This window comes from Ipomoea triloba, chromosome 12 (genome assembly GCF_003576645.1).
Source record: "Ipomoea triloba cultivar NCNSP0323 chromosome 12, ASM357664v1".
Lineage (NCBI taxonomy): Eukaryota > Viridiplantae > Streptophyta > Magnoliopsida > Solanales > Convolvulaceae > Ipomoea > Ipomoea triloba.
The window spans coordinates 6578228-6648784 of NC_044927.1; the positions used below are offsets into that span (position 1 = coordinate 6578228).

Genomic DNA, 70557 nt, shown 5'->3' on the forward strand with positions numbered 1-70557 from the left:
GAGTTAGTTTGATATGAAGATCAAAGATAAGAAAGGATCATAACATCCTATGGCAGATCATTTAAGTCGTTTGGTACATGTGGAACATGAACCTCCACTACAAGAAGCATTCCCCAATGAACACTTATTTGCTGCAACTGTGATTTTACCATGGTATGTTAACGTAGTCAATTTTTTGGTTACTAACGAGTTTTCACATGATTTGTCTAAAGCCTAGAAAGATAAAATCAAGAGTGATGCCAACTACTATGTGTGGGATGAATCATACATGTGGAAGCATTGTGTTGACCGAGTGGTAAGAAGGTGCATACCTAATGGTGAAATTATCTCAATTCTCACATTCTGTCATTCTTATTCGTGTGGATGCCACTTTGGATCTAAAAAAACATCAATGAAGGTGTTAGAATGTGGGCTTTATTATTAGCCAAATTTATTTAGAGATTCATATTCATTTTGTAAGTCTTGTGATGTTGGCCATAATTTAGGTAGTTTATTTTGGGGAAATGAAATGCCACATATTCTGATCATATTTTGTGAGTTTTTTATGTTTGGGATATTGATTTTATGAGCTCATTTATTGTATCTTTTGGTTTTGTCAACATTTTACTTGCGGTTGATTATGTTTCTAAGTGGGTGAAAACTAAAGCCACCAGGACGGATGATTTCAAAGTTGTAGAATTTATCAAGTCTAACATATTTTCCAAGTTTGCGGTTCCAAAAGTAGTAATAAGTGACTAGGGAACTCATTTTTACAACCGTACTGTGGAAGCGCTACTTAGAAAATATCATGTTACGTACAAGGTATCCACGTTATAAATTTTTTTGTCTTTCTCTGAATTTTTTAATGACATAATATGCTATACCTAATCTTTTTTTTTTAAACAACAAAGCATCTTTAATGTGTCATGTTAATTAAAATTTTACTACCAAAATAATTTTATTGTTTGTATAATATGGAGTAATATAATTACTTTGGAACTCAAAAGTTGTAAAATATTATGGTTATTCCTATATGAGGTGTTCCTTTTTATGTCGTCTCAAATTCTTATAGTTTACACAGCTCTTCATCAAACCCCAAACAAAAACCCTCAAAAACCCTCTTCTCCGATCAACCATTGCGACACCCCAAAATAATTTTCTACCAAAATTCCTATTTCATTAAGTTTGAAAATAAAACTATAAATATATATTTGTAGACAATAGACTCTGTTACAATGTCGTATCTGTTCATACATAGTTTCTCAACCTACTGAAGCAAACATGTGACCTCTCACTTGGAAGGGCCACAGTTATGCCGCTTGACTACAAGGCCTTTGACAGTCCATACCGGGTTGTTATGCCGTGGACCCAGGTCCACCTGAGTCTACATTTACATACACTATACTTTACATTCACATACATTATACTCTACATTCACACTTTGTAAACTCCACATTCACACATTACAAGATTATATGTTTAGTAACTATATTACCACTGTTATGCATTCACACATTCAAAACTCTATATTCACAGGTCCTATACTCCATATTCACAACTTGAGAACTCCACATTCACACATGATAGGGCTACAAGTTGTTAGAACTTCTTAACTCTATTACAGATTCACACATGCATAACTCTACATTCACGATTTCTATATTCCATATTCATAATTTGAAACCTTCACATTCACACATTTCTGGGCAACTCTACATTCACACAATCATAAATATACATTCACGATTTCTATATTCTACATTCACACATTTTTGGACAACTCTATATTCGGCAATATGTTTACTAATTAAAAAAAAAAAAAACAAAAACGACGTAGTTTTGGACTCAAGCCACCTTACAAGGTGGACCTGGGTCCACAACATAATTTGCCGTCCATACCCATTTTAATCCTTAATCCAATAATATTTTATGAACCCAAACTTTAGCCTAAATTATTTATTTTACAAACTTTTAATCAAATAAAATATAATTTTGTGCCCCTAAAACCCTTACATAGCTCCCTTCTCAATTGTTCGTTGGGACTTGGGACTGTTGGGAGGAAGACCTAAATCACTAGCACCCTATCGCGTGTCTGTCTCTCGTTCAAACTAGCGGAAGGCAGAGCAAGTCGACGGCAGCAGCAGACCGGAGTCGCGGCCGGCGACCCCTTTTTCCTCCACCATCATCTCTCCTTCCCTTCAGCGTAGCAGTGGCAGTGACCGGCGCCTCCTCCTACGGCGTCCTCTGTTTCCGACGGACTGGGGCAGTCGGCAGCAAGCGTGAGTCTTGCTCTCTCTTCCTTTCTCTGACTATCGCCGCTTCACTTTTCCTTTTGATTTGCTGAAACTATATTTATTTTGATGCTGAGTGTTTTATGTCTGAAGTGTGTGGTTTTTTTTTTTTTTTTTTTTTTAAATGATTAATTGATGATTATTTTTGGTTGACGAAAGTGACATGTTTAGGTGGTTGATTATTTGTAGACAAATAGATTGAATGTGAATTTCAAAACAAAACCAAAAGAATAGGGAGCTTGAGTGAATTTAGGGCGAGGAATGCCCAGTTGTCTCTACTGCTACCTCCCTCTATTGGGATTATCAAGAACTTAAAATTCCAGAGGCATCATATTTAATCATTATTCCTGTTGTGTTTGATTTTGTTTGTACAATTATTCTTCATACCTCGTTTATTACCTTGATTGGACATGATGTCCCTAGTCTGATTATGGTTATTTGCTTTTAAAATTCCTGGTCTTATTATTGTTTGTCTAAGGGAAAGGGTTAGTGTTCATTTGATGGCTTCAACTAATCTCGTGTAAAAAGTATACTGGCTGAGCTGTATAATCCTAAGCATACCTCTTTATATAAAAGCTCCTGTTTTATTTTAAGAGTTTAGGCTTAGCTTAGGTACACTTCGCTATTCATTTTGTAAGATAAATACTTTCTTTCTTTTTCATTTCCCATTTCTTTTTGTGTGTCTTGTTACTGAATTGTTGATTTAAAGGGTCTCTATTGGACTTACTAAATATGATTATGATTGATACTTGCTCCGTATATCTTTTTATTTGTGTATTATTCTCTACAACACTATATTGAAGTCTATACTATTACCCGTTTTAAAATCTTTACTTGATAAACTTGATATATATCTATAAATGTGTTACGAGATTTGTGAGTTATTTGGTTAAGTAACATCCTAACTTGAGATGAGCCATTACTATTATTTAAGCCTGAGATGGGTCATTATTATAATATAAGCCTGAGATGGACCATTATTATTATTAAGCTTGAGATGAGCTATTATTATATAAGCCTGAGATGGGCCATTATTATTATTAAGCTTGAGATCAGCTATTATTATTAAGCCTGAGATGAGCCATTATTATTATTAAGCCTGAGATGGGCCATTATTATTATTAAGCCTGAGATGGGCCATTATTATTACTAAGCCTGAGATGGGCTATTACTATTATTAAGCCTGAGATGGGCCATTATTATTATTATTATTGTTATTATTATTATTATTATATAAGGTTGTTTTGAAACTTTTGTTATGCTTTGTTTATCCTCTTTGTGTCTATATTTATGCATGTACGTGAGTTATTGAAGTTAGCATATGCTTGAGAATTGTTCTTTTGGAGTTATGCCTTTTACTAGAGTGGAATTTGTTTACTATATGAAATAGATGATTGTATGATGAGAAGCTTGTTCTTAAGTGAATTTCTTGTACCATTCTAATATTGGCTTATGTATATGGCACTTTGATTTTATACTTCACTAGTGTTCTAATCTCTACAAATGATTTACTCTTTTCCTATATTTATATTCCAAATCTCACAGTATTCATTTTAAAACTATGTTTTAAAAGTTCATTATTTTCAAACTATAAATGTAATTATTTTACATGGTGGAGTAGAGCTTACTTAGCATTTTATGCTAATTCGGTTTGTTTGTGTTTTTCAACCCTTTTTGTTTTCAGGATTTGATGTAAGTGATTCATTCTGAGAGTGCGACATAGAATTAGTACTCTTGGAGAAGTTCTGGGCATAATGGTTTAGTTAGAAAGTGATTTACTATATTATACTACGTAGTTGAATTGTATTATCAATAGTGAATTGATATAATTTGGTTTGTAGATAGAAATCCTTTGTAGCCTGTGCGTTTGGGCTTAGTTGGTTGCCCAAGCGTGGCATAACACCCCTTAGTTTAAGGTTTAATTTTCGCTTCCGCACTTATTTTCAGTATAGTTAGTAAGAAAGATTGTTTATTTAGTTTTATTCCTGTATTAGAATTTTGGGGGTGTTACAACCGCTCATTACCCTTCATCGCGGAGCTGCTTTGATGGATTTCCAAGTGGTAGTCTTAGCCGGCGGCTTCTCCAAAAATCTCGTTCCTCTCGCTTCCAAGGTTCCTCCTCTTTTGAATATTTTGCATATGGTTTAGGACTTTAATTTCAGTGCCTTTTTTTTTAATTTAAATTTTTGAATTTGGTGTTGTTTGAAAAAAATGGCAAATTTTAGGAGGTGCCAAAAGCGTTGCTTCCGGTGGCCAACCGGCCGGTGCTGTCTTACGTGCTGGACCTTCTCGAGCAGAACAATCTCAAAGATCTGATTGTCGTATGTTCCTTACACATGAGCGGTTTGTTATATATTTCGTCGTGTTATCAGCTGCACTGCTGCAGTGTGTTTAGGTACTCAATTGCCAAATTAGGGCTCTTGAATTGAGTTGTAGATGTTAATTTGATGTGTATTTACTGTAGGTGGTTGAAGGGGAAAATGCAGCTGTTCTAGTAGGGGCTTGGATATCAGGTGCCTATGTTGACCGTCTACATGTTGAGGTAATTAGATGCTCACAGCTCACTATCTATTTTTGTTTGTTGTTTTTAAGGGAAAATGGATGGTTTTGGTGCTGCATTTTGTGCCAAAACTTTGAGAATGGAATATGGAGGGTTTAATAGAGAAACATCAAAAAGCACTTAGATGAGATGAACAAATTTACTGCACACTCTACCAGTTTGATGATGTTCACCAAAATGTACTGCCCAAATTATTCTCACTATGCAAGTGCTTGAGTGCTTGTAGCGTGTTGTAGGGGTGTTTATAAAAAAACATCAAAGCTGTGAAACCACCCCAAACCACATTGTAAAGGTCCAATACTCTGCAGTTTCTTTCAATTCTAAATAACCAATGGGTTAGAGATTTTATAAACTGCAATGTTTCTGGTAGTTTTGGTTTTTTTTTTTTTTTTGTAATTATTAAATTACAAAAATAGAAGCAGCCTGATTAAATATCATACACACATGTACACTTATATACAAACTAAGGTTGATTGAAGTAAAGTTAATTTGCATTTCAACTAGTAACAAATAGATAGTTATTTGTCTAAAGAATAAAGGAATGTGTAAATTTACGAAAGTAGTATACTTCACCGTTAAACAAAAAATAATTTAGAAATGTATTTTATTAATACTTAAGTTTTAAATTGAACCATGTTGTTTTTCAACTTCATGAGTGGTTTCTGGTTGACTTTTTAGAAAATCGCTCTATATTGGTTTAGATTCATATATGAAAGAGGTTGACAATAAGTTCTTTCAAAATTGACAATTTGTCCCTCTGTTAGAGGGTTTCTAGAAGTGTCTATGATCGAATAAATAGCTCTACGAAAGAATGGATCGGGTCGACTTAGAAAATGAAAAGATTTGTCCAAGTTATACCTTTCGTCACCACTTTGTGGAAAATCGTTAGGTATGAATATGTTAGATACTTGTGACTCGATTGGTGAAATAGTAGTTCTCCCCCCAAAAACATGTTTTTTTTTTACCAACGCACAAAGAAAATCTTTTCTTGCGAAGGAACAAGATATTGAGAAATTGCCCATATAGAAAATATGAATTATTATTACGAGCCTTGGTCACAGAAATATAAAAAAAATGCACAAAGCCACCTGTGAACACCCAAAGTGCAGAGTGCTTGTATAGTTTTCATGTTGTAAGGGTAATTAAGAACAAGGGGAAATTCACATGTTGCAATGTAAAAACTAATGCTCTGTAACAAATGAATACCAATGTTGATATGTGGTGACTGGAATGAACTCTAATAAAGCCAAATTTACTTGCTTTAGTGTTGCAATCAGTCTATCTTGTTGTACAACAGTACAAGTTATGATAATTTTTATGTATGCTTGACTTAATTAATAATTCATGCCTAACAGGTTGCGGCTGTCCCTGAAGATGAAGGAACAGCAGGAGCCCTGAGGGCCATTGATCACCATTTGACAGCAAAAGACATCTTGGTTGGTATTCAACTTGGCATTTAGAGTTTAGTACATGTTCCATAAGCTCAGTTAGTTCTGGCTTTTGTAGGTTGTGAGTGGTGATCTTGTTTCTGATATTCCTCCTGGGGCAGTTGCAGCAGTTCATAGACGACATGATGCTGTAGTTACTGCAATGCTTTGTTATGCTCCGGTTGGTGGGCCTTCAGAGTCAGGCTCCTCATCAAAGAAACCAGCACGATATAATATTGTAGGACTGGACCCAACAAAACAATTTCTACTGCATATAGCATCTGGTGAGACATCTTTTTTCCTTCATGTTATTCTATCATCCACTTTTAGTAGACACTATTAAGCATTTCCCTATCTCAGGATTTGAAGTTGAGAAAGACATGCGTGTTCAGAAGAGCATACTCAGAGCAGTTGGCCAAGTATATTAGTTTCATTCTCTGCATTCTCATATCTTTTTAATCGTCATACAATTTAGTGCTTCATTCGATGAGTATAATTTATAGCAGGCTCTCATTCTGAACATTTCATATTTTGTTGGTCATTATGTTCCGAATGTGAGCATTTTTGGTACAATAAGCTTCTCCATTGTTCATTGACTAACACAAACATGTTAGAATACTACAAAGTTACAAACTTCTGTTACTGGATCCCCTCCTCTCCCCTCCTCTCATCACATTATTTTGTAGATGGACATTCGCCCAGATCTGATGGATGCTCACATGTATGCATTTAAGAGGTTTGAGGCTCTGCTCTTTATCCTGGTTCACAGTTCACTTTACTTTTCCATTTACTTTGAATTGTTCTAATTTTAATTTTAATCCTGTTAGAACTGCTTTGCAAGAAGTTCTAACTCTGAAACCAAGTTTTCTGAGCTTGAAGTGTGATGTCTTGCCGTATCTTGTGAGAAGTCAGCTGGTTAGTACAACGTATTGCATAATGTTTTTGGTTTCTTCTTTTTTGTATTATTATTTTTTCCATATTAGTCTTGAACTAGTTCTTGATGACATGATATGTTAGAGATCTGAGTTATCACTAAATGGAGTGCAAGCTGAAGAAAATGGGAATTGTAAGGATGCTTCCCAGAACGGTACAGTTTTGCTAGCTCAACTTATGGCCAATGCCTCTACACAAAGTTTTCATGACCTATATACCCTGGGTCCTGAAGGTTCTGCTCCAGCTCCAAGAAAAACCCATAAATGTTGTGTTTATATTGCCAACAACAGCAATTACTGCATGCGCTTGAATTCCATCCAAGCCTTCAGTGACATAAATCGAGATGTGAGATTTACTCGTCTCATTTTAACTTACACATTTTTATATAAACTTTAGCCCATTTTAATTTGTAATTGCTCAGGTCATAGGAGATGCTAGTCACCTATCTGGTTACTCTTTCTCTGCACAGAACAACATAATTCATCCTTCATCTGTGCTTGGATCAAAAACCACGGTGAGATGAAATACAAAAGTGCAATTTAGTTAATATTTTATCTTAATTATGTGCATTATTTGTATAATATTCAAATGCTCTAGGCATCATCTTCTTAGCTAGATTATTTTTGTTGTTGATGTTATTATTTATTATTACTACTATTATTTGTCTAGGTGGGACCACATTGTATGCTGGGAGAGGGTTCAGAAATGGGTGATAAATGCAGTGTGAAGAAGTCCATTATTGGCCGCCATTGTCGGATTGGTTCAAACGTAAAGGTATAATATAACTTTTATCTGGCATTATAAAGGGAAACATTTATTTCCAGGGTTTTTGCATCTTATTAAGATGGTATCCCATCACTGATTGATTTGAATTATGCAGTAGTAGAAGGTTGACCAATAATAGATGTGCGCATCCCTCTCTGTATGCAGGTAGTCAACTCTGTTGTGATGAACCATGTGACAATTGGAGACGGTTGTACAATCCAAGGATCTGTTATTTGCAGTAATGTTCAGCTCCAAGAACGTGTCGTACTAAGGGATTGCCAAGTATCTTCTCTCTCTCCCTCTCTCTCTCTCTCACACACTCACCCGTGCTTTTCCTCAGCATATCAATTTCATATGTTTCTTTTTATGTCCATCCTCACACTTTGCTCTGCACTTCCAATACAAGGTTGGAGCAGGTTTTGTGGTCACGGCTGGCAGTGAATACAAAGGAGAATCTTTGGCAAAGAAAGAAAAACAATGACAATTACGTTTTTGTTAGTTCCTCAGTCCCTTGCCTTCATTGGATTTATGTTGCATTGACATGGTCCTTGTCCTCGTGGGAGGGAACGTCCTGCCACCTTCCCCATACTTACGCTATGGTCACCCTGCTACTCAACCTCACATAGATTGTCTCGACAGTTTTTGTTTGTTTTGCGCTATAGTTTGCTTTAAGAACCATTCCCCGTTTCTTACTGTTTCATTCACTAGGGAATTCATTGTACAATCATCGGCTTGATAATTGCCTAAAGGCGAAAGAAAATGCTTCTGTACTATGTAAACTTAAATGGGTTGGCATGTGTTTTATGTGACTTTTTGCCCACATTTTTACAATGTAAACACTCCCTGTCAAATGGTATTTCCTCCATTTATTGTGAGTTCTGACTTCTAAAATATAGATACAAAATTAGTCATTCTTCTGTTGTTAGATGCACATAGCATACAATTATTTATTACAAAAGTATTGTTTCTGATTGTATCTTACATTTTTATTTTTTATTTTTTTGTACCGTGAGTTTTTTCGTGTTAATTTGTAGGGAAAATGGTGAGTTTTTTCGACTCAGTTCCTATGTTATTATCGTATCCGTTTTTAGTCCCTCGATTATGAACAAAATGATGAGTTTGGTCCTTAACTTTTGTGGTGCGTTGATAGAGTTAATTCTAAGGGTACAAAAGTAAATTTCTTAATAAAACTTACGGAAAAGGGTCAAATAAGCCTTTAAACTTTACCTAAGAAGGCAGTTAAGCCCGTAAACTTTTTAAAGTAGCAATTAAATCCATCAACATTGTATTTTACATGCAAAAAAGTTCATAAAGTTGTTAATGACCTATGATCATAGGTCATAAAGGTTCAGGTCAAATTTTCGGCCTACTCAGGCCATATTTCGGCACGAAAGTCACCGTCGAACGGTCACCGGTGACTCACTGGAGAAGGCAACCCACTTTGGTCGCTTTCTTCGGTGAGAGAAGGCGACCAGAGATGGTTGCCTTCTCATTGGAGAAGGCGTCGCCTTCCCAGTGAAAAGGCAACCCAGTGGTTGCCTTCTCCCGTGAGTCACCGGCGACCTTCGACGATCGTCGGTGACTTTTGTGCCGGAATATGGCCCGAGTGCATCGGAAATTTGACCGGAACGGAAGTTATAACGGTAAGGGTATGTTTGTCTAATATATTGTAAAGTACACTTTTTATAGCATAATGTACAAAAAAACTTAACGGACATAAATGAAGGGTATAACCTTCAGTCACACTTGTTATGTTTTTAGACATGGATGGAGCTTTTCGTTTTCCTTATTCAATTTTTCATAAACAACCCAATTTTTTTCTTATAAAAATTAATTACAAATGATATTGAAAGTGATAATGGTATTTAACGGTGATGGTAGTTGGGACGATAAGTACGTTATGGTATATATAGCAATAGATGAGGATGAAAATATAGTAGACAATTTGCTAATGATACGATTATAGTAGGTAGGTATGTAGTGGTAAGTAAGTATGGAATATTTTACGTATTTTTTTTTAATTTGGAAATTCTTTAAAATTTCGTTTCATATAATTTCCTTACTTGAGTTGAAAAATAAATATTTTATTTTAGAAAGCATTGATTTGGCTTTATTAGATAATGGAAAAATTATGAATGGGATGCCTAATAGACGACAACGAGAAAGATTGGATGCATGTAATATTACGGCTCATCATAATATAATTCAATGTATTAATGTGGTAGACGAAAACTGTGGCAGGCGTGTTGTAACTTGAAGGTTGACAAGCATTATATTTATATCAACCAAAAAATTCTCTCTAACTAAATAAGCTCAAGCTCGCTCTTATTTGAGTTCTCCATGGAATTATTACCTATTTTGACAGGCCTAATAGCTTGTGTGTTGGTGTTCATTTTAAAGCACTTGTTTATGAAAAGAAATGAGGCAGCTGGCGCAGACAATCTTCCCGGCGGCAGCATGGGATGGCCAATTCTTGGAGAGACCATTGGCTATCTCAAGCCCCATAAGTCCAACACCATAGGCACCTTCTTGGAACAACATTGCTGGAGGTAAGCTTAGTTTACTGATTCAATAGACAGCTTTTGAGGGTAAGAGACCAATGTTCGTGGTGTTGGAATATGTTCAAAGTGGGCAGATTCGCGTATCAATCATTGAGTTACTGTGATATGATTTACTTATACATCCCCTAACTGCTCTATCGGGCCATTAAATTACCATGATTTATATCCTCATGTCAGGTTGGAGATTCAATCTTTTGGGGCAATAAAATAAAAATATATAATCAAACTCGATCAACCCGTTTTAATTTGAATGCAGATAGATGAGTTGAAACTTGGTTGTTTGGCTGACGAGGGAAACCCATAACCCTTTTGGGTGTAGGTAGACCTCGTCTTGTTACCCTAGCTAACCAGTAAAGCAAGTAAATTAATCTAGATTACTCATAGTTAGCCGACCCGAATCAAAGGGGTAAGGAATCAAACTCATAATCTTGTGATTATGGATATGATCTATTGCCATTTTGGCTGGGATTACCCAGAAACTTGGTTGTTTATTATTATTATTATTTGTGGTGCGCGCAGATATGGGAAAGTGTTCAAGTCCCATGTATTTGGGTCCCCCACAATAATTTCATGCTCACTTGAGTTGAGCACCTTCGTCCTTCAAAACGAAGGCAGGCTGTTCGAGAGCAGCTACCCTAAACCGGTGAAAAACATCGTGGGACACCGGTCGTTGATGATTGTCCACGGAGAGCTTCACAAGAAGCTGCGAAGCGTCGAAGTCGACTTCATCAATTCATTCAAATCCAGCCGCCATTTCGCCGGCCACATCCAGAACCTCTCCTCCTCGCTCATGGAATCCTGGAAAGGAAAGCAACAAATTCACTTGTTTCAAGAGGCCAAAGCTTTCTCCTTCAACGTCATGTTGAAATGCCTATTTGATATGGCGCCTGGAGACCCGCTCGCCATCAAACTCTTCCAGGACTTCCTCACATTCATGGAAGGCTTTGTTTCTCTTCCGCTAAATCTTCCAGGAACCACCTTTGCCAAGGCCATGAAGGTATCTATCTATCTATCTATCAGCTAATTTTGAGTTATTTGACTACTATTATATTAGTCCTTTGACTTGGTTAAAAAATCAATATAAGTTTTTGTTTAATCAGCTTTTTGTAACTCTAAAATGCTAAAATTCAAAAAATTGCTCAAACCAACTTTTTAAATTAGTTTTATAAAAAAAAATAAAAATACATTTATACAATCAGTTAATGTTATCAATTAGTAATACTCTTTATAGCTTACCTCTCCTGGAATACGTTATTGCAGGCTCGGAGAAGGGTAGCATCGACGTTCAAAGATATACTAAATGAGAAGGGAAAGAGAAAGAGTGAAGAGTGGGGCAATGATAATGAGGACAGCTTCGCGGACTCGATTGTGGGGAATGATTGTTTGAAGGAGGAGGAAAAAGTAAGCGTTTTGTTTGACCTTCTCCTTGCAGGTTATGAAACCACTTCTGGACTTATAGCCCTCACCGCATATTTTCTTGCCCAGACGCCCCTTGCCCTTCAACAACTAAAGGTATGTAAGACCATACTATACACTTAGCGCATTTTGGTCCAAAAATGTACGTTTTGAGTTTGAATTGGCAACGTAACATTTTATTTTATATAAATAATAATAATCAGGAAGAACACCAAGCACTGAGGAGGAGGAAAAATGGGGAAGCATTGACTTGGGAAGACTACAAGCAAATGCAGTTCACACCCATGGTAATTATTATTGTTATTTAGTATTACCAAAATTATTAAATTATAAATCTCGAGTTTACCTATGTCACATTCTCACCCTTTAAAGGTGCCTATAATTCAGCAATAAAATCAGTGCTAAAGATAGATATGTTATTACAGGTAATAAATGAAACTCTTCGTTGTGGAAATCTGGTTAAATTTGTCCACAGAAAGGCTATCAAGGATGTGGAATTCAAAGGTAATTCGATCAATTTGCAGATCAAATTAAAGGAGTTTATATTTAATTATTTTTTATAGGTGTGGTTTGAAACGTGCAGGATATCGAATTCCAGCAGGTTGGAAAGTTCTTCCCATCTTGTCGGCTGTAAACCTTGATCCATCACTTCATAAAAACCCCCACCAATTTAATCCATGGAGATGGAATGTATGTCATCTTAATCCCTTATCTTCCCCCAATCTCAATTCGTTTATAATTTACTTCTAAATTAATATAATTGTGATATCAATTTTTAATTAAATAATTCATATTACAATAATCTTCAGGGAATAATAATAATAATAATAATAATAATTTAATATAAAACATAATAAGTCTCAATCCATATTTGATTTATGTTTGTTTTTTCCGTTAAATTTTTTTAATACATTATCTTATATATAAGACTTGTACTATATAATTTTTTAGACAAAAACATCCCTACCGTTATAACTTTGTTATCATTTCTTTGAGTCATTACCATTTTTGGTCCTACTGTTACAGTGACATTGCCAATTTTAGTCCACTTAATTAATTTTTGCCACATTTTGACCAGTCTTATTTAAACCTTGCCATTTTTGGTCCATCGTTAGAAAATCCGTCCAAAGACCGTTAAATAGAGGGGTATTTTTGTCTTTTCACGATGTTTTTGTCTTTTGCCACATACCAGAGCCTCTGTTCAATGGAACCTCACAGCACGCAGGTTTAAAGTGCCTGGAAATAGACCAGAGAATTCATTATGCCAACCCAATTGCAGCAAATGGGAGAAGAAGAAGATGAAGAATTTCTCTCCCACCCATCAACACCAGACTCCAGTAAATCCAAGAAACCCTCCAAAGATCTCAAATCCACCGGATTACATGTCAGTTTCTGGGGATTTTGGGCCTGAGATTATGCAGAAACCCCAAGAAGAATGAAAATCACACAAAGTATCACCAAACCCATCTCTTCTTCCCAAAAAAGCTCAAATCTTTTTCACCAAAACTTCTCCTTTCTCAACATTTCGCCCCAAGATCAACTCAAAGCACACAAAAAACAGAACTTTTGGGTAATCCAATGTTATGTGGGTGGCGTTCCGGCGAGGTATGACCTTCTCCGCAGTAGCGATTTTTCCGAGGTAGCGTTTGCTGCCTCTTCTTCTGCCCCCAACTTCATGCATTAGGTCGGTTGATATCTTCTCGCCGCCGGCAAATGGTATAGCGATGGACGCAAATGGTATAGGCAAATGGTATGTGGCAAAAGACAAAAACACCGTGAAAAGACAAAAATACCCCTCTGTTTGACGGTCTTTGGACGGATTTTCTAACGATGGACTAAAAGTGGCAATGGTTAAATAAGAGTGGTTAAAATGTGGCAAAAATTAATGAAGTGGACTAAAATTGGCAATGACACCATAACAGTAGGACCAAAAATGGTAATGACTCTCATTTCTTTACACAATATCTTTTCTTATATTTTTTAATGGTAATAATGTAGGTAGACATGATATTATAAAAAATAAGTTTGATTTCGTTAAAATTTAAATGTTATCATAATTATATTTAGTAACTTATCATAAATTCACAAATCCACCAAAATATGTTTTTACCTCAATAATATTAAAAATGTAGGATCCTGGAGTAAGCAAGAATGTGATCCCATTTGGTGGAGGAATTCGGATATGTCCCGGTGCAGAAATCGGTAAATTGGAAGTATCAATTCTCCTACACTATCTTGTTCAAAGCTTCAGGTAATAAATTACTTTGAATTAATTCAATTTTTTTTGTCTTTTCAATTATAATGACAATTAAAAATAAAAATTATGTTTTTTACATTTAATTTTGGACAATTTGTGTGAATTATTCTTAATTCAATTGTTGTGCGTTTTTTAACATTATATTAGTGCGTTTTTGCATAACAATGGTGCGACTGCACGTTAACATTTAGTCGTACTGGAACTTGGCGCTATACGGCTATACCATACTGCAAAATCATTACAACGATCTGAAATTCATTTTGTTTAACTTCTGCCGTCACAAATCAATTAAATTTGTTTATTTTTCATGTATAGATGGGAAACCAAGAAAGACGATCATCCATTTTCATACCCTTATCTGGCGTTTAAGAGAGGGCTTGTATTGGATATTGAGCATATACAATTGGAAGGCAACGACAATTGACAGCAATTGAATTGAAGTACTATTGTTATATCTATAGTAAACTATAACGACTAATCGATGATACATGTAATTCCTTTTTTACATGACTTGTTTGTTTTAGATTCTCCACCTGATAGTGTTTATCCTATTTTAACTAATTAAAGAAGAATGTGTTAGAGTGACTTGACTACATATTTGTATTTGAATTTTTCTTTCGCTCAAATATCAAAAAATATGTGCGTTGTTATAACCTATGGTTTTTGTTATATAAAAAGAATGCAATGACAAACTTAATTGATATAAAATTATAAACTTATTGATGCATTGTTGAATAACAAGGAGTTTTTTCGATACTGAAATCTTATTTCCCAAATACGTATACTTGTAAACTTATTTCCTAAATAAATACATTTAGCATTATTATTTCCTAAATAAAATAAAATCTTCTTCTTCTCTTTTCCATATACGAACTGAAAAAAAAAATTAAAAAATAAAAACACCATGCCACAATTCTTTTCATTTTTTAAATAAAATAAAATCTTCTTCTTCTTCTATATGCCTTTTATTGTATTTTTAGAAATAATATTAAAAATATTATTTTTATTCAAACAAATTTACAATATATTTGTAGAAACTTTAAATTCTAGGTTGGCAAGGAAGGGGATAAATAGACTTATTAGGATTTTGAAAACTTTTTGTAAAATTAAACTTTGGAAATTGACTTTCGCAAGTTAATCTCTCAACACTTCATAGAAAATTTATATATGTCGAAATCTCAAGTAATTAGTCAAGAAATATTTTGATCAAAGTTAATGCACAACGGAAAATGAGTATACCACACAAGGAAGTTTCGAATGTAGTTTGAGAAGTTAAGAAAATAGTTAAAGGCAGTAATTAAAGTGTGTAAAAGTAAATGGCACGGGAATTTCATAATGGTTTGAGAATGGATGGTATAATTCACATACCTCATTGTTCTCTTATTCGCCAAAAGAGAATTCACTAGTAACTTTGTACTCCCACAAATTACATGTGAAAAAACAAACTTATGCTTGTTTGTAGTTTACTTGTAGTTCCTTTGATACCATTTTGCCAAGAAGTCGTTGAGTTGATCAATTGTCACAAGTTCTTTAGTGGTCAATGAGAATATCATCGCGTGGCACTCATGGCGAAGACCTTTGAATATATAGAGATTCCGTTCATCGAAACTAATTAGTCGGTCAGCTTCTACAAGAAGGCCAATTAAAACCTTGGCTTTGTCAAAATACTCACTCATAGTGGAATACCCCTAGCGCAAAGGATGCAACCAACTATGGAGACTTATATATTGTGCCCAAGAAGAAGACCCAAAGGCTACTTCAATTGTCTTCCATAGGGCCTGCGACATGGCATGTCCCATTGCAACATACAAAATGTCATCAGACAGAGACAATATGAGTACGGACAGAATAAAAGAATCATGACGGACCAAATTTTTTGTCGTTAGGATCGGCTACAATGAAAAATTCATCCGGAGCCTTAATAAATGAAGACGAACACGGTAAGATGTTTGAATTCTGACTTCAAACTCTATAAATAGAGTCTATCCTGAAGCGATGACAAAGTTGAATAATCTAAAAGGTTTGAGATATTCTTGTGAGCTACAATCTAAAAGCAACTTCAATAATCAACTAAATTTTGTCCAATAGTCTTCTAAAGACAAACATCATCCTTCATTGCAAAGGTTGGAGATTTTCTCTCAATGGGACTTGGTGGACGATCCTTGACGTTGAATATCAGGCACTGAATAACACAGCTTAGTGAAGAAAGTTGTTCCAATGACTTTCATAAAGGGAGATTTTTAACAAGTAACCTAATTGACTTAGTTTGCAACTAGTGTAAAAGGCTAAATTTTCACTTGTATTTGTATTATACCAGTGAAACTTCCTAGGTTTAAGGAGAAGAGTGGAATATGGAGTTCATGAACCACTATTAAAATATTGCCTCAATTTCTCAATTCCTTACTCTTAACTTTCTACTTGCATTGCTTAAACTCCAACATACGTGCACTATTTTCTAAATACTTCCAAATGCTACAAATTAACCTTAGGCAACTTTGAAAAGTCTATTCATATCCTCCCCCCCCCCACCCTCTAGATCTTTTGCTTGCCCATGACCAACGTTTAAAAAAATGATATAGTTTGAATTACATATCAACAAAAATGTTTTAATTATTTATATATGTGGTACATAAAGTTAATTTATGTGGTATATAATTATAATTATATTAATATTATCTTTGTAATTTTTGTAGTACATGATTTAGTTTTTGTATAATTAAGGAAATTACTTTTTTACATTTTGTTTTTTTTTTGTATTATTATTTTTTTAATAAATATATCAAGTTGTAAATTAAATTAGTTTATTGTGTTAGATTTTATTTTTGAATTAGATACTAATGAGTTCAATTCTTGATAGTGACATTTTAACTATTTTTACATTAGTTTACGGGATTTTACAGTCACATCATCATTACTTTAGCTTGCAATCTAGTCACATAGCCATATTTAATTATTTAACTAAAAACATTATTAATTTTATGTAGATGTTCTATTTTTAATAGTATATGGAATATATAAATTGATTAAATTTATAATGCATTGACCAAGTGGAACATTTTACATAGTATGAAGACTAATGAAGTACTTCAACTTGAATATCATCTATATATGTTGCCTACTTTTTGAGTCTTTTGGCTTTGTTACATTGTTTCCTAGTAGCGATGGATTATCCTCACTTCAAACACTTTTGAGTAGAAATAAGTCACAATAAAATTACTAGCTATCTGTTTATATTTATTATGATATTTGCTATGTTGTTACCTTTTTTAAAAGCATATATAGTTCGCATAATATGTCAAAAATGAAATAATATTTTCAAGAATATATATATTTTGTTATTTGATAAGTCATTTTATTTTCAAGAATTGTATTCTTGAGAATGAAATGGTTCTCATTGCAAATGGAGTAGCTCTTTTGATAAGAGTGCATGATATTAGATTATTCCTGAGTTTTCATGAATAATTTATTTATTTATTTATTTATTTACAATACTTAATTTATCTTTAGCTATTTTTGTTTTATATTATAAATGTATCAATAATAATAATCTAACCAAACACTATGATATAATTTTGAAATTTATTTTTGATGATGAATCAAACAATGGATAGAAATTCATATTCATTACATATTCTATTCATTATGGAATAGAATTTCTATTTTCTAATAATTCATTACCAAACTTGATGCTATAAGCAATTTTGCCATATTCCTTTACTGTTCATTACTATGTTGCTTGTTCTTCAAATGAAAGTAATCATCATGGCTGTATTTCAAATTTAAAATGTGTGAAGATGCAATAATGACTCCCACGAAGCGAAATGGGTGGCATAATTGAACGGTGCAGATTGATTACACAAAGCTTCAGTAATGCCTTAAGAGTAATGAAAGTATAATGAAGTTAGACTCACACGCGCGGGGATAGCTCAGTTGGGAGAGCGTCAGACTGAAGATCTGAAGGTCGCGTGTTCGATCCACGCTCACCGCATGTTTTTTAAGTCACCCAGCGGCTATAGATTCAGTTAAAACGATTTTATATTCACTTGTCATTGCCCTCCGTTGTCGTCCAGCGGTTAGGATATCTGGCTTTCACCCAGGAGACCCGGGTTCGATTCCCGGCAACGGAATATTTTCGATTTCGTATTGCACGGAATTTTTGACGAAAGAAGGAGAATGACCTCATAATTAGAGGTTATATCACATTTTAACTTTTGATACAATAATATTAATATTTTGTTTAAAATAAAATTTGAATCATTATCTCAAAATTAAAATTGATAATATTTTTTACAAAACTAAAAATTTATAAATACTTGTAATGTTTATAATATCATTTTACCATTACTAAACTTTCAAGTTTACAATAATTATAAAATAAATTTTGATTTTAAAATTGTTCAATAATTATAAAATTGATACATTTTTTTTATTAAATTTCTCAAATAAACCTTATAGACCGCTAAGATTCGACCTCATTTTTTTTTTATAGGAGGACCTTAGTTCTCATTTGATCATGCCTACCCACACGTATGATTTAACATTATTTATAGATATTTAGTTAATATATAATATGTAATTAAATTAATTGTTATATGGTGATTTTAATGAAATGATAATTAAAGAATAAGAAAAAAAATGAAGGTATATAGTAATAGTTATGGGTGACATAAATGAAGCTACAATAATGACAATATTATTTCTATCTAAAATGAATTATAATACAATTGTTATAACACACTGTATAAAAGAACGACAAAAGTTATTCAACCATCCCCCATAAGGCTTATGCCCTTCCATTCGAGTATTTTTCTATTAGGATTTCCATGCATTTTGTTAAAAAATTCTCTAAAACATAGTGTGATAAAAATAGGGTATATATGCTTGAATCCATTTGGGGAAACGATTATACCACAACTTTAAACGTAATATCATCACAATAATGCTAAGAGTTAAAAAGGAATTGAATAACCAAATACTTTTCCCAATAAGCAAAAGACCGAGGGTGAGCATGGATAGTTTTCTTCCACTTTTGGTAAACATTTTTTAGAAAATATAGAACCTCAAGATATTCATAAATATATGGAATGAGAAGGTATAAAGCGTGGAAACAATGGATGATAACACTCATTGGAATCATGCACCTTGTTTGCTTAAAGGTCAGAGATTTGTTCAATAGTACTTTATATCTTAGTCACCTAACTTCATACAGTGCTATGCTATGATGATTCGGGTTAACTAATACGTAAATATGAAATAGACCCTCCACACTAAGCATCGTGTGGAAGAACAATCCAATGACAAACGTTTGAGGGACAAATATGCGAGTATATATAAATAACTAAAGACTCGTTGGGCTCAAGTTAAACTCATGTATAGAGATTGACGTCATTGAGCCTTGCTAAGTCGCATAGATCCAAGATCTAATGAGAATAAGTCTATTCTTCAATAATCGTAGTGAGATCGTTAAGCTCCTTATTATAAGGAGGATAACCGAAGTACCGAGCCCTTTATTGCGAGTTTCATTTATTTCAAGTACATTTAACGAAAAACTAGAAAAAGCTCTAGGAGTTAATAGTCCAGATCCAAGCTAATGCCATTCCAATTGAAATATGAGTATGTGCAATATTCTAATTCCGACAATAACATGACTTTCATAAGTCATTTTTTGCATTTTCCTATGGTTGGGTATTCAAGAAAAAAAAAGTCAAAATAAAATATTTATTTTGGTTAATGAAAAAAATGTTAAATTTGACGAAAAATGTCTTCTTAGATTTTTAATTGGAAGACATTTTCTAACTTTATTTCTCATATTTATCTTCTCTTACACATCTTTTTTAGTTTTTAAATTATTATTACCACCAACACCACCACAACTATAACACCATCACCACCACCACCACCACCACACTACCACCAACACCACACAAACACCACCACCATATCACAATTTATTATTATTATTATTATTATTATTATTATTATAACAAATAATATGTCAAACATAAAGTGTAACGACCTAGAAGAAAACTGGTCTAGAAAATGACTATTAGTTAGATAGAATATTCATTTAATTGAAACAATTACAAAGAATGACAATTACAATTGCCAAGGATCTTGAGAAAAGTAGTTATGAACAGATATTGCAATGTAATAGAGTCAGTAGTATTCCAAAAAAAAAACGGAATCTAATATAATCGTGCATCTCAAGCCATATAATCGTGCATCTCAAGCCATAGTTGTGATTTATGTTGCATTGCTTGAAATTGAGGTTTAGAGAGTTTTGTCTACCACTTGTCTCATAAGCAACTAGATGGTGTAGTCTATGAAGTTGTGACATGAGCAGTGAGAGGTTTAGAGAGTTTTGTCTACCACTTGTCTCATAAGCAACTAGATGGTGTAGTATATGAAGTTGTGACATGAGCAGTGAGAGGACTATGCTTAAATAGCCTACGTGTGCCATCATTATAGGCTAAGTAACAAAAACTGCTACTTCCATTTTAAACCACAACATAATGATCATAAATGGGCTATTCACTTTCACCACTTAATAGTGACATTAATAGAAAATGTTACGGAACATGCTTCCATGAAATACAACTACAACTAACTGGAAAAGAAGCATTAGATGAGGTGAAGATAAGAAACTAAATATATTTTTTTTTCTTTAAATTAAATGCCGAGCTTGCCTTAGGATGGCAAGACTAGAAATATATGCCCCTAGCACTTAAAACTTTATATTCATCATCAATAATAATCTTTTCGCTATACATTAAAAAAGAAAAGGAACTATACACAAAAATTTAAAAAAAGTAATTTCTTAACCTTTTGTCAAATAAAAAATAATTTTGTTTTTAAATTTGCAATCAGACGTAAAAAATTAAATTGTTTTTTAAATAATAGTCATTAAATTATTTGTTGAAAATTTATTTTTTCACATTTTCAAATGGAATATTTTTTCTTTTTTTTGAGAACGGAATCTTAGGGGGTGTATTTAATCACGACTTTCATAGAATTTTAAAGACTTTTATGAACTTTAAAAGTTTGGAGGTATTCAATTCAAACTTTTAGAGAGTATTTAAAAGTCATGCGGTATTCGATCAAGATTTTTAAAGAGTTTTTAAAAGTCATGTGGTATTCAATTAAAACTTTTAAAGAATCTTTAAAAGTCATGTGGTATTCAAAAAGTTATGAATTTGTAAAGACTTTTTAATTTTAGAACTTTTGTAGATTTTTATATACTTTTCCTTCTCAAATATAAATAGTTGAAATCCAACCCCCAACCCCAAGATTTCAAAATTTTCTTTCTACCAACACTGGAGGTTTTTTTTTCTCCCTCTCTCTATTTAAACTCTATTTTTTCTCCTTATTTAAAATTTTAAACTTTATAAACCTTATACCTAAATTCAATAAATTATTTTTTCTTCGTTATCCTATATTTTCTACATACCTAAACTCTACCAATTTTTTTTCTCTCTCCTAAACTTTACAATCTTCCTCTAAAAATTCAAAATAATATTATTTTTATTTCATTGTTGCTTGTATATTTTGATTTTTTTCTATGAACTTTTTATCCCAAACTTCTAAACTTTTTCTCCTAAATACATGAACAGAGTAAATTTTTTTATCTATCATCGTCAACTTTTACTATATGTTTCATAATATTCATATGTTTATTCGTAATATATTTTTTCTTTTTTCTTTTCAAAAACATGTTATTATGAATAGTGAACTATTGTTCGCAATAGCAATTTGAGGCTACAAAGAGAAGTACCTTGTTGTTGTTACCAGTCCCATATTGTTATTGCAAATAATAGCTCTTTTCTTGATACCTAGCAGTATATCAAATATAAATTTTATATATATTATTAATTTTTTTTTTATTTTATGCAACTAGTAATTATATATTTTTTAAATATTAATTTCTCAAGAAAAAGTAATTATATTTTTAAATATTATATTTGAACAATTCTATAACTATAAATTTTAGTGTTTAATATTGTTAATTTGTTATGAATTGCTTATGAAAGTTTGTAAGGATGTATTCAATTTAGAATTTTAATGACTTTTGTAAACTTTTTAAAATAAAAAAGTTGATAAAAGTTTATGCAAGTTTTTTATACAGACTTTTATAGAATTTTACAAAGTTTTAAAAGACTCTATGAAAATCAATAAAAGTTTATTAAAATCTATCATTTTAAAAGTTTTTAAAAATCTACAAAACTCATGATTGAATACACTCCCCTTAATTAATGCTATCGATTTTAACAGAATTGTTAATAGTTTTTTCAGGCATTTGGAAAAACGGAGGGGCAAAATTGGGTGCATTGTACACAAAATTTCAGAAGGTAGCAGCGGCCCCACCAACTACGGGGATAATCCAATTGGTAAGCGAATAAGGTTGTTTGGAGGTCATCATTCTTTCCCTTCTCACCTTTCTAGGGCTTCTGCTTTCAACACCTGTGAATCTCTTAGCCGTCGATTAGCCAAGCCTCCAAGAGACATGCGGCGTTACGGGCGTCGTTCTCCAATCGTTCGTTTCCATTGATCGACGACTTATGTTCGTTCATTCCTTCCTTCCTTACAATTGTACTTGGACTTGTACGGGGGAACACAGATGGAGCTGCAAATCAAGGTCGCCCAGGCTGTTCACATGCTTAATCACGACACACAATCCTGCAATCGTGTAGCTGCTAATCAGTGGCTTGTCCAATTCCAGCAGACTGATGCCGCTTGGGAAGTCGCCACCGCGATCCTCACCTCCGACCACCGTCACCAATTCATTTCTGATTACGAAGTCCAGTTTTTCGCTGCTCAAGTTCTCAAACGAAAGGTCTGTAGCATTTTGTTTCTGTTACTGAATCCGTTTGTCACTTTTGTGCCAGGTTGACAGTGCCTCCACCCAAATGTATGTGTTTTTGCGACCAATTTGACTGTCTAATCTGCAATTTTTTATTTTTTTGATACTCTTCGCATTCTGATAATGGACATAAGAATTGCCGCAAGTGAAGGGATTGGATTGGCTATTCAGTAATCAGTTCTATACACTTACAATTGCTGCAGAATGTTGATCACACTATTTGTTATTGTAACCATTAGAGCTAGAATTGCTACTAGCTGGTTTAGGCTGTTCCTATAGCTGAAGTAAACATGACTGACCACTGAGTTGATCCTTCTCTTTAGTATTTATTACCACTCTTCGTTTCTCTCACATAATTTTTCATAATTCCTTTCCTTTTTAATGGGAACTATGGAATGTGTGCATGGTGAAATGGCAATGCAAACAGCAGCTTCTGCTTCTCTTCATTGGTGTCTGAAAACTCTGTTGGGATGTGGTTACTTTACTGCAACACCAGAAACACCTATTAGTTGTGCTCTCTGCATCTTTCTTGTTATCAATGTTTTTTTTTTGTTTTTTTTTTTGTTTTTTTTTTGTTTTTTGTTTTTTTTTTTGTTTTTGTTTTTGTTGTTTTGTTGTTGTGGTGGTGGTGTTACTTTGCATATGCATATGTCTTTGTAACAACCCAATACTGGTTCACGACTCTACAGATACAAAATGAAGGATGCTACTTGCAGTTGGGTGCTAAAGAGGCTCTGCTTAATGCTCTTCTTTTGGCAGCTAAAAGATATAGTTCTGGACCTCATCAGGTAAAAATCCACCATTTTGTGAGCATACTAATCTTATATGCTTCAGTTCAGGTTTTACTGATAGTATTTTTCTGAGACTGTTTCATCTTAAAGCAGCTGTTGACGCAAATCTGTCTTGCTCTTTCTATGCTTATACTTCATGCCGTGGAGCATGGAAAACCTATTGAAAAGCTCTTTTACAGTCTCCACAATTTGCAAAGTGAAGACGATGGCAAGATTGCAGTTTTGGAGATGCTTACTGTCCTGCCAGAAGTTATTGAGGATCAGAATGCAGATTGTAGAATAAGTTCAGTCCAACGATATGAGTACGGCCGAGAGGTTTAGAAATTTCTCATTTAAATGTTGGTCGTATTTGCTTTCTGTCAATATCTGTAAACCAGACCTGCATCCTTTTTCTAACTTGAGAATATGTTGTCAAGTGCAGCTTCTCTCTCACACTTCAATGGTTATTGAGTTCCTTCTGCAGCAAAGCGAGAAGAATATTGACAGTGGTACTCAAGTGCATGATAGGAATAGAAAGCTACTGCGTTGCTTGTTAAGTTGGGTAAGATAGTTTCTAATATCTTTTATCCTGTTGTGAAAACAATTGACTGTTGTGACATTGGCATATTTAGTCCTCATCTTTCAATTTGACCACACTTTGTTCACAACATTGTTGGCAATGCCACATTCGGTACTTTGTTAAAAATTCCATCCATTGAACATTAAGTGTAGGGATAATTCTATAATTTCCAAATCCAAACTTCTCAGCCCCCCTTCTTTGACGAAGGTATAACATGACTGACTAAAAAACTAAATTGCAAACACTAGGTTAAACATTTCTCCATTTTCTCTCTTATTCTATGTCCACATATTATTCAACATATACAAAGCTCAATCTCAGTAGACTCAAGGCAAAGACTTGGGGGTATTAACAGTGAGACACCATCTTCTTCTACAAGCTTGGACCCATATATACAGAAGTACAGAACACATATATACAATGTATATATTATACACAACATGGCTTGTATACAATAGAATACTTAATAAAATATTTCTCTAGAAATACAGTAAATGACATAAAGGGACAAATGGTCCCCATGCTTACTGTTAACAAAAACCAACTTAAACAAAAATCTCCAGTAAAGTACTGTATTTTGGAATTTTGGAGCTCCCACTTCTTAGTCTTCAATCCATCGTTCATGGTGTTCAAATTCGCATTAGGCAAGTGTGATTGAGAGATATATTGAGGGCTCAAACTGATAACCTCTGCAAATTAATGTGCCTTTGATTGGCTTCGGTTCTAGGATGAATTTGGGAAATTTTTGATGAGTTAGGGTAATAGGGTTTAAGATTTTTGTTTTAGCTTATCTTGAGTAAACAAAGAAGAAGAGTGTGATTTTTACATGGGTTTAACATTTCAGAGTAAGGAGCCTTGATTTTGGAAATTACAGATTTAGGATGAAATGTTTAACAGAGGGCTGAATGTGGCACTGCCAGCAAAGTCTTGAGATGAAATGTGGTCAAATTGAAAGACGAGGGCAAAATTTGGTAGTGCTACAATAATTGTGGTACCAAAGTGGAATTTACTCTATAATTGGCAATCAACTTCTTATCAACAAAAGGATGATTGGAAATTACAGATTTAGGATGAAATGTTTAACAGAGGGCTGAATGTGGCACTGCCAGCAAAGTCTTGAGATGAAATGTGGTCAAATTGAAAGACGAGGGCAAAATTTGGTAGTGCTACAATAATTGTGGTACCAAAGTGGAATTTACTCTATAATTGGCAATAAACTTCTTATCAACAAAAGGATGATTGGTAATAATCTACTTTTCATTGGTTAAGTCTCTCTATAGTTCTGTATTACATCTATGACCACCAAAATACAGGTTGAACATTGTAGTTTATTGCTGTGGGTGAAACAACACTTAGGGGGTGTTTGATTTAGACATGAGAATTGGAATTGGAATTGGAATTGGAATTGAAATTGAAATCAAATACTTAAAGTAAACCCAATAGTGTTTCAGTGGAGAACACAAACAGATTGTCACAAAGGTTCATCCAGGTATAATCAACAGAACAATCTTGTAGCCCATAAATTTATGAAGCCTCGGCTAAAAATAAAATCAAGTCAAGTCATATATAGATTCTCTCAAGCAAATCTACTAGAATTGAAAACAGAACTTTGAAAAATTGTGTGTTTCTAGAGATACTGTTCTTCAAAAATTCACAATGTGAACTCAAGCAAAAAAAAAAAAAAAGAAAGAAAGAAAAAAAAACCCTTCTCAGGCTTATTGTCTGATCCTCACTTTTGCTGAGTAGAGCCTGTAAAACCCTTTTTATTGAAAGTGGATTCTTCGCACAAAACAAGTAACTGATAAGAAAAATCTAATCAATTTTGATTTCTGAAAAATAATATGGAAGAGAGCAACAAAACCCTATAAAATATTTGAAGAGAGATGGGAGGTTTGAATGATTATCTGTTAGAAAATTTTCAAGTCAACTTACCAACAACATTGTGGAAATAGAAGAGACAAGCAATGGTTTTTAGCTACCTCCTTCCTATCAACAGTAAGGTTTTGGATTTGAATCCAACCCTGGAGCACAAAACCCTTGTACCAAATGCTCCCTTAGAATATAGTAATTCAAGAAGGATTTCAAATTCTCTATCCAACTAAAAAAGAGAGGAGCAGATGATTGTAAAATCTTTTCTATACTAACTAGTGTGCAAGGTTGTTTATACTAGTGCTAGAAAATCTTCAAGAGCCTGGATGAATGATTCAATAGAATTGTAGTTTCTAACTAGAGTATTCATGGTATCTTCTTCTTCCTGCATTCTTTCTGTGATTCCTCTCTTCTTATAACTATCTCTATTCTTGAAATATTTCCATATTTTTCTACTAACTTTATTCTTCTCCCATTTCTCATATTTCTCCTTCAGCATGAATTTCTTTCTGCATCTTAAATTATTCTGTTTTCATGGCTTATTTGGTATTCAGCAGTAATTTTTTAGCCTCTTCATGGGCTCTAAGCTTATGGAGGTTTATCTCTCATTCACTCTAATGTGTTAAGAAGAATTGGTTTGCTTTATATAGCTAGTCTTTTTTTTTTTGTTCCCTCCTCCTTTGGGGACTAGGAATGAAAGTTAAAATGAGATATTATATATGACTTGATCAGGGTTAAATTTTATGACATTTGTTGGAGAATAGAAGCTTGATGAAAGGCATAAAGACAATGTGAACATAATATAGAAAGAAAATTTTCTTGAATCAATTTGAAATCATGAAAGTTTGTATTTTCTTCCATTTATGAATGGCCATTAAATTGTACTTGCAAAAAAAAAAAAAAGTAAAAAAGAAGAAAGAATGCTGCAGCTGTATTGTTTACCAAATAGACACTTAATTTGGTTGCATTCTCATCTTCTGCTCTCAAGCTTAGCTGTGTGCATTCATTCAGGTTCGAGCTGGATGCTTCTCAGAGATTTCTCCTGGCTCGTTACCCACACATCCAATTATGAATTTTGTTTTCAATTCTTTGCAGGTATTTTTTTTTCTCACTCTGAGTGATATGTAGGATTAGTTGTCATTGCAATCAGAAACAATAATTTTATTAATATGTAAGATTTGCTATGATTGCTAAGAGAAACCATAATGATTAACTGCTATTTAATTTCTTAATAGGTTTCATCTTCATTTGGTCTGGCAATTGAAATTCTTGTTGAACTTTTGAGTCGACATGAGGTATTAAAAGATGATCTATCAATGTTTAATGACTCCTTTGCCTTTAATTTTTCTTTTTGAACTATTGATGTGCTTACACAATAACAAAAGACGACAAAAATTAATTCCTCCTATGACAGTGTTCTTTGATGTTCTACAACTTAAATAGTTCATCTTTGCTTTTATAGGGATTGCCACAGGTTTTGCTGTGCAGAATTGGATATATTAAGGATATCCTCCTCCTTCCAGCACTTAATAATGGAGATGAGACTGTAATAAGTGGCCTTGCTTGTTTGATGTCTGAAATTGGTCATGCTGTAAGAATCTTTAATTAAAATCTATACATTTAGAATTTTTTTATGTAGATAACAATGGGTAATAAATTTTTATCTGAGGATGTGAAACTTTTTTAGCTTTTCAAATTTCCTTGTATAATAGGCGCCATCTTTGATTGTCAAAGCAAGTCCTGAAGCTTTTATGCTGACAGATGCACTATTGAGGTCAGATATAACATTCATGCTTTGAAATATTGAAGTGATCTGCATTCTAGTGCATAGAAACATTCTGCTTGTGATGTGTTTGATCTGTTGCATGACAAGGTGTTTTTCTATCGGAAAACTTCCTTTCTTTGATGTTTTCCCTTTGCCTTTTTTTAAGTGGGTTAGTGATTTACTTCTGTAGAAAAAAATTGAAAATGAAGACTGTGTCAGCATCAGAACATTTGTTTTGATGCTCTATATGACTGTATCCAAGTACAATTATTTTTTAACAAGGGCATTTCAGGCTCTAGTGATACTACAGTCTATTTTTTCTTTTCTCAAGGGAAAGTTTCATAGTTCCATCATTCTATCTTTCATTAGACGGAAAAGCGTTACAGTAAAGTAGGCCTGATTCAAGCGTTGCCTCTGCCCTCTAGAGCCTTTCTCTCTATTTGTCACACATAAAACTCTCTTTGCCTCTTTGGCATATTGTTGTGTGTTGAAGTCCATTGATGACTGAGTATTAACTAAACGCCAAGATAGACTAACTATATCTGATGTTTCATATTTTATGACAGTTGTGTAGCATTTCCAAGTGAAGACTGGGAGATAGCAGACTCAACTTTGCAGTTCTGGTAGCCATCATTTTCTTTGTTTAAAAAATATGTACATCCATACTCATTTGAATTGATAAAGAAGATTTTTTACTCATGAAGTTGTTAATCGGAAGAAAGTTTGTGTATTTCTATGTGTTTTAATGAAGCTGTAGTGCTGTACAATGCCCTATATATACACAGTATGTCTGTGCATACCCCTAGATACCAACCTTGCTTTTAGCCTAGCAACAAACCCATCAGGGTTTATTTTCACAACATAAACCCATTTACAACCAATCACAGACTTACCATCCGGGAGTGAGACAAACTCCCAAGTATGATTATCCTCAAGTGCCACCATCTCTTCTTCCATATTAGACTGCAGACTTCCACCCATCATGAGACAGCTTCAGACAAAGTTTTAGGTACAAACACATAATCTAGTTGAGATATAAAGGCACGAAGGACAATGGTAAATCATTATAAGAAACAAATGAAGATATGGTATGACAACAACTACGTTTATCTTTTCGGAGGGCAATAGGAAGATCTAGATCAGTTGCCAAAGACTCTAAATGAAGGAGGATTCACTTCTGGTGGAACCTCATCTCTGTCTCCTGGAATACACTTGTGTAACTGGAGGCTTATAGCCAGTCTCAACAATGGAAGCCAAAGACTCTAAATGAAGGAGGATTCACTTCCGGTGGAACCTCATCTCTGTCTCCTGGAATACACTTGTGTAACTGGAGGCTTATAGCCAGTCTCAACAATGGAAGGAATAGTAATTGTATATGTCAGGAAACCATCCTCATATATTGGGGTAGAGGTCTAATTCCCTCCTAATTATTCTAACAAAAGTTAAGAGAGGAACCACTTCTAGACAAATCCACTGAAAGAAGATTAGAACATACTTTTATCAACTTATTCTACATACAGACCATGGTTTTTTCTCTATTTATTACATTTTAAAAAAATTGTCTCCACTATTTTGCAGGTGTAGTCTCATGGATTATATTCTTGGGATTGGTGTGGATAGTCAGGAAAATAGAAAGGATGTTGAAGAAATGTTTTTTCATGTTTTCTCAGCATTGCTGGATGCTCTTCTTTTGCGATCTCAGGTTTGCATTCTTGTGTGTGTGCGCAAAGAAAGGCTGCTTAGCTAACATCTCTATACTTGTGTGCATTATTAAGCACTTCAATTGAAGTGCCGGATTCTGTAAGCACAAATACCTGCACTTCATCAGAATTATTGCTCATAACTCCTAAGATAATCTACTCTAGCGAGTATTACTTTTCTGTACTTTCTGAAATTTCAATCTGCTAAATTGTTCAGTGTTTCAGAATTAATATTTAGGCCAACCTTGGAACTGATGTTGACAAAGCTATTTACTCTATTTCTCTCTCTCTTGTGCTTTTTTTTTTTCCTCGATAGTTGGGTGATGCTACATTTATTGATGGCGGTAGGGTGCTTGAGCTTCCTGATAGCCTTGTACAATTCAGAATGAATCTGGTGGAAGCTTTGGTTGATATTTGTCAGATTTTATCTCCTGCTCCATTCATCCAAAAGGTATAAGGGATTTTTATGCTCTATAAACTGAAATTATTATAAGTTGAACAAACTAAGCATGATCTGAATTTAGTGATGCCTGGTATGGAGGAAGGGTGGGAGGGGGGATAAAATCCAAAATTTTGACTTTTGCATTGGAGATAATGAGAATCTAACAGAAAATGTGAACTGTCATTTCATCAACATGTGGCCTGCTGGATTCAGATAATTTAAATGACATTACAGCTGTTAAGAACAAGAAAGACAAACTGTAGTTTACTTTATTAAAAAAAAAAAAAGTAAAAAGAGAAACCTACACTTAAGATTAAGTGAGTTCTTATCCAAAATTGCTAATGATTTCCAATAAGTCTCCAAGAAATGACAAAACAACATCCAAACCAAGCTCTTACTCCTCTTAGGCTCTCAGCACCACAACGTCATGGATGTTATCTGGCTGCCTGTCAAAACACTATCATTGTTCTCTATCCAGTTTACGGAATTTGTACTTTAAACTTGTCAAATTCTAGTATGCAATTCTTCATTATTTGTACTAACCTTTTCACCACTTGCCTTTGATGCACATCCATGGGTAACTGTGTTGAATTTGAATAATCCAAATGCCTGGCGGGTGGAGAATAACAACCACCCGCCAGTAGGGTGGAAGCAGAGATGAAGTATCAAGGAATGAGAAAATATATATTGTACGAAAGTGAATAGAAGGTTTATAAATCTGTGTTAGAAAGGGGAATATGTAGTCCTATAAATACATGCTAGAAGACTTCTAATAAGGAAACGCGCTTCCATATGACTACCTACTCAAAACCCTAAATCTCCAGGCTGCCTAATATATAGATTCCATATTACTTATATATTCCATAACACTCCCCCTCAAGTTGGAGCATAGATATTAATCATGCCCAACTTGTTACACAAATAACTAACTCAAAAATAACAAACTCATATCTCATTTAGGCGCCATCAATACCACAGACAATCGGGTGAACTCAAAATGGACCGAACAAGCTTGTGGATTGGATACTCCCCCTGAAACGGAAGCTTGGACGCCAACAATACCGCTGGAAAACTCCGGGTGAACACAAAGTGGACCGAACAAGCTTGGACACACAATGTAAAGAAGACAAACTCCGAAAAGGAGGACAAAATTTCTTTACCAACGGAAGGGAAGCATGCTCCAAACAACAATGGGAATCAAAAGGGGTGACAACACCAAAACAATCAACGGATTCCAACTTAGCAAATTCATTTGCAGACACTTTTTCCTCTGAAACCTTCAAGAGCATAGATCAGCCATGGGAAACAATTACTCCACCACGCCATCTCCGTCAAACTCCAGCCAAAACGACGGCAACCCAGAGTCGGAAACCCCAGAATCTTTAGTCCCCTTCTCCTCAGATCCTCCGGCAGAGAAGAACAGTCAAGAATCCCAAGATGAAATTGCAGAAGGAGAAGAAGATGAAGAAGGAGAATGCTCGTTTTGCGTGTTTATGAAGAGGGGTGCGTGTAAAGAGCCCTTTATCGAGTGGAATAAGTGCGTGGAAGAATGTGAGAAGGAGGAGGACTAGGAGGGAAAATGCTTGGAGTTGACACTGCTCTGGTCAAGTGTATGGAAAAGCATTCAGATTACTACTTCCTGGATTTTGCTAGGTGCCGTGGCGGCCTCGGCAGTTGCCATGGAAGAATTGGAGATGGAGGAGGAGAAAGTGAATAGAAGGTTTATACATCTGTGTTAGAAAGGGGAATACACAGCCCTATAAATACATGCTAGAAAACTTCTAATAAGGAAACACGTTTCCATATGACTACCTACTCAAAACCCTAAATCTCCAGGCTGCCTAATATATAGATTCCATATTACTTATATATTCCATAACAAACTGAAAACTTTCCTCCCACCATTCTAAACCTGCAACATTGGTCAAATGACACTCTAATGGGGGTAACACAAACACACAGGAAATAACTAGGTTGATAAATGTTTGTGAAGCAGTGAGCAATCTCCAAAAGGATTCATCTAGTTTTTATTTAACAATGTTTCTCTTCTTCCTTGATCTTTATACTTTTCAAAACAATTTTTATTGACGTTTATGAACCATAAAATTGTCCTGAAGTTGTTTGACACTTGCTTGACAGTGATTCAGATGTGGCCATGTTTCATATATAATTGTTGTATGTCAAAAACAACTGAACACTGGAGAAATAATGACACCATATATTTTAATCTCTTATAACAATGCCATAAATTTCAATCTTCTATTACAATAAGTTTCAAACTCTTACATTTCGCTTTCATACCAGTTGCATTTCTTATGAACATCAAATATCAGATATTTGTAGGAGGATGGATGACTACTGCACATATTCCCTGGAAGGAGGTTGAGGCTAAAATTTTTGCTCTTAATGCGGTTAGTAACTGAAGTGTGCAATTTTAAATCAAATGTTAAAGCCAGTTTAGTTGCAGAAAATGTTTTCCATTTTTTCATCTTTTGTTTTAAAAAAGAAATTTCTAGTTTTTATTTTCTATTGAAAAGCTTGACATGTTTACAATTTTTTCCAATTTAGAAAATACAAAGTTATTTGAAATTCAATTGTTTTTTCCATATAAAAAACACAAATGTGGGTGGTAAGCAACAATGGTATCAAGTGCTGGTGGATAGGATGTACTATGTAGGCAGTAGGGTGTAGATAGCTAGGGGTGAGGTAACAAAGGTAGGTGATGCTAGGGGTAAATAAGCAGGTAGTAGTGGATGGAAGGAAATAGTAATGGTAATGGAGAGTGGGTAGCTGAGGTTGAGGTAACATAGGTAGGTGATGATAAAGATAGGTAGGGTGAGTGGAAGAAAAGAAGACGGTAATGAAGGTGATGGTGGTGGTTGGGCGGTAGGTAGGTTAAGGTAGTGATAGGTAGATAGGTGGGATGGACGCTGTAGGTAACTGTGATGGTGATCGTAAGTGAAACTATGCAGGTTTTGTATTTTGAAAATTTTTAAAGTACTAAAAAGTGTTTTTCAAATTCTCTTGTTTTTCAATTTTCTGTTTTCTAATTTGGAAAATAGTTACTTTTGAATAGAAAACTCTATTTTACTTCTTTTTTCTAGAAACCAGAGAATGTTATCGTTACTGAACTGGTCAAACATGCTTTAAACTCTGTTAAACAGTTTTCTCCTTCTCTAATATTTCAGGTAGCTGAGGAAATTCTCAGCAAAGCACCATACTTTGATTTTTCTTTTATACTGCACTTGGTGACAATTTTGTCCAGTAAGACACCTGACGAACTAAAGGGCTTCATGAGAATTGTACGTGAGATATATTCTTTGCCTATATTCCTTTTGCTGTTGTCACTGTCCAGTTTTCTTAAATACATTAACTCTGGCTGACTTTGCACATGGTAAGGATTAAACCAAGGTTTAAAAAGGTGTACACGCCTACACGGGCCTCAAGGAATTTTGTATTCGATAGGCAATGTGTAAGCCTTGAGGCACTTTGAGGTGTAAGGCTCAAAATGGACCCCAAAATAATTAAATTAAAATCACTTTGAGGTGTAAGGCTCAAAATGGACCCCAAAATAATTAAATTAAAATATCTAATATATTAAATTAATATATGTATGAAATAATGTTATTATCTATTACTAATTATATAATTAATAAAAAAATATTTAAGATAGTTGTAGAGTTCTAGAATTTTAACTCTTAGTTTCTAGAGGTTCTAGTCTTCTAGAGTGTGTAATTAATATCTCCTGTCTCTTAGACTTATGGAGTAATTTAAACTATTATCCCGGTCTCTGAAGTCCCCAGTCATGGTCACGTTGCTCTGTCCACGCATTGACGCCTTAAAAACCGCCACAAAAAGCGTGTGCTTCGTCTGCAGGAGTTGTACCCCCTTTGTTCTGAGACAAGGGCGTACACCTTGTAGCATAACAGCATTGCCTCGGACTGAGGTGTGCCTCAAAACCTCCTTTTTAAACATTGTATAAAACAGGAGGAAATATGAAGAATACAAAAAAAGAATAAGAATAGTGATGTGGCAGAAGAAGAGATGAGCCAGGAGGGGGAGTTGGGTTGGAGAAGAATCCATTCAATCCTGAGAAGAGATGTTCAAACGCCACATTAATCCGAAAGTTGTCCATTTATACACAAAAAAGTGAATATTTAAAACTAGTAGAAGCCCTACCAACTATAACTCAATGTGCCATGCATCCCATAAATCAATGTAAGATAATACAGAAATAATGTATGTCAACCTTCTCTAACAGCTTAAGCTTTGAGCTTAGATGGAACACTTAATCCAACATGAAAATATAACTTCAATGCATCCTAAGGCATTCTCCATCCAAATGATTTAGGAAAAAGGTACTTTTTTCATACATGAAATTTTGTGGAATTGCTTGGTCATTGAGACCAGGAAGTAAATTTTTCTCCTGGTCCATGTTTAACCATGACAACAAAGCCACAAAATGTTGTTGGTTTAGCATTCTTCTACTGTACAGCCGGTACGGGTATGGAACTATGGAAGTCCTTGGCCTACCTATTTTTATTCTATTATGATTTTTGCTTGCAGGTTTACAAGTCACTAGCGGATGTTGTTGGCTCTTATTCCAAACTAATATCAGCTTCTCTATCTGATGCCCGACCATTACTGTAAGAGCTGCCTTTTTATATTCTACCTAATACAGCACAGCCACATTTATATACAAAGCTACCATGATCTGCACAATTTTAAAGTATAACCCTAAAATTGAACCAATGACTTTTGACCTGGTCACTTCAGTACAGTGAAATTTGTGGGCTTTAGGACATTTATAATGCTTACAGCACACCTTGTCGTCAAAATATCCAATGCTGCTTCACTTAAATAGGAACCAAGATTGGACTCAAATCACTATATCCTGTAGAACTTTCCTTCCCTTTGCTCACAGAAAATTTTCATTGCTGTATGAATGATTGGCTGATCTACTATTTCCAGATCATTTCTTGCAACAGGCATTGCGCAGTCGTTTTGTTCATCTGCTTGTGCCTGTGCTTTGCGAAAGTTATGTGAAGATGTGCCTGCACTAATGTACGAGCCTTCATGTTTGGAAATCTTAATTTGGATAGGGGAGGTTTGTTCTACCATATGCCTCTAACTTCTTGATACTTCATCTAGTGGTTCAGGGGCTTGGTTTCAGTCCATCTACTTTTGCATGAATGTATGATGTATTATTTTGGAAAATGCAAAGTATTTTGTGGAAATACAGTTCATGTATTCATTTAATAAAAACTACACAGTATGGTCAAATCACCTCTGTCAACTGTCTCCCTGTAAATACATACATATGTGTTGATGTTGGTATGCCTATCCACTGTAATTACACTTCTATATTGACGTTTTCACTTATTTTTCTCTCGTCCTTATCCTTCTCGTAATCATTGGTTCCTAGGGTTTGGAAGAGTGGGTTTTACCACTAGAGAATGAGGAGGAAGTAGTTGCTGCAATCACACTGATAGTTGGCTCTGTTCCTAATGAGGAATTGAAGAATACTTTGTTTTCTAGATTACTCTCTCCTAGCTATGAAGCTGTTGGCAAACTTGTGAGTCATACTTTTCATTTCTGTTCTTGGTGATGAACGTAAATGATGATTACACTGAACATGCCATGGTTGTTTTGCCTTTTCAAGCCTGTGTGAAAAAGCATTTGCCTTTAACTTCTTCATATAATTGTTAATGTCGTTACTTAATTTACGAATAACTTATCTTTGGTTCTTAGGACTTCCATGATAAGGTAGTGTCTTCTTCTCCTGTTACGTGACCAGCTCTCATGTGCAGCAAAACAGCAATAACTAAGAATCAACATGCATTGTAATATTTCCAGCTGAAAATGACAATTCATTGAGAGGGATTATGGGATGCTCAGATGTTTTCTAATAAATGTTTTTTTTTTTTTATTTTTTTATTGATGGGAGGATAACTTTTGTAGTTTCAATCTAGTTTGAAGAAATGTATCCTTCCAAACCAAAGCTTAATTGTTAGTGAGCTTGAATAGCTTTCTATATTTGAGGCTTTGAGCTTTCCTTTTATTTTTTTTGTGCCTGAGGATTTACTGACCCGCATTATTTCCTATGACTTGTATGTTTTTTCTCTATTTGAGATGCACATGATTTTTAGTCAGTTTTAGAACATATTTATCCATTTCTTGTGAATGTGATCGATTTTTTTTCAGTGTTTCAGTGTCTTCTAGTAAGTTTTAGAAGCCTTATCAGTTCTCACAGAATTTTTACTAGTATTCTTCTCTGTTAACAATTTGCATAAAATTGAACAATCTTCTTCATCATGTTCTTTTTCTTTTTTTTTTTTTGGGTGGTAATAATTTTTCTTCTGAATCGCTCAACCTAAATTCATTTCTTTGTTTCAGATTGATGAAAACCAGGAGTATCCTTTGATAAAAGACCCAGCTACTTATACTCAGGTTGTCAACTCTGCTAGAAGAGGGCTGCATAGGTTTGATCTTGTCACTTTTGTTAGTTTCTTCTTTCTTCTATGCTCACTCAAATTTTCCTCAATTTAAACTTAGGGTGTGTTTGGAAACCAGGAAAATGACTTCTGGAAAATGAGTCATTTTCCAGAAAACATTTTCATTTCTCGTGCTTGGTTGCGTTCCAGAAAACTGTCTGTGTTTGGTTCATTTTCTGGAAAATAAGCAGAATTGTATATTAAAATTTTAATTATTGTTAACTAAAAAAGATTTGACAACAGCTATGTTTTGCCCAACTATTTTTTTTCCAAATAACAAACAAAATATTAAAAAAAAAAAAAAAAGATTACTGGTTTCCGACAAAACCAGTCTGGTTTGTACTGGTTTCCGGCAAAAACCAGTATGGTTTCGTTTGAAACCAGTCAAAGTAGAAAGCGGAGGATGGTGGAAGAAAGTCAAGGAAGCATTCTCAGAAGAAGTAGGAAGAAGAAGCTGATGGATCCGGAAAATGACTTTCCCCAAAATAAAGGGAAAGTCATTTTCCAGAAAAACCAAGCTATTTTCCCTTTGACCATAAATCATTTTCCGTTGACTTTAATTTTTCACCCTCTCCCAAACACTGGAAATCATTTTCCAGGTTTCCAAACACCCTTAAACTCACCAGCATTTGTGCATTGGTATGCTTAACCTTTCTTTCATATTACAAATTTAATTAGCTATTAGCTTCTAGTGCCTTACTTTATTGATCCATGCTTATTTTTAGTTTTTTATTTTTTTTTTTCCTCCCATTTTGGTGAGATAATATGAGTTGAGTTGAACAAGGATCACCTCCACTGGATGCTGATTGCCTCATAAATTTCTGCTTCTCCTAATGGCCAATTTGATTTCAATAACAGTTTTGGTTTTACTTTCTCTTTTCAATTCTTATGTTCTTCTCATATTGATCTTCTAATGCTTTTCTTTAGTACTACTTCCAGCTCTATTAGCATTATATATGACCGAGATTCTGTAATTCAAAGTCCATGAACATTAAACTTTAGTATTATTACTGTAAAACAATCTTTTGGTTAGAGTAGATAAGGTTTTCAACTTAATACCTTGAGAATATTTAATTTCAGAATGGGAACTGTGTTCAGCCACTACCCAACAAATTCATCAACTGATCCAAGTTTTAATAATTCTTTACTTGCAATGCTTGGAGTGTTCTGGCAAATGCTTGAGAAACTCTTTCAGTCTGATCATATTGAAAATGCTAGCTTATCAATGGCAGCCTGTAAAGCTCTTTCACAAGCTATTCAATCATCAGGTATTGCTAATTTCACCTTTTCTACTTGTTTTATCAATAGTAAGCTACACTAGCTTGACTAGAACTAAAACCAAGTACATGTAATGCACTTTCAGAGTCAGTAACACTTGCGAAATAGAACTAACACTAGATGGAATGAATATTTACCTAATGTACTGCTTCCAGTACCTTGGCTCTGTTCTCCATTGAGAAGGAAGTATGATGTAAATAATAGAGTAAAAGGTAGTTGGATAATATGGGCAAAGTGAACATGCATCTTGAGTAATGATAAAATGCTGGTAAAGGTGTAAAGGAGATAATTTCTCAAATGGTCATTAAGCCAGTGATGCTTTATTGCAGGTAGTCTATGATTTTGAAGAAACAAAATAAGTTGTTATCACTCAGAAGAGAATGCTAAGTTGGACATGTGCAAATAAAGAAAAGATTAATTTGGGATTGACTTTTTAAACAGAAAATCTACAAAGGAGAAAGATTTACTTTGGTGGCATCTTTTGTGGGCTTAATAATCTTATTTTCATTGACAATTATCACTTTCTGATGTTCAAAGAAACTAGCAGAATAGCTGGTTTCTTTAATTTGTTTTCTGATCTTGGCTTTTTACAGGACTTCTAAACTTTTCATTTCATGTTTGATGATGGTAACAATAATAATAAAATTGTAGACATGTGGATATTCTAGAAAAAGCCATAATTGGATCTGAACTGGAATTGTGAAAATTTTGGTTTATCTCCAATACTAATCCTTGTACTACTGGGTCAAATTTCAAAACTAAAACTACTTATCCCTCACATTGTATATTAGTATATTACAGCTTTATGTTTAGTCTTCTGGACTAAGAATTTTGTCCATCTTTTACTTCAAATAGTCTTATTCTGTTCCACTTGCAGGTCAGCCATTTGTGCCATTGTTGCCCAAAGTATTAGACTGTCTCTCTTCCAATTTTGGGTCCTTTCAAAATCATGATTGCTACATTAGAACAGGTAAAATGCTTGTCATGCCAACAAGGTTGTAAAGGAATTCTCAATGGTATCTTCATTCTTGGTTAAGTTACATTTCTGAATTACTGAGTGACAAGAGTATGTTTGCCCTTTTTCTCTGGCCTGGTTGTATACTTCCATAAAATTCATGAGAAAGATCATCATTGTTAGGTAATTTAAGTATCAGAATCTGTGATATAAATTCAGTATACAGTTAATTACTGTTGAAATTGAGCGATTGAAAGGCCTAACGGGGGGCAACACCAATTATGTAAGAAACCAAAGAAAGAATATATGATTGTATTAAAATTTACAACTAATAGATTGCACAAGATTTTCTCTTTGTATTTTTGTATATTTAACTGTACAGGGTTCCTATATTTATAGGAAAATTGGAGTAAACTATCTCCTACTATGAATAGGAAACCAAACCCAATCCTACTAGGAATAAAACTAGGGTTTCTATTATTCAAAAATTACTATTCAATGAATTTTTTATCTGTTCCTTTCGTTATTGTAGTTTCTTATATCTTTGTGCACCGAGTACAATAGTACATTATTGAATGGTAAATATTCCCCACATTCATCTAGTCAAATACACCTGAACTGTTGTTTCTTTACTTAAACTGAAATTTTCATATAAATTATGATTTTAATCTCCAATTTAGAACAGGCTGTGAAGACCTAGGTTTGAATCTCACCACCCCTATTTCCATGAGATGTACCCAAAAATTATGATTCTCAATAAAGGCTGTGGTCCCCAAAAAAAAGAAACTTTTGAACCTCTTAGCAAAGGCTGTGCAACTTTTCTTTTATTTGAAGATCTAACTTGGAAATGGCCAGTCATTGGGTTTGTGGCACCTTCATCTTTTTCTTTTTGGCATGGTTATTTCAGGAAGTAGTTTCTAACTTCTATGAATTTGTGACTTGGTGAATGTTCTGTTTTTTATTTTACTGTATAATATCTATGTAATATAGAGTAATATAATAATGATAATAATATGTATTGTAGTGTATAATAATGATAATAATAAGAATATAGCAACAGAAGATGGTGTTGATGCAAACTATTTTCTTTTGTTTATTTATTTTTCCTTCTTTTTATGTGTGTTTGTTGGAGGGGAATGGGGGCCTTATATTGGCTAGCTTTGTATTATTTCCTTATCTGCAACAATTTTGCAGCTTCCATTATCATTCAAGAATTTGGCGCTAGAGAAGAATATGGACCTCTATTCATCAGCACATTTGATCGATTTATCAATGCAACATCTATAATGTCACTGACTTCCTCATATATATGCGACCAAGAGCCTGATCTGGTGGAGGCCTTCACTAATTTTGCAACTACCTTCATCCGATGTGCTCCAAAGGTGTGAATGTCTTGTTTGCTTAATTTAGATCCTCTGAAATTTTAATATGCACAAAAGTAAGCATATCCCCTTTATATATTTCACAAGTTTTCTTGGACATGCTCTTTCTCTAATTCAGGAAGTCTTAGCACTCTCTGGTTCCATCATTGAGTTATCCTTTCAAAAAGCGGCTATATGTTGCACGGCTATGCATCGTGGTGCAGCACTAGCTGCAATGTCATTTATGTCTAGTAAGTGATGAATACTAATGAGGATGTCATTGTGTTTTATTGCTTTCTTCTTTTCATCAAATAATATCTGCAACTAAGTTTCTCTTATATCGTGTAGTAAAGAATTAATTTTGATATATGACACGAGATTTGGTGTCTTTTGTATTGTGCTTAGTTAACTTATATTGTAAACTCAGTTTGTTTGCCTAACATGCTGAACTATTTAACATGGGTGATCTTGCTATAAAATTTAGACTTAGTGCACTGTTCTATTAAAATTTCCTTTTCAACCTTCCCCAACTTATATTTACTGTTATGATTAACATCCTTTTTAAGCAATCAATCTAGGGTGTTTTTGGCATTGAATATTAATTCCCTCCTCTTTCTTACTTCATTTGATAAAAGTTACACTTTCAGTTTTGCTCCCATTGATCTTAATTCCTCTAATCTCAAGTTTTGTCCATAACTATAAGTTGTGGTAAATCTCTAGTCTACTCTTATGTCAAGCTATCAACATGTTTTGTAAGGTACTGCTAGAATAGTTAAAGTGCTCTGAAATTGGGTTTAGGAAGGTCATCTAAACTTAAGTTAAGGAATCCTAGAGGGTTAGGAGTTGCTTTATACTTTAGTTTCTCTGTAGTGTAGAAATCCTCAAAATGGTAGGTTTCCCGGTTTCCCTTCCATATACCCATAGTTTTGAATCTGCACTTCCATTACACCCTCAATCTCATATCCTTCTAGTTTGAGATAAGTTTTACCATACTCTTCATTTCGTGTTCTTATCTTTTATTTACACCTAAGCTGCCTTAATTCTATTCTTATGTGTTATGGAGAACCTACAATAGGGATGATGTATATCTCCAGACATAGACGGAACCACTGTGGGGGCAGTGGGGGCAGCTGCCCCCACTCACCCCACCCCCACCCCATATATAGCCTTTGTATGTATATATGTATATATAGTATATGTTTTATATATAAATATATATAAATAGATAAGAAAAACCAATTGTTAAGCTTGCAGAGTTGGTAGGCGTGCGGTTTTGTCTAGAAAATGGCGAGGGTTCGAATATGTACATATATAGCTTTCTTCCTTTTTTAATATATATATATATATATATATATATATATATATATATATTTTATCAAATTTATTATTATTTTAATATATATATATTAATAATAAGATGTATAATTTATAATGTGTTTTCTATTTGAATTATTTTATCAAATTAATTATGTTTTACATAGCGTTATGAATATTTTTATAAAGTTTTGATACGTTTTATTTTCCGCCTATATCCAACAATATTTATAATGTATTTTGTAATTTAACAATTTATTCGTATCTGATATTTGTATTTGAACCTTGTGGCACTTGGTTTACACTTCCACATGGAAATGAGTGAGTTCGAGCCTCAGTGAAGGCGACTGTGGACTCTTTGTACAATATTATATTGTGCTTTGCCCCCTCTAAAAAAAATCCTGGATACGTCACTATGACTCCAGATAACGGTTAATGCAAAATAGACAAAGCTTACTGTAGTTAGCTGGTGATATATCAATTTGTGGTCTGTGCCCTGGTAACTAAACTGTCAAGATGCAAGATATAGAGTCTTAAGTTGATTGATGTAAAACATGAACGAATTCTAATGAATGCAGGAATGCAATGCCCAGATGAATCATCTCCCAATATACACAAGTGAAATTCCATGTCATTGTCAAATGTCAAATATAGGAGATTTTTTCTTTTTCAAGTTAGAGTTGTAGGTTTGACATCAATGGTTTTGCAGGCTTGGGAGAGTTTCAGTAGAATCTGTAGCTTTGAAATCCTTTGATCAAGTTGAGGGGGTAAATCTTGGGTTTACCATGGTTCACCAATTCACTAATGTGTGTGTGTGTACTCCATATTTCTTTATTGCATGTTTCTTTAACTTAGCCAAAATTATAAATTTATAATGTGGATAATATAGATTTGTGGACTGTTTATTGAAGCACCAACTAATTCTCATTTGCCAGATTTTTTGGAGGTCAGCCTCACTGCATTATTGGAATCTGTAGCACACGTGTCTGAAATGCAACCCATAGCATGCATTTCTGAAAGGTCAGTTGAAGCTATGGCAATAAAAGTCATATCCCACAGCGGCGAGGGGCTTGTGTCGAATCTGATCTATGCTTTGCTTGGTGTATCTGCAATGTCAAGGGTGAGGTCTTGGATCCTCCAACTTCTTCTTTCAGCAACTATAGGAAGATAGTGTTATCTGATACACCACACCAAGGATGCTATATGCAAATGTATTATGCTCATCAACATTTCTTATCATGCCATTTGTGTCACATGAAATACAGTTTTCTTGATTTCCATGCTCTATGCAACCTTATTTTCTTTTCTAAAGTGGAAAAAAAAAAAGATAATTTGCAGTTTTCCAACTTAACAAATGAATTTCAGAAACACACATGAACTCTTACCCATGGCCAGTTTACCACCATTTCTACCAATAACTGTTATCTCATGCCCTCCCTACCCACCATCACTGCTTGCCTTTAATCTTCAATCTGTCCACCATCAGACATTGGTCACTACTGCCCACCACCTAATCACTCACTATTAGGGACTGGATGGATGTCATTCAAAATAATATGAAACCTGACCCAATGTTCCTACATGAAATGGAAACTTCATATTTGGCTTTCTGTGGACTTTTATGCCACCAAAAATATTTGAATGTGTTCTTATATTTCTAATCTGAAATTAATTGCATGTTTACAACTAACAAATATGTTTTCCATTTTTCAATGGAAAGCGAAACCTTGGAAAATTTTGGATGTTTTCTCTTCACTGTTTCACTCACTTATTTGAATGTTTTGTATGATGGGTGGATTTTTATTTTATTATTTTTTTTTGAGAGGTCTCTGTAATGGCTTTCCTATTACCCTTGGTGAATTCTGTAATTGCTTTGGGTCTATTGGCAAAGTAATGTGGTCGCTCTGTGCACTGGTTATGACTTATGACCTTTAATTTAACATTGCCTATTGATGTCTACATTAGTTGATAACAAGATGAGATTTTAGAGTCCTATCAAGCTATGAGATTAACACTAGCCATTCTTCGCAGGTTCACAAGTCTGCAACTGTCTTTCAGCAATTGGCTGCTGTGTGCAGTGTAAACGAAAGAACAACATGGAAGGCTATTCTTTGTTGGGAGTCTTTGCATGGATGGCTACACTCTGCGGTTAGTATGTGTGTGTGTGTGAATTAGCATGTACATATTCAATTCTATTTGCATCGGTAAACCATCCAGTTAAAGCCTCACCACTCACCAGCTACTTTATCCAGAGAAGTCTTTGATCCCTGAGTCTGTAAAATCCGATTCGAAACCATTGAACTATCAACGGTTCCCAGAGCTTAAAAAGCAAAGAGCAACAAGCCAACTGAGGGAAAAGAACAAATGGAACTAACAAGATTACAATAACTAGGAAGAGGAAATAATCTTATATGATGAAATAGTAAGGACAACAGAAAATTAAAAAAGAGCAACGGAAGAAAATTATAGTCAAGGGGAAGAGATGGAAAACCATTTAGTGTGTATATTTCTTCATTCCCACATCATTGTTCCAATCAAAAAGTGAATACCCCCCTCTGAGGAAGAAATATACAAAAGGTTAATTATCTATTTATTATTTGAGTTATTTGCAGGTGCAGACTCTACCTTCGGAGTACCTAAAGCAGGGTGAAGCTGAATCCCTGGTCCCAATATGGCTCAAGGCTCTTATGGCTGCAGCTTCAGATTACATTGAGTCCAGGCAATGCAATGGAAGAGCAAAAGATTATTGTCATATGCAAGGGAAAGGGGGGAGAACTTTGAAACGCCTGATCCGAGAATTTGCTGATGGGCATCGTAATATTTCGAATCTGACTTGAGATGTATAGGGAGTGTTGATAAACTAATCTAATCAAGTTGCAAGTCTTGCCAACTTGAGATTTCTCTTCCTTGTGTATGGCATATTTTTAGGCCTTTTGTGATATCATTTTGATCCAAGTAAAATAGTATGCATTCTTTTGGATCATAATTTCTGTAGTTATCCCCAATTTTGTTTACTATGAGGAATTTTGTAAAGTAACATCCCATTTACCATAGCTATCAGCAGCTATAGTTGTAATAGATGTTTTAACAGGAGAAGGTAAATAAGAGGGAAAAGAAGTCTGATTCCATATATACTCTTTGTTTGTTACTCCGTCTTTCTTATTTTGTGTAATGTTGAAAGTTGGGTTATGGATATACTCTTCTGTTGCTGGGCCTCCAAATCCTGCTGGGAAATTGCCTTCAATGAATCACTTTTTGAAACGGAAAATACTATGTAGCTCTCATTTTTTACTCACAAATTTTATTATCATTTTTTAGCCACAAATTTTATTATCACTCAAATTTTAGTTGTGAACACTTTTTTAGAGACTCACATAATGAAAATATCATGTTATGTTTGCCACATCAACGAGTAAAAATAGAGTAAAATTTAGAAGCATATATAGTAGAACTCGACAAAAAGAGGATGATTTTAAAACATGGTCAACCTTAGGAAAAACTTCATTGAACTTGCGTTTGTGCTCTATATTTTTGTACAATGCAAACAAAAGTGCAAACAAAAATTGGAATCAACGACCAAAATCAAGTAATGAACATTAGATGGATGACTGTGATTAATACGCATGTTTCACCTTGGGAGAAGCTTTGCATATGATCCCTTATATATATATATATATATATATATAATAGGTGTTGTGTTGTTTATTTGGTTATTGTTTGTGAACATAGATTATTTTTTGTTCACAAACGAATTTGTGATCATGAACATGTGCATGCTTTTTGTTATTAAGAGTTATAAATATATCCATGAACGTGAACGAAAGTATATTCACAAATATTGATAAATATGTTCGTGAACGTGTTTGTTATAGTTATTGTTTTTATTAGCATGTCAATAAAAATTGGTTTGGTTATGTTTGACAATGTTTGTATTATAGTTAAAATTGAATTATAATATATGAAAAATTATATTTGATGAATAGAATTAAAGTAAATTAAGTTGTGAAGAGAATAAGGTGGATAACAAATATATATATATATATATATATAATCATGAAAATAAACTAAGAATTCATTAAAAAAGAAAGAATTACGCAGAAACTAACATTAGAAGGGACGAGGATGCTGATTTGGCAGCATATTAGTAGAATACAGAAGTTGAGTCTAAAGTTGAAGGCACGTACACTAGCTACTGCTGCTATGCTAGTCCCAAATCCCAATGTCATAGTGCTGATAAGCAAGACTCCTACTGGGTTCTTGATTTGGATAATTCACTCCAGAGTTGAAGGCACTGCTGTTCCCCATAAGATATTGTTGATAAGGGAGAGTGGGTTCTTGATTTGGGTAATTGACTCCTGAATTCAAGGCACTGGGATATTGTTGATAAGCAAGAGTGGGTTGTTGATTTGGGTGTACCAAATTATTATTGACTCCAGTAGTGTTTAAAGCACTGCTATTATAAGTAACATACTGTTGTTGATGATAAGCAAAAAGAGGAGTGGGTTGTTGTTGATTTGAGAAGTTGAGTCCACTTGTACTGCTACTCCCTATCTCATACTGATCAGGACTACTGCAGGTATCTTGATTTGGTTGCATATTACAAAACTGGGTTTTAGGGTTCATAGCACTGCAGGTATCTTGATTTGGTTGCATATTACAAAACTGGGTTTTAGGGTTCATAGCGCTGCTACTACCTCCACACCCATAATAAGACCACTCTTGATTTCTCACCATATCTCCAATGTACTTTCCAAATTTCTCACAATTACTCTCCCCATTCCCATTCTCATTCCATTGATAATAAGAATAATGAGAAGTGGGCGTTTGATTTACCCTCATATCATCAACAAGGCTCTTTCCAGGAATGCCTATTCCAAAATTGTTGTCCTGCTTCGCATTATTATTTTCTTGATCGGCTCCAGAAACATCATACAATTCCTCCTCGTCCACAACACCCGCACCATTATTCCCGCAATTTTCTACGTATTTCCTTGCCTTTAACGGACTTGGGAATCTTGATTCTTGAACACAACCTGCTGCGATCTCCAATTTCCCGGAGATTTTGAGAACGGATGGGCTTACGAGATTCCTTCACCGCACTTAGAACTGCCTTCACATCATTAAGGTTGTCGGGCCAAGTCTCCAATTTCCCATCCGGGGAAACCATAATGACACACACCTTAACATCATACAGCATAGACAGTTCTTTACCCTTTTTCAGGACGCTAGCCTTTCGATTTTCGTATCGGGTTTTCATAGCTTTTCTTCTTTGCTCCTCCGTTGCCATTGTTGTTACAAGAGAGCTGAGAGAAAAAGAAAGGGAAAGAGAAAGGATACTGAATTAAGAAATACCATCAACTTTATATAATATCACCAATTACTTGGGGCGTAAGCTTCCCCCACTCCCTCACTCCATATAAAACAACATGGAATGGCCAGTGATTGAACCTCACAGGCTACAGCACCTGATGAGAACAATTATGTTTGTATTAGAGTTCACAAAATATAACTGTAGGAATACAAGAGTATATATACAAGAGAATCATAAGTAAATTAGGACTGAGAATCATAAGTAAACTAGGACTAAGACTTATAGTATGACTCTATTATGTAGAGTCCTAATACTCCCCCTCAAGCGGATGGTACGGAAGTAACCTGTAGCTTGTCACGTAAGAAGCAGAACCGGGGACCTGCGAGTGACTTGGTGAAAATATCAGCTAGCTGATCCTTAGTAGAAATAAAGTGCACATGAATGTCTCCTGCAGCCACTCTGTCTCTCACAAAGTGATAATCAATTTCGACATGCTTTGTGCGAGCATGAAAAATAGGATTAGCACACATATAAGTAGCTCCAAGATTGTCACACCAAAGTTTGGGCACTGGAAGAGGTGAAATTCCTATTTCTCGCAGCAAAGAGAGGATCCACAGAACTTCAGCACATACATCTGCAAGAGCCTTGTACTCTGCTTCAGTAGAAGATCGAGCAACAGTCCTTTGTTTCTTGCATACCCAGGACACTAGATTGGTTCCAAGAAACACAGCATGCCCACTAGTAGACTTTCTATCCGTAGGACAACCAGCCCAGTCAGAATCCGAGAATGCATGAAGCTCACCTGAACTTGACTTTCTCAATCGCAGACCCAAAGACATAGTACCTTTAACATACCTTAACACACGTTTCAGTTGTTCCCAGTGTGCAGTGGTTGGAGCATGCATGTGCTGACAAAGCAGATTAACTGCAAAGGATAAATCTGGTCTCGTGATAGTTAGGTACTGTAGTGCACCTGCAATGCTCCGGTATTGCGTGGGATCATCATATGGATCTGTACAGGTAGATATTGTCTTTGAAGTCGTAGTAGGTGTAGACACAGGTTTGCAGTCTATCATACCAGCTCGTTTAAGTATGTCAGTCATATACCTACGCTGAGAAAGCAACACTCCATCTGCACACTTGACTGTTTCAATCCCAAGGAAAAACCCAGGCTCACCAAGATCTCTAATCTTGAAAGTACTAGAGAGCTTGGAGAGCAAAGCCTCCAATGCACCATGCTCATTGCTCATAACAAGAATATCATCCACATAAACAAGCAGGTAAACAGTAGCCGATCCACGAAAATAATAAAATAACGAAACATCAGTTTTAGAGGCATTAAAACCAGCAGATAATAGAAAAGTGTGCAAACGAGTGAACCAAGCCCGGGGAGCCTGCTTCAAACCATACAGGGAGCGTTTCAACAAGCAAACATGATCAGGGTGCTGAGAATCAACATACCCCGGAGGCTGACGCATGTAAACAGTTTCTGTAAGATTACCATTAAGGAATGCATTATGCACATCCAATTGCCTGACTAGCCAACCAGAAGAAAGAGCAAGAGAGAGCAACAACCTGACTGTAGTAGGTTTAACCACCGGGCTGAAAGTGTCAAAGAAATCTTGACCCGGGACCTGATTAAACCCTTTAGCCACGAGCCTGGCCTTGTAGCGCTCAACAGATCCATCAGCCTTCCTTTTCGTGCGAAACACCCACTTGCAGCCAATAATATTCATAGACGCAGTGGGAGGAACCAAGCACCATGTCTGATTCTGCAACAAGGCATTGAACTCCTGATCCATTGCCTCCCTCCATTCAGAGTGTTTGACTGCCTGAGTATAACAAGTAGGATCAACAGAGGAAACTTGCACAGTCAAACCCGCAACCGGAGCCACAGACCGACTCCTAGTGGCCATGGAGTGAGACCTCTCCGTGGGACGCACAGTACGACCACGTGGCCGACCACGAGGCCTCTTCTGAGCCACATCAGCAGGAGGCGAGGGAGCTACCACAGATGGATCAGCCACAGGATGAAAAACAGATTCAGCCCAAGGTCGTGCAATAGATTCTGATGGAGCCTGCAAAACAGACTTAGCACCAAAAGGAAACACAGCTTCATCAAACCGCACATGACGGCACACAAAAACTTTATTAGTACGCAGGTCCATGCACCTATAACCCCGAAACGAATCAGGATAGCCCAGAAAGACACATGGAGAAGACCTGTAAGACACATGGCATCCCACAACTCCTTCGATGTCCGACAGCCGATGGCGATGGAGAGCACCTCCTCGGACAGCGAAGAAACCAGGAGAGACAGCAACCCTTGATCACGGCGAGACCACGCAACAAACGCCGGATTCTGAACGCGGGCAGCAGCAGCGGACGAGGTAGCAGCAGACACGGCAGGGAGGAACTCCTCCGGGCAAGGACACGATCCATCAACAAGATCAATGAGATCATGGCCACGTAGAAACGGGAGAACCTGAGTACACCAAAACAAAAAATTGCAGTGGTTGAGTTTGATGCTAATGTAGTGATGAGCAGAAGAGAGCGACGACGCGGGAGCCGGCGCCGCAGAACTCACAGCAACATCTGAAACGGTCCGCTCAGAGGCAGAGCCGTCATTCGTAGCCATGGGAACAAGAACGAAACCCTAGCGACTGATACCAGATGAGAACAATTATGTTTGTATTAGAGTTCACAAAATATAACTGTAGGAATACAAGAGTATATATACAAGAGAATCATAAGTAAATTAGGACTGAGAATCATAAGTAAACTAGGACTAAGACTTATAGTATGACTCTATTATGTAGAGTCCTAATACACCTAAGTTTAGCTTTCAATTTTATTTGTGGGGTTTGTGGTTTTTTTTTTTTTTTTAAATATATATATATTAAGCATTCAATTGGCCAAAAGGTCTAGTGGCATGGGTTATGGGTATGCCATATATTGGCATTGAGTCAATAGTACTAAAAAAAAAAAGCTTTCAATCGTATTTTTTTTTTATTTTTTATCAAATTAATTACGTTTTATATTTTGTTTTAAATATTTTTTTTATCTTGATGTATTTTGATTTTTCATCCCTAGTCAACAATATTTATGACTCGGTATCTATTTTTTTTTCACCCGTGGTCTAGTGGCACCCGGTGTCCTGATTTACAGTTTTACACTCCTACATGGATGATGTGAGCGGATTCGAGTTTCAGCGAAGTCAATTGTTGACTCTTTGTGCTTCAGTAGGTTGAGAAAAGATATGCATGCACTGCATCGAATAGTGTATTTTCGAACACTTTGTGGTGCATTTATGCATTCCTAATATTTATGATGAAATAGATTAAATATGAAATGTTTTACTATATTGCTTCATGTTAATTATTTGTTTTAATCTTATCCATTCATTGGATATATAAATAGAGAAATACTTTTCTTTCATATTAAATAATAACAATGAGTTCTTGGTTGCTTCTACATTAATGAAGTAAAGAATGTTTGAAAAAATATTTAGATGTCAGGTTTTTTTTTTTTTTTTTTTGGAAAACAAAACCAACCAACTTTCATTAAAGGATGAGGACAGTGATTTAAACTATTATTTTAAACTTCATAAGTTTTACTAAGCAGAACTTATAAATCTAAAATTGAAAATTATAAGTACCCATATTTTTTAGGTAATTACGAACAAAAGATTAGACAGAAAATATAAAAGGAAAGAGAGGCTGAGATGAAGAAATTAAGAAAATCTTACCTTGAGCCCCAAGCAACAAAAGTATATGTTCAATATAACACTTGGCAATGTGTTTACACAAGCACCTTAGCTCGCTTGTCATACCCCAGCCTAACACCAAAGTTTCAGCCATCTTGCATGTCTTTAAAAAATTGGTTTAAAATTTAATTTAAAAATAATTTTAATCAAATATCATTAACCGAACCAAAAAAAACATAAAATGAGATTAAAAAAAGTATTATTATATTATATGATTATGCAACCAGCTCTGAGTGGATCAATATTACTAGGGTTAAAAGTACTTCATTGACTATGTTACAAGCACAAAGAGCCAACGTCACTTGGAGGGCCACAGCTATGCCACTTGATCACAAGGTTTTTGGCTGTTTGTATCTTTATTAATTTACAAAAATAACACCATCTACCATTCATTAATTAAAATCTTAATATCTTAGTTTATCCTTGTCTTTTTATACAAATAAGCTAATTAAAAAATTAATTTATGCCAAGGACCTTGTGGTCCAGTGGCATCAAACCCTGAAAGTAGTTATGAACAGATACTGTAATAGAGTTAGTAGTATTCAAAAAAAAAATTAATTTATCAAACACTTTAATTTTAATTAATTAAATTATTAATTGTTGTAACTTGACATTCTAATTAGCTCAGTTTCCGCGTGATAGTTGTACTGTAACACGTTGATTGTACGTATAAACAATATTGCAAAATGAAATGGAAGATTATAAAGAAAATATAACATAAGATGTAGAGCACAATGGAATAGAGACTTTTTTAATGAAATACTCATTTTTTTAAGGTCGCAGTTCAAGTGGTGACATCTAAAAATGAGAGTTTGTGCCTTCTGGGCATCGGTGCTCTGTGACTTATCAACAAAAACTTGGCTCAACTTTTTAGATGCCAAATATATTTCAATATCTAGAGCCTAAGTTAAATAATTGCTTCCTTCATAAGTGAGATCAATAAATTCACATTTTGGCAATGGAAGGCATGATCTACAAGATCATCATTTTGATGCAACTTTATGAAGCAATATGTGACAACATTGGGAAAACTCACTATTTCGAGTACATGTTCAAATAATGGATGAAGATACGCCTTTTTACACAAATATGCATATATGTATCTTAACATTCTAATGCAAACATAGCAATCCGATCCAAACATACTAAGAATCGATTATGCATTCGATATCCAAAGTCATAGAACATACATGGATACATATACATACAATTTGACATATAACTACATGTATTTACCATTTCAAAGCATCATGGTTCATGTAGAGCCTAATTCATATACATGATTCGGGAGGATAAATAAAAAGAATTTATATTTACAAACTCATGTATTTACCCCAAATTCTTAACCAAGGCTTAATGAAGGGCTCATCTACTTACAAGTAGTTAACGAACATGATAACACACATATACACAAATAATAGTATAAAATCAAAAGGAAGAATACTCATTTCACATAAATAAGGATTGGGGGTTTCAATTCATACTCGAAGACATCTATATAAATGATCACTATGCATAAACAAAGTTATTTGACCTTCTAATTAGGTTAGTTTTGGCATGATAATTGTACAGTAACACGTGGCTTGAACTCACTCACATCATTCATGTGGGAGTGTTAATCGGAACACCGAATGCCACTTAACCACAAGTCTTTGACAATAAACTTGTTTATTAACACACACAAACATTTACATAATTTTTAAAACCTTAACAAACCGAAAAGATTTTTTATGTTCGGTTCATTCTTATCACACGTTTAAGCCGCCGAGGGGATGTTTTGCCGATTTGGGTAGCGGACGAGGGGTAACGATCGAGGAAAGACTGTTCCCCTTCTATTTTGACTTGAACGAACGAAGAAGCAATCCGCCATGTCTTCTACGGTGGCGCTACAATCGCAGATAGCTTTCACGACTGCGCCCCTCTTCGTAAGAGCGCCCACCAGCACTGCTACGCCTAATGTCAATGTTTCTCTGGTGCACGCTCCGACTCCTTATTGTCGTGCACTTCGCTGCTCCACAAATCGAAATACCGCTATCGTCGGCAGAAACCGTTCTGGAAGAACCGGATCTCGATCCTTTCGATGCTTATGCGGTGAGTACTCAATGCGTGCTTGCTTGCTTTTATCATCCGTTGTTAATTCAAACGAGAAAAATGATGGGGGAGGTTCCTAATATAACCAATTAACACATGAAAATGCGCAACAATTAGGGAGAATATTCACTTCTCTTTTTGGCTATGATGATCTCAATGGACGTTTTGTGAAGATAATGAAGAGAAATTGATTTTAGGGTAGTGTTCCATGTCCCAAGTATCATACTTGGAGGAGGGAGACAATTCACAGTTGCAATAATTGAAGAATTTTCTGGGGGTTACTTCCACAGTGTTTGGTTCCTTTTTAAGTGTTTTTGATTTATGCTCGGTTTGCATTTCTCTTCACTCTTATGCAGCTCTAAGTCCTGAGTTGAAGACTACTTTGGATAAAGTTGTTACATCACAAAAAGTTGTGTTGTTCATGAAGGGAACCAAGGAATTTCCACAATGTGGATTCTCCAACACGGTGGTGCAGATACTAAAGTCCTTGAACATGCCTTTTGAGACAATAAATATCCTTGAAAATGAAGTGCTGCGACAAGGATTGAAGGAGTATTCCAGTTGGCCAACCTTTCCTCAGCTCTACATTGATGGGGAATTTTTTGGTGGTTGTGACATCACAGTAGGTACGTATATATTATTGAACTATTTATTATAAATAACATGGAGTAGAACTTGAATATTGAATTTGGTTCCTATGTTTTGAGCATTTGGACAAACTTGTTGGGTTGAAGGGCAGAAATAGGAATATCTGGGATTAGATACATTGAAGTGCTGGAGTTATTTTATTATTATTATTTTTTTAATTTTTAATGTGGGAAGGTAAGAAGGTTAGCAGTTGAAGTTGCTGGGTCCAAACATGGGTAAAGTTGACTGATTCCAAACAGGGTTAGCAAAATGAGCAACCAAATGTTGATGTAGTTATGTTAAATTTTGTGAAGAAAACAGGGAAATTTGTCCAAATATTTGTCTTTTTTCTATTATCAACATATAAAGGACAAAAACAGATGAGTTATACAGTTATACTCCACTTCTCATCCTTGTAAAAGTAAGGATAAATTAAAGTAGCAGCTTAGGTTTAGGATTGAATACATTTTCCCCCTATCATACTAGAGTTATAGAAATCAGTAAGAAATGCAATGTCATAGCAAATACCATTATTTGAAAGTAATGCAGAATCTTAGGAAAATCTGACATTAAGACTATATCAGTGTAATGGAAAATAATTTGATTGTAATTGGAAAAGGAAAAAACACTTTTCAGCAATAGGGAAGTGGTCTTCTTACATTTCCTTCTGCCTTGTCTGCATATCCTAGCTTCTGTGGTAGTAGATATTGAGATAAGTAGATGGAAATGGAGTAGATAGATGATGGTTGCTAAAGTAAGAAAAGCTTGTAGGAAATGTAGTCGGAGTGGTGACAGTATAGATAGTAGAACTAATGGTGGCGGGAAGATAAGTAGGTAGAGATGATGTCATGATGATTGGGTAGGTAGGAGTGTATATAAATAGGCGGGCGGGTAGAAATTTGTAGGTAATGATAAAGGTGATTATGGATGAAGTTATGTATATATTTTTTATTTGGAAAACAAGAAAAAAGTGTTTTCCAAATCCTTTGTTAAGTTGGAAGAATAGAAAATGGAAAAAATGAAAAACAGTGCTAAAATTACACATTTTCTGCTTTCTATTTTTTCAGAAAAATGGAATTTTTTTTTCTAGTTAATAAATGCACCCTAAGTATTGTATTGTTAGTCCAATCCTTAAATCACAACTAATTCTCTTAAGCAAACATGGGATTGTCCACCCAATCTCACTCTTTAGTCTTTATCCTATCTTTTAATGCCCCGTCATCCTGGGCTCAGAATTCTCTCTTATTCCATTATCTGAATGAAATGAGCCATAATTATATACTCCGTAGTTCGAAGAGAAGCCAACTCAAGATTTGATTGTATTTAAACTAAGCGTATAAAAATTGAAATGGTGGCATTGTTGCTTTTAATTTAAGCATATAAAGATTAAAGAAAGAAAAAATTACTTCATAACTGGCCTACACTAGTTACTTGAGGATGTGGAAGACTTCTGCTTGTGTTAATCTCAGATCCTTTGTTATTATGATTTAATCTTTGACTTCTCTATTTATATTTTGTACTGCCTTTCTAAGAGTGCGTTTGGTTCGCACATGAGAATCGGAATCGGAATGGGTATCAAATACTTGGTAAGGGTAATGGGTTTTGGTGAAAGTATTTAACATGTTTGGTAGTTGGGTGGAATGGGAATGACTATTAGGGGGCGTTTGGTTCACGGAATCTTGGATTACCCCAGGTAATAGGATTACCTCCAGGAAGGTAATGTGAAATTTCGGGAATGTAAGATTACCTGATGTGTTTGGTTTGGATTGTGGAATATGATATTACTTTGTTTGGTTAAGGGTTATATTTTAGGTTATATGGGACAATTTACTATAATGTCCTTTTAATATATATATATATATATATATATATATATATATATATATATATATATATATTTATTTATTTATTTATTTATTTATTTATTTATTTATTTATTTATTTATTTATTTGTGTGCCTTTATTGTGTGTATTTTTATTTATTTATATGTATGAATGTATTGATGCTTAATATTAAAATAATAAATATATAAATATACACACATGTATATTTGATTATATAAACATATATTTATTTTATATATGTTATTGTGTTAGTATTATTATTATTATTATTATTATTATTATTATTATTATATAAGGATTAGTTAACAAGGGCAAAATTGGAATAACCAAGGTAATCTTAGATTACCTAAAAAAACGGGGGTAATGACATTACCTTGAAACATTACCGCCACGTCAGCTTTGAGGTAATGTAACATTACCAGGTAATCTCATAACTTGAAACAAACAAGGTAATATAACATTACCAGACTCAGATTACCTAGGTAATCTGAGATTACCCGAACCAAACGGCCCCTTAATAGTTGGGGAAGAAAGGAGGAAGGGAAATGAAACCCTTATTTAATAAGGGTATGGGTTTTCTCATTAATGGGGTATTCCAAACCCATAATAGTATTCTCAAAGCCTATCAACCAAACACTAACAATCACTTTGATACCCATACCTTATGCCTAAACCCACCAACCAAACACACCCTAAGTTCATACTGTTATTTTTGGGGTTTATTTTATTTCCACTGTCAATGCAAGAATTTCTTTGGCAAAATGGTTGTTAAGATTGCATTCCCATAAGTACTACTGCTGCAGGACTTATCCTATGAATATTCATGGATTGTAAAATGTGACATATTGTGGGAAAGTAATCATGTTCATCCTGGAAAATGTATCAGTTATACAACAGTTACAATACTGTTCCTTATTTTATGATTATGATGATGACTACAAGGATTGGCGTAATGGCGTGTTTATGGTCTCATATCATAATGACATTGTGCTAAACATGGGATTCTGTTTATGTTAGTATACATTTCAGTAGCTACATACAAGTTTTAGAACTTACTTGCATTGTGATTACAGAGGCATACAAGAGCGGAGAGCTGCAAGAAGTGCTTGAAAAGACAATGTGCTCTTGATAGGTTGAAATAGACCATTGATGCCATCAAATTGCAAAGTAGTGGATGGTGGATGCTCCATCATAATCCTAAAACAATGTTGTGAAATGTCTTATTCTGTCATCCAAATGATATGAATGTAGGGTGTCAGTTATTCTGTCTTTATTGTTAAAATAAAAATAATTTATTATTCTATTTCTGACCTGCATTGCTTCATATAAATTTTGGATTGATGACAGTTGCAAAGTAGCTTGGTCTGATAGTTACAAATATAATGCTGCAAAGATTTTTATATGGAACAAGTAAACTCTTTTCAGCTCATTCCAATTAACAAGAGTTGGTTATGTTTGGTTGCCTCAATGCTTTTTGTCAACAGTTGTGGTTTGATCAGAGTCACAAAATTAACATGTACGTGTGAGCGTGCATCATCATCAATGAATGCCCATTTTTCAACTAACAATTTATGGCTCCAAATAATGCCTTAGCAGATAATCACTTCAGGCATTAACATAACCAAAGTGAGGTTTGAACTCTAGATTTAAGGGGTTATTTTTTGTAAACAAGATTTAAGGAGTTGGTTTCAAAAAAAGATTTAAGGAGTTATTTAATAAAGGGAAAATGGTCAAATAAGTCCTTAAACATTACCTGTAAAGTCAATTAGGTCCCTTGACATGTTATATCGGGGCAATGAAGTCTAATAGTTGGTAATTGACGTGCTATTACAAGTCATTTCCATCTCAGGCGAGGGTTCTCCATTTGGTCGCCTTCCGCTGGAGTATGGTGACTGGCAACGGTTCTATAGTCGTGGTCGCCAGATTTTCCGCTGAACAGTAAATGACCTACTTCGATTTTTGGGCTTCTTTGTCCCAATTTAACATATTAAAATGTTTAATTGCACTTTTTAAATGTTTAGAGACCTAATTAATTTTTCAGGTAATGTTTAAGGCTTATTTCACCCTTTTCCTTTTAATAAATAAAAAAAGTTTGAACTTGATCTCATAATTTGTAAGGTAAAAAGTTGTTGTCATGTTTGATACGAAAAGAGGTAAAAAGTGTAAAATCTGTATCATTAGGGGCTTTTAATTTTAATTTAATTTTTGGCAAACTCCCTTAAATTGGCCAAGAAAAAAAAAACAAACAATTGAGTCTAAGTTATCATTGATTTGCTGGTTACTAAGCTTCCACTTTCAGATGTGGCAGTAATTTAACCTAATGAATTTGACAAAACTTAAATCCTCAATACTTATTATAGAGAATGAAAGAAGAAAAATAAAAGAGAATTGGGAGGAATTCAAATTATAAAGGCCTAAAATGTTGTATGTAATGGAACTCACTCCAATTGGGAACTCCCCCTCCTTATGATTCAAGGGGGATTTGGTATTACAAGTGTAAGTTCTGAACAATGGGTGTTCTGAGATTTACCCACTATAGTCTAGTCTATAGTCTATAGAAGAAGATACAAAAGGATACCCTTATGCTCACTACTCACTACACACACAGGGACCATACCATAGCAGCTTGCTTATACACATCACAGTCATTTCCAGAATTTGTACTACACTGATACATACTACTGTACTAACCTCTCTTTTCAAACAATTGCTAGGAGACCTTGCAGCTGGTGACTGCCGCCAAACTACCCACCTCATGCCTCTTCGCCTCACCATCTTCCGATCCCAACATAGATTGCCATAATTTCACAACCCCAATTCCTGAACTCAAATTACCAATGGAAACTTTCTCAAATTCAACTCCACCAACACTAAATACATATATCCCTTCATCCGTTATATTCTGGGAACTAACGTAACTCAATCAATCCCTTAGCAGTCTTGCAGGCACAACTATAGACAGACATTAATAACAGTGTCTAAAAATCTTGGCAAAACGATGGTATGGTAGAAATAACCGGGGTATTGGTCTTACTTTGCTTAAGCTATCATGTAACCATACTACTGCTACCCCCAACACTCTGGGGAAGCATTGCAGTTGCCTCCAAAATTCTCTCACCATCCTCATCCACAGAAATTTTGCTCCAACCTTGGCCTCTAACAGAAAATAATTTGGCCCGGTCAAGCCCACTTCCTCGGAAGCCATTCATTTTGGATGACACCATAGGCATCACCAAAACTGAGGATGCGTGAAGTGAATTATCCCCCAAACCTAATGATAGTGAACATGCAGCCTGCATAAAAGCCATTGTCCACACAAATTAAGGACCCACCAACTTCTACTTAGGAATAATAGAGTTAAATAAAATATCAGAACCTTTGCCTTGATAATCAAACTTGCAGATCTCGTCAGCATTACTTGTTTAAATGATCTCATGTCTTTAATTTGAGAATCTTCAGATGACATAACCAGCCTGCCATGTAGATATTTGAAAAGTACAATCAGATTTACAAAGTGCTTACACAAATACTTCCTATAAGAGAGTATATATGAAACCCCTTATATGTAAAATCAAGCAAATTGCAAAAGAATTTACCATAAGGATTTTAATAATTTGAAACCAATGTTTAATAAAAAGAATGCATTCCACATAGAAAACTTGAGAACTCACATACCTTCCCACATCATTTGACAGACTTGAATCAGAAACTAGAGGTCTCTCCTTGACTTCACCTCCTGCAAAAATTTGAGATAGGATTTTCCAATGACCAGGCACAATTAAAATCTAATATAGTTGTATCCAGGACTGATTAATTACACACCTTTGGAATCATCTGGTGCCAGCAAAGATATGCCTATGAATACAGAAACCATTCCAAGCACAAACATTGTTGTTCGTAAAGCATCAAATACCTGCTTAAATAACATCCAATAAGTACATCACACCTAACAGTCTAACACCATGACTTGAAGGCCCTTAGAAAAACTTTTCTAATTAAATCAGACCATCCTAACTACAGGAATCAACAGCAATCAGAATTCAGGAAGCAGAAAATGGGGATAACAATGGTCAATAGATGCTAGTCATGCAAACCTTGTGCAATTTGTGTTTTTCAAATTGCATCTTCAGAGGAAAAAAAAAAAAAGATTATAGATACTCCTGAAATCACAGACATAAAAGAGAGAAAGAACCTGATATTCCTGGAAATACACAAATCCTGTACAAATAGAAAAGAAGGTCCAAGCAATCTGAAACATGGGCACAATAAGAATTGCATCGAACAGTGAAAGTCCTTCATTCAACCTAGCCATCTGCAATCATTGTTAGATCAAATAAACTCAAAAGTTTACAAGGGATACACTCATCTAGTCAAAAAATATTTAAATAGTCAAGTATTCAACAAGGGTTTAATAAATATGTACCCAAAATCCAGCTGTACTAAGAAATAGCAGAAGCATGGAGTATGTTAACCAGCTATGCAGTGGATAACCACTGGAAATGTACAATCTTAGCAGGTTTGACCTGCACACACATGCACAAATTTTCAATTTGGATTTTTCTCCACTAAGGGGCAATGAAAAGTTTAAGAGGCAACTTACAGAGATTTTGCAAACAACACTGAGCATGACCCAACAGCACCTGAAACAATTGCATATGAAAATGGAAGCAGCATCTGCCAATAGGGCTTGAGGTCATTTCCAGGGACACTGAGCAGCTGTTCCCCTCTCCTGAATATAAGAATGTTTCAGAAAACAGAAAAATTGAAAAGAAACTTATTGTTTGTTTGACTACCCAAAAATTGTGTAGACAGAATTATGTTGATTTCTCATATTACCTGTATATTGAGTGAAGCAAAGCAACGGTTAGGACCAAAATCAGGCAATATAGAAGAAATGTAATATTGCTGTACTTCTCTGCTAACTGTTCTGGTGTATAAACTGCAAACAAAAAAAAAAGAGAGGAATATCCAATTTCATGAACAATAAGTGAAAATAATCAGAAAAATATATGACCCCAAAGTAAATAAAACACATCCAAATATAGAGATTTCTATGAAAAAACACTTAATACATGTGTTTTTAGTGAATATTTCAATAATATACAAGAAACAGAAAATGCATGAGAGTAATGTATTGACTATTTTCATACTTTTACACTACAATTTCAAAAGGTATTTTTAAAGAAAAGGAAATAAAATATGTTACAGTATTATCAGAAATACCACATCAGCTATACTCTAATGCACTTTCGGCAATGGGGCCTGAACATGGTGTTATGGCATAAATCACAGGCAGAAGAAGGAATAGGAAGAAGTGTTTTGCCAAAACTCCTTTAGTCCGCCTTTTGGGATTTAAAATTCTGCTTCCCCTTAATCCAATGAATTCTCCCTTTTTATAATAGGGAAAATACAAGACTCTAATAACTAATAGTCTAACTAATTAAGACAGAGACTTCTAATTGAATCAAATATCTGGAACACCTAAAAGCCTAAGACAAGTAGATAACCAACTATTAAGCAATTTTAATCTAACTAAAACATCTATTAAATAATTGATAAAAGTATTGTTGCCTTCCTGTATCATATCCATGTCCCCAGCCTGCATCACATGGCTGTAACTTCGAGGGAGAATCTCACTAAAGATGACAAAATAGATTACATATACAGAACTCAACATAACTCTACAAGGCCTTAACCTAAAACTAGTTGGATTCAGCAATATTGAACTATTGACTCTATTTCTCTGTGAGCTTTTGTTAATGCAAGTTTATCATAACCCCTAATATGTCTTTCTTAGGATCTAATGAAGTTAGTTGTAGTCTTCCACTCTCATAAAAGAAGTTAAGAAGCTGAAACTAATCACAAGGGAAATTACTTTCTTGCATCAGCAAAAACAAGGTTCTGCAGGACATGTACATCTCAGATTAAAATATTTCAATACCTCTGATGCCATCTAATCAGGAAAATATGATTTAGAAGTAAAATCTGGGTACAGTTTTATAAATACAGACTATAAGAAATAAAACAACAATGTACTCATTCAATTGCATACCAGGTGACTGGTGGTTGCCAAAAGCAACAAGAAAGATGTTTCCAAGAACAATAAAAGTCGTTGCTACCATTACTCTGCAAGGAAACAACATTGGTCATGGTGAAACTCATACTATAAGTAACACAAATTTTTAAGAAAAATCACTAGAATATTCTGTCAATGTCTAGAGTATAAGATAGACTGACTCACTTGACTGTCACAGTTTTGTTCAATACAAAGTAGGCAAAAGCAATGTTAGAAACAAATTGTACAGATCCCAGAGCTGCAAGTAGTGACTGCAAAAAGAAAAATACCAAGAGAGTGAAAACTCATAGCTATGAAATGGATGAGGGAAACCCCAAAAAAAATTTAAAAAATAAAAATCCAAAGTATACACCTCCAGCTGAAAGCCAACTAAAATGTCTACTGACCTGAGCAGCGTATCCAAATGAAATGAAATTTAGACAGTTCCCAACAGCAAAAAAAATAATTCCTGCACCAGAAATTCACCATCAGACATGATCATATCCAGTAGAGAAAGAGAATCACTTGCAAGCAATAAACCACCATGGAACAGATGTATACCAATTCTCCATGTTTGGGAATATATTATGGGCTTCATTGCAGCCTTCCCATTTGTTCCCTCCGTGTCCAGCATGGAATACTTTTCCTTCTATAATACAATAATTAGTCATTACAGTTGACATTGACTAACCCAGCTACCTCACAATAAGGAAGACACACAACTAAAATGTGCAGTCATGAGCTGTGCTGGCAATCATTATTTTCTCAAGTGTGCAAGCCTTGTGACTACGAGCAATTTTCAGTTGCCAAAATTTGGGTAAGGCAGACAAGATTCAAATAGAAAATAGTAATTGAAGTACCTAATAGATGAGGAAAAAACTAGTGAAAGTATGAATTACCTCATCATGACCCAGTTTTAGAAGGTTGGTTCCAAAATTAATGGCAATGCTGCCGAAAAGGTTGATGATTGCTCCAATCACCCACTCCCCCATAAGGTTGATTGCAGCCAAGCAGAATCTTCAGAGTGGTGAGAATACTTAAGCAATCAACTGAGGTCAGTTCTTGCAAAACAGTGATTGGCATACCATCTGTTGCACCCATCAATGAAGTTGGAAAGCCGGCTTCAAAGAAGCATTAGCATCCATTAGAGAAGTCATTAGGCCTAATTGCTTCTTAACCATCTTCACATCAATCAAATTTTTTTTATCTTTAAAGAGATAAAGGTGAGTTGGGGGGTGCATTGCATCAAATACCAGTGCAGAGATAGGGTGGTGGTTATGGAATGGCTAAAGTTCACCATGTGGTTACATTAAACTGTTGAATTACAAGGCAATATCAAATAAGTAAAAACTAGATTCAAGTGGAAATCATTTGCAACAGATAGATAAAACCAACTACTCCTTATTGACATAAAAAAATGGAGAAGATTGGAGGGAGGGAGAGAGCTAAGAGCCAAAAATGACAGCAATAATCAAGGGAAGATGAAATGAAAGGTGATACCAACTGTGCTGCTACAAAAAGGCAGTTAATTCAGGGTTAATGTAAATCTTTACATAGAATCAAATCAATTCTCGATCTGGCCGTGGTTCCGAGCAAAACAATACATAGTCGTCAATTAAATTCCAAGCAAAGAAATACAGATACAAATGTGAGACAAATCTATCAATCCCCGGAAAACGCGGAAATCTCCAAAGAAATTGAATTTCATTCAATCGGAAAAGAATGCAGAAAGGGAAGAAGCTGAGCAAATTCACCTCGGGTAAAAGATGAGTAAAGGCAGCAGGGCGAAGAAGGACGCGGCTGTATTTTGCAATCCGGAAATGGAAAAGCAAGCGAATGCTGAGCCAAAAAGAATCTCGCTCAGCAGATCTGACGACGAACCCTGTGTTGTTGTTGAGTCCCCCCCTCCCCTTGATCTACTATATATTTCACCTGGAAACAATGAAAGATATTGGATGGATAGCAAAATGCAGTATTATTGCAAGAAAAAAATCGGATTTAGCGATGAAGGATGAGGTGGAGGAGGGAGGGGTAAGGGTTGAACACTTGAAAGAAATTTTTTTTATCTTCTCTTTCGTTCTTCCTTTCCGATTTGTAAATTGTAATTATCATCGCCATCGGCCATCGCATCGGGGGTCCATTTGCCCACCAATCAATTAAATTGTGTCGATAGATTGCGTCACAAAGACTAAGGTTTGTCCTACTCAAAACAAATAAATTTTAAATTTCTTTGGAATAATGGTCAAATAAGCTATTAAATTATTGAAAAAATTGTACTTTTGTATTTTAAGTTATAGAGTAATTGTAGAATTCGTATCTAAGTGTTAATCATACTCACTTTTTGTCCCTAAATTATTATTGAAGTTGTACTTTTTATCCCTTTACTCATAAAACATTTGAGAAGAAATTTGAAATTTCAGTATAATTCAAGAAGTAAAAGTGTAACGACAATAATAACTTAGGGACAAAATGTGAACATGATCAACACTCATAAATGATTATACAATTACGCTATAACTTAGTGACGAAAAGCGCAATTTTCCCTAAATTACTTGAAAAAATGCATAAAAGGCTCTGAATCAACACTTTTAAACTTAAAACACAGGTGCTATTAAACCATTTTAACCTATTAAATGTGATATCATTTTCTTTGCATACCTTGAATGCCACATCATTTTTGTTTTTTTTTAATTAAAATATTTTGGTCGTCATGTTAGGTGGAAAATTGACTGAAATGACAAAAAACATGAAGAACGGACAACAATCCAGAACTTTCAAAACTTGAACAAAAGAAAAAAAAAAAAAAAAACTCATTTGAAACTTAAATTTCTAGTCAAAAACGCAAGTCACACTTGAGTTTCTCAAATTTTTGAAATCATTCTTTTTCACAAAAATACGTACTTTGTCTTTGTCAGAAGTTATATAAGAAATGCAAGTCGTACGACTTGCTTTTTTATCTTGTTCGTATAAATATAGTATTGATCCTTATTTTGCTCACAAAACTCATCATCTTCTTTTTTTCTGTACGTGAACCCTAGTTCCCAAACAAACATACACAAAAATTGAAGTTTTTTTTGAAACAAAAACAAGGAAATTCATTAAAACTCACAATCGTTTATCAGAACATTTGAAAGATAGCGAGGAATAAAATCAAAATACTCAACTACATTACTATTAGAATTCCAAAGAGCTGTCTTCGCTAAAATATGAGCCGACATATTGAATTCACGATGAACAAACTTGATCGAAGCCGCCTCAAATTGCTGAATAAGGTTCGTAATCTCGTTAATAAGGCCACCATAAGGAAAGAGATCACCACCCCGAGCTACTGCCTACGTGACAACTTGGGCATCTATTTCAAGAATATTCCTCTGCCAACCTTTCCTCTTAATCCAACTCAACACTTCCCAGGCATACATGGCCTCTGCCTCACGCACCTCAAACAACCCCTCCACACACTTCAATGCAACCCCTTCTACCACCCCCTTCATAATTTCGCACAACCCACCCAAATCCAGTTCGCCGGTTATGAACATCCAATGCATCGTCAATATTCACTTTAAGAATATGCATTGTAGGAGGTTGTCATTGCTGCGTATACTGTCGGCCAATAACATTCAGACCATTAGATGACTTTTTCTGGAAAGATTGCCAATCAGCCACAAAACAGCAAGCATGATGCACCAAGGTCTCAGGATCTTTAAAATGATTATTCCAAACCCCATCATTCCTATTCGCCCAGATTGCGTAGCATATAGTCACAACTTTCTCCTTCAAATCAAGCAACAAATGACTCCATATATCATCAACCCATTCTCGAATCGACTCCATCCTACTAAGCTGCCAATCCTTATTCAAGACCGTCCAACAAGCATGAGCGAAACTACAGTTTGCAAATAAATGAATAACAGTCTCTTTAGTGTTATCACACGAAGGGCACATGGGATCGCACCACACCCGTTTTACAAGCAAAGCGTCTTTAGTAGGCAACTTCATAGAACACAATGCCCAGAAGAAAAAAATTTAATCTTTGGAGTAAGGTTCATTTTCCACATTTTATCTACTCACACCCCCTATCATTCACACACAATCCTTTGACAATTCTATAAGCACTTCGGACAGAATACATACCACTCTCCTCCCGTTTCCAATATAAATAATCAGCCACTGTCATTGAATAAATGGGAACACTCAAGATAAGATTAATATCCCTATCAAAAAAAACATATCTCAACAATTCCATATCCCACCTTATAGTCGTAGTAGAAAATAGAGATTTTACAGGAGTTGTATCCAAATACACCGGGTTCGGAGTTAAAACGTAGGGATTTATGTTATCCGAGAGCCAAGGGTTGCCCCATACACTCACATTCTCCCCATCACCTATCCTCCATCTAACCCCTTCCCTCAATAAACTCTGAGCCTCACGAATACTAGTCCAAACAAACGAAGGATTAGACTCTGGCACAACATCAAGAAAAAACCACTTTGAAAAGTGTCAAGCTTTAAAGATTTTCGTTACCAGTGCATTCGGCTCATTCAAAAACTTCCATCCTTGCTTGCCAAACATAGCCACATTTATCTCCCAAATTGACCAAAACCCCCAACCCCCAAACTTCTTTGGCCGACACAAATCAGCCCAAGCCCTTTGTAATGTCATGTACAAAATCCTAGCAAAAGCTCTAGCAAACAAAATCAAACCTCTTCTTAGTGATATCATCTCTGAAGCCCAGTGTGCGTTTGTGCCGGGTAGGTTAATTACTGATAACCTCTTGTTAGTGTATGAAACCCAACACTACCTGAAGAGGAAAACCCAGGGGAAGGTGGGGTATGTTGGGATGAAATTGGATACGAGTAAAGCCTATGATAGGGTGAATTGGTCTTTGGTGAAGGAGATTCTTTCGAAATTGGATTTTGATTCTATTTTTGTGTCCATGATCTATGCTTGTATATCCTCTGTGGATTTCTTTATCATCCAGGATAGGCAATTTCTAGGCCCTATCATCCCAAAAGGGGTTTGAGATAAGAGGATCCCTTGTCTCCATATCTATTTATCCTTATCATAGAAGGTTTGAGTGCACTCTTACAGAATGAGAGCTCGAAAGGCAGTATTTAAGGTATCTCGGTGGCCAGAGGCGCACCGAAGATATCATATTTCCTCTTCGCAGACAATTGTTTCTTTTTGCAGAGCAAACCCATTGGAAGTGGGGATCATGAAGAAAACTCTTATTGGTTTTTCTGCAGCATTTGGGCAGTTTATTAATTTCACCAAATCTTTGATCTTCTTTAGCAGAAATCTTAATAACAGATTGAAGGAGATCATTATGGAAATCATGGGTATACCGGAAGGCTCCACATCTGGGAAGTACATGGGCTTACCCTCTCTAATTGGTAGGAAGAAAAATGAGATCTTGGGCTTCATAAAGAACAAAGTCATTGGCAGAATTAATAGCTGGAACAATAAGTTCCTCTCAAGAGCAGGTAGAGAAGTCCTGATAAAAAATGTTCTACAGGCCATACCTTCTTATGCATTGAGCTTATTCTTACTCCCATAGGAGCTCTGTAACAGTATTGAAGTGGCTTTGAATGGGTTTTGGTGGCAAGGGTCTCAAAAGGATGGTAAGTGCATTCATTGGAAGAATTGGACTGATCTTTGTAAGCCTAAATTTGCCATGGGGTTCCGAAAAATCCATGAATTTAACTTAGCACTGCTAGGGAAACAAGCTTGGAGGTTTATCCAATTCCCCGAATCTTTTGCCTCAAAGGTATACAAGGCTAGGTATTTTAAAAACTCATCATTTATTCATGTGATATTAGGAAGCAATCCATCTTTTGTTTGGCGTAACATAATGGAAACACAAGCCCTCATTTCGGCCAACTGTGGATGGAGAGTGGGAAATGGTCTTTCTATTGATGTGTGGAAAGATCCATGGTGGACATGTAAGGAGTCATGGTTTATCCAATCCATAGGACCTGATCAGCTCCAAGGAATTAAGGTGAACTCCCTTATGAATATGCAGAAGGACGACTGGACCACAAGATCTTAGAGGACCTGCTTGAGGCTGAAGACAGATTGCACATTATGAAAATTCTCATCTCTTATAATTCCCAAGAGGACAAGATCATTTAGTATGGTGAAGAAAGTGGGGCTCCTACATTGTTAAGAGCAGCTACAGACTTATGAGAGGAAATTTGGAGGTTGATAACACCAATCACTAGACCAATGTCTGGAAAATGGCTATTCCCCCAAAGGTCAAGAACTTCATTTGGCAGGCATGCTCAAACTTGCTTCCTACTACTAATAACCTCATATTAAGAAGAGTTGATTGCTCCCCAGTTTGCATTTTGTGATCAATTGGACATTTCTTATTTAATTGCACTTCTGCTCATAACTGTCTTAGGCCCATCCCAAACATTCTTCTATGTGTAGACATGAGCATGGCAGACTGGATATCTTGGCATATAAAATCTCTAGATGATGATTCAAGTTGTCTCCTCCTCACTACTTGTTGGAAGATTTAGGGAGCTAGAAACCATAAACTGTGGAACAATATTGCCATTAACTGGAGATCTTTCCACCCACATCCTCAGACGAGAACACAACAGGGCACTATTGCAAAATGGGAAAAACCTCCAAGTGGCATTGAATACTGATGCTGCTATTGCTAGTCAAGACAAGAAAGTTGGCTTGGGGTTTATTATCAAGGACAGTGCAGGCTCTTTTGTAGCTATTGTGGCAACTGACTGCCTAGGTGACTTTCAAGTTTCATCCTAAGCTTGCAGAAGCAATTAGTATTCGAGAGGCTCTAAAATGGTTGAAGGCGAGGAGCATGGACTATGCGCAGATCGAAACAAACTCGTTGTTGGTTATTCAAGGACTAAACAATGCATCAAAAGTTTCTTATTTTGATTTAGTGCTTGAAGATATTCGTGTAATAACTAATGATTTCAATCATATTAGCTTTTCTTTTGTTAAACAGTCCGCGAATATGACCATCTATGAGGTTGCTCGGAAAACTGTATTCATCATTGATCGTAGGGAATGACTTTGTTGCCCCCTTCTTTCCTTTAAGTATTTTATTGTGCACTTTTTTATTTAGATCATGTACTATTATCTTTTGAAAGTTTAACTTCTTTATTGTGCACTTCTGTTATTATAGTGCACTTTTGGGAGTGCGTTAGTTTCCTCACTGGGAAAATGACAAGGTAGCACTTTACGATTTTACATTGATTGAATGAAAAATGAAAGTAATAAAGAATACAAGGCATCAAAGAATGAACAAAATATTAAGACGTAGAAAAGCTGATGGGGAAAATTGAGAAGAGGATTTCTCAAACCTGAAAGCATTAAAGGCAGCAATAAAAGCAACAGCTTATGAAGCAGTGACGATATGATATGCATCAAAATTTGAAGATAGCATATCAAAGAAAGAGATGAGATCACCTTTTATGAACCAAAATAAAGACAACATGAGCATGCACCCACAAAGTTTGTGAATATATCCTCCTCCTCTAATCCCACAACTAAACAAATCTTTCCACCACCATCTAGTCTAGGTCTAGGTATATATACATGAAATGAAGCTTTGTTCTTGCGGATGTACATTATATAATGCAGGCCTGAAATACCTACCCACCTCCTTTCTTCATTCATCTCAATTTTGATGTGTCTCTCTGTCTGTCTATTTAGTGCTCTACGCCTTCTTCTCGCTTCATACTCCGCCCCCGCATCTACAGTTTTCTCTTCAAAACATTCCGAGTTCTGGCAGATACATCTGTCTCCCTCCAGGCTCCAGACGTGATCGTCATTATTGATTCCACGACTTCAAAAATGGTTTACCCAATGAATCCTGTAATCCAGAGTTCTGGTTTGCCACGTTAACCCATCCCATGTTGTTGGTAGGACCCCCGGACCCTTCGTGGCTGCTGCTCAAATAGGCGAGCGGATTAGTTGCTTGCTGTGTGTTGCTCGCCGAAGGAATTCTTACCCCCATCTCGTCGTAGTTACCAGACTGCATGAATCGCTCTGTAGACCCCACCACCGTATCATAGGAGCTACCACGACATAATTCATTACACTCTGTTAAAACACTGAACAAGCTCTGATCAGATGCATTTCCACTTCTGATGCCCTGGGAGGGACCAACACCACTTTCCAAACCAGACCATCCACCATGGGCTCGGTTCTCGCCTGAGAACCAACTCTGGCCCAAGTCTCCACCATTCAAATGAGATTGTGGAGCCGGCATGCGCACAGCATTCATATCCCAATCCTGCATCCCGCCAACATGCAAGTTTTCTTGCCTTGGAAATGAGTACGTGCCTCCATCAGTGTACTCGTTCCCGTGAACATTCTGATGCATATAAAGATCATTCAGTCCTGTGTGCTTCAACACCAAAGGAAGTGGTGCATGAACCTGTTCCTTGAAATGCCCGGAAAATTGACCAGATTCTACCATTAAGTTGTCCCCTGACTGAAAAGCCAACGAAGACTGTTTTGTTTCATTATGAACTGAGCCAGCATTGCTCTTTAAGAACGGTTGAAATAATTCATTGCGGTCATGAGAGTAAGAATTGAAAAAAGACACCGAGTTAGATTGTCTGTGCAACCTGGCCTTCCCAACATCATTTTCAGAAGAGTGAACGTCCAGATTAACAAGGTGCGCTGCTTGACCATCCATAACTTGGGGATGTGAAAGTGGCAGCTCCTCAGAAGCAGAGTACTCATTATCCATTGGAGTAGAACTGAAGGGGCCAGGCATGTTAGCCACTGGCCAGACGTGATCGGCAGAAGCAAGAGGTCCCCCCTGATTTAATGGAGCATCTTTGTTGTTCAATCTTTCAGAGTACTCTGAGACAGATGAGGAAACTTCATCCAATTTTTTTATAATTTCATTGTCACTTGGATCTGGATCCAGCTGGTTGAACTGATTAGTATCACCAAGTGAGACGATTTGTTGCACCTTTTGATCATGTTCGGAAGTAGAGCTAGACCCACTATTATCTTTGATGTTTGCCGTGCTATAACCAATCTTCTCCTCAACCATGCAATCAGGCTTATCTATGTCTTCATCCTATACATGACAAAAGGTGTTTCACCAAAAAACGAGGAACAAAATATTAGAGAACTTATGCAATGCGAATGATAATAAACCAAAAAACATTTGATCATCCAAAAGGTGTATAATCAACCTCCAACACGGGAGGTGAGCTGTGATCTCCTGCTTTATTGGTTTGATGCAGGAGCAACCCATCAGATGTATCTTCCTCTTCCTCTTCCTCTTCCTC

General features: G+C 35.2%; 7 protein-coding genes and 2 non-coding genes across 18 annotated transcripts in view; 6 read left to right on the top strand and 3 right to left on the bottom strand.

Annotated features, from left to right (window-relative positions):
- Positions 1 to 1998: 1998 nt before the first annotated feature.
- LOC116000254 (translation initiation factor eIF-2B subunit gamma) lies at positions 1999 to 8846 on the top strand. Of its 2 annotated transcripts, XM_031240290.1 has the most exons (15): positions 1999 to 2258; positions 3955 to 3962; positions 4265 to 4382; positions 4496 to 4591; positions 4735 to 4812; positions 6186 to 6266; positions 6337 to 6541; positions 6618 to 6676; positions 6944 to 6993; positions 7085 to 7172; positions 7275 to 7535; positions 7612 to 7704; positions 7860 to 7964; positions 8121 to 8237; positions 8362 to 8846. In XM_031240290.1, the coding sequence occupies exons 3-15, from the start codon at positions 4317 to 4319 to the stop codon at positions 8434 to 8436; spliced, it is 1374 nt and encodes a 457-aa protein (XP_031096150.1). In that variant the 5' UTR covers positions 1999 to 2258; positions 3955 to 3962; positions 4265 to 4316; the 3' UTR covers positions 8437 to 8846. The 2 variants fall into 2 exon arrangements, with proteins under 2 accessions (XP_031096150.1, XP_031096151.1); XM_031240291.1 differs by lacking the exon at positions 3955 to 3962.
- Positions 8847 to 10364: 1518 nt separating this feature from the next.
- Positions 10365 to 14741, top strand: LOC115998915 (cytochrome P450 724B1-like). Its single transcript, XM_031238585.1, has 8 exons — positions 10365 to 10504; positions 11036 to 11513; positions 11777 to 12028; positions 12136 to 12219; positions 12358 to 12436; positions 12516 to 12622; positions 14065 to 14183; positions 14505 to 14741. The coding sequence occupies exons 1-8, from the start codon at positions 10365 to 10367 to the stop codon at positions 14611 to 14613; spliced, it is 1368 nt and encodes a 455-aa protein (XP_031094445.1). The 3' UTR covers positions 14614 to 14741.
- A 3363-nt stretch (positions 14742 to 18104) lies between these two features.
- Positions 18105 to 18177, top strand: TRNAF-GAA. Its single transcript has one exon. It is a non-coding gene; the product is annotated as a tRNA-Phe (tRNA).
- A 67-nt stretch (positions 18178 to 18244) lies between these two features.
- Positions 18245 to 18316, top strand: TRNAE-UUC. Its single transcript has one exon. It is a non-coding gene; the product is annotated as a tRNA-Glu (tRNA).
- A 4290-nt stretch (positions 18317 to 22606) lies between these two features.
- LOC115999221 (transportin MOS14) lies at positions 22607 to 44706 on the top strand. Of its 5 annotated transcripts, none has more exons than XM_031239051.1 (24): positions 22607 to 23019; positions 23736 to 23834; positions 23928 to 24152; positions 24259 to 24378; positions 27277 to 27360; positions 27501 to 27560; positions 27728 to 27856; positions 27978 to 28039; positions 28597 to 28653; positions 29609 to 29732; positions 30047 to 30181; positions 32506 to 32583; positions 33361 to 33474; positions 34739 to 34818; positions 35144 to 35279; positions 35598 to 35747; positions 36569 to 36654; positions 37747 to 37934; positions 38822 to 38914; positions 40094 to 40281; positions 40400 to 40511; positions 42510 to 42694; positions 43606 to 43722; positions 44187 to 44706. In XM_031239051.1, exons 1-24 carry the CDS (start codon positions 22804 to 22806, stop codon positions 44409 to 44411), a joined length of 3063 nt encoding a protein of 1020 aa, XP_031094911.1. In that variant the 5' UTR covers positions 22607 to 22803; the 3' UTR covers positions 44412 to 44706. The 5 variants fall into 5 exon arrangements, with proteins under 5 accessions (XP_031094911.1, XP_031094912.1, XP_031094914.1 ...); XM_031239052.1 differs by having other exon boundaries at positions 23931 to 24152; XM_031239054.1 differs by having other exon boundaries at positions 24017 to 24152.
- Positions 44707 to 45777: 1071 nt separating this feature from the next.
- LOC115998916 lies at positions 45778 to 46861 on the bottom strand. Its single transcript, XM_031238586.1, has 2 exons — positions 46657 to 46861; positions 45778 to 46607 (listed from the first exon to the last, which is right to left on the bottom strand). The coding sequence occupies exons 1-2, from the start codon at positions 46859 to 46861 to the stop codon at positions 45778 to 45780; spliced, it is 1035 nt and encodes a 344-aa protein (XP_031094446.1).
- Positions 46862 to 52393: 5532 nt separating this feature from the next.
- On the top strand, positions 52394 to 56621 carry LOC115997876 (monothiol glutaredoxin-S7, chloroplastic). Its single transcript, XM_031237297.1, has 3 exons — positions 52394 to 52742; positions 53099 to 53368; positions 56288 to 56621. Exons 1-3 carry the CDS (start codon positions 52520 to 52522, stop codon positions 56341 to 56343), a joined length of 549 nt encoding a protein of 182 aa, XP_031093157.1. The 5' UTR covers positions 52394 to 52519; the 3' UTR covers positions 56344 to 56621.
- A 973-nt stretch (positions 56622 to 57594) lies between these two features.
- On the bottom strand, positions 57595 to 63385 carry LOC115999632 (probable magnesium transporter NIPA8). 4 transcript variants are annotated; one of them, XM_031239474.1, is made up of 15 exons: positions 63024 to 63384; positions 62169 to 62357; positions 61831 to 61918; positions 61677 to 61738; positions 61456 to 61541; positions 61267 to 61340; positions 60051 to 60153; positions 59815 to 59943; positions 59638 to 59737; positions 59407 to 59526; positions 59037 to 59127; positions 58890 to 58950; positions 58591 to 58687; positions 58249 to 58507; positions 57595 to 58034 (listed from the first exon to the last, which is right to left on the bottom strand). In XM_031239474.1, the coding sequence occupies exons 2-14, from the start codon at positions 62259 to 62261 to the stop codon at positions 58262 to 58264; spliced, it is 1350 nt and encodes a 449-aa protein (XP_031095334.1). In that variant the 5' UTR covers positions 62262 to 62357; positions 63024 to 63384; the 3' UTR covers positions 57595 to 58034; positions 58249 to 58261. The 4 variants fall into 4 exon arrangements, with proteins under 4 accessions (XP_031095334.1, XP_031095335.1, XP_031095331.1 ...); XM_031239475.1 differs by having other exon boundaries at positions 57603 to 58507; positions 58597 to 58687; positions 63024 to 63385; XM_031239471.1 differs by having other exon boundaries at positions 57603 to 58507; positions 63024 to 63383.
- A 5212-nt stretch (positions 63386 to 68597) lies between these two features.
- The window catches only part of LOC115998785, a 10674-nt gene continuing 8714 nt past the window's right edge, over positions 68598 to 70557 (bottom strand). For both annotated transcript variants that reach the window (XM_031238443.1, XM_031238442.1), the window contains 2 exons: positions 70462 to 70557; positions 68598 to 70343 (listed from right to left, as the gene is read on the bottom strand). The exon at positions 70462 to 70557 is cut by the window's right edge and continues 39 nt beyond it. In XM_031238443.1, the coding sequence (XP_031094303.1) occupies positions 69078 to 70343; positions 70462 to 70557 (1362 nt within the window). In that variant the 3' untranslated portion in view covers positions 68598 to 69077. The remainder of the gene's footprint in view (positions 70344 to 70461) is intronic.

Coding starts and splice junctions, on each gene's coding strand:
- LOC115998915 (XM_031238585.1), top strand. CDS start 10,365: ATGAAAAGAAATGAGGCAGCTGGCGCAGACAATCTTCCCGGCGGCAGC. Junction 11,514..11,776: donor CCTTTGCCAAGGCCATGAAG/GTATCTATCTAT, acceptor ACGTTATTGCAG/GCTCGGAGAAGGGTAGCATC. Junction 12,029..12,135: donor TTGCCCTTCAACAACTAAAG/GTATGTAAGACC, acceptor AATAATAATCAG/GAAGAACACCAAGCACTGAG.
- LOC115999632 (XM_031239474.1), bottom strand. CDS start 62,261: ATGGGGGAGTGGGTGATTGGAGCAATCATCAACCTTTTCGGCAGCATT. Junction 59,944..60,050: donor TTGCTTCACTCAATATACAG/GTAATATGAGAA, acceptor TCTTATATTCAG/GAGAGGGGAACAGCTGCTCA. Junction 58,951..59,036: donor GGCACCAGATGATTCCAAAG/GTGTGTAATTAA, acceptor AAATTTTTGCAG/GAGGTGAAGTCAAGGAGAGA.
- LOC115999221 (XM_031239051.1), top strand. CDS start 22,804: ATGGAGCTGCAAATCAAGGTCGCCCAGGCTGTTCACATGCTTAATCAC. Junction 23,835..23,927: donor ATAGTTCTGGACCTCATCAG/GTAAAAATCCAC, acceptor TTCATCTTAAAG/CAGCTGTTGACGCAAATCTG. Junction 38,915..40,093: donor TGATTGCTACATTAGAACAG/GTAAAATGCTTG, acceptor ACAATTTTGCAG/CTTCCATTATCATTCAAGAA.
- LOC115997876 (XM_031237297.1), top strand. CDS start 52,520: ATGTCTTCTACGGTGGCGCTACAATCGCAGATAGCTTTCACGACTGCG. Junction 52,743..53,098: donor ATCCTTTCGATGCTTATGCG/GTGAGTACTCAA, acceptor ACTCTTATGCAG/CTCTAAGTCCTGAGTTGAAG. Junction 53,369..56,287: donor TGGTTGTGACATCACAGTAG/GTACGTATATAT, acceptor TTGTGATTACAG/AGGCATACAAGAGCGGAGAG.
- LOC115998916 (XM_031238586.1), bottom strand. CDS start 46,861: ATGGCAACGGAGGAGCAAAGAAGAAAAGCTATGAAAACCCGATACGAA. Junction 46,608..46,656: donor AAGTGCGGTGAAGGAATCTC/GTAAGCCCATCC, acceptor AGATCGCAGCAG/GTTGTGTTCAAGAATCAAGA.
- LOC116000254 (XM_031240290.1), top strand. CDS start 4,317: ATGGATTTCCAAGTGGTAGTCTTAGCCGGCGGCTTCTCCAAAAATCTC. Junction 4,592..4,734: donor ATCTCAAAGATCTGATTGTC/GTATGTTCCTTA, acceptor TATTTACTGTAG/GTGGTTGAAGGGGAAAATGC. Junction 6,542..6,617: donor TCTACTGCATATAGCATCTG/GTGAGACATCTT, acceptor TCCCTATCTCAG/GATTTGAAGTTGAGAAAGAC.